At 37.6% G+C, this 72,089-nt stretch overlaps 1 long non-coding RNA gene and 1 other non-coding gene across 2 annotated transcripts; one reads left to right on the forward strand and one right to left on the reverse strand.

The window, feature by feature from the left end:
• Nucleotides 1-26,501: 26,501 nt before the first annotated feature.
• LOC112696013 (uncharacterized) lies at nucleotides 26,502-29,815 on the reverse strand. Its single transcript, XR_003150643.3, has 5 exons — nucleotides 29,116-29,815; nucleotides 28,876-29,024; nucleotides 28,120-28,184; nucleotides 27,853-28,008; nucleotides 26,502-26,783 (listed from the first exon to the last, which is right to left on the reverse strand). It is a non-coding gene; the product is annotated as an uncharacterized lncRNA (long non-coding RNA).
• Nucleotides 29,816-39,231: 9,416 nt separating this feature from the next.
• LOC112716898 (small nucleolar RNA R71) lies at nucleotides 39,232-39,335 on the forward strand. The gene has a single exon (XR_003160514.1). It is a non-coding gene; the product is annotated as a small nucleolar RNA R71 (small nucleolar RNA).
• The last annotated feature ends 32,754 nt before the right edge of the window (nucleotides 39,336-72,089 follow it).

The following is a 72,089-nucleotide window of genomic DNA, read 5'->3' on the forward strand; positions in this document are numbered from 1 at the left end:
ATGAAAGCAGTTACCTACGCGGTATAAATGATCACCCCATTCCAAGCATAGGTTCATTAAGTCTATTCAGAACTGGTCAGTTACTTTATACAGAACTAGAACTTAATATACCAATTATGGCCTCAAGCCTATCCAATCCGACACGGCCCCCGGCCCAAACAACTCAATCATCAACCAATTCAGCACAAACCAACCAATCAAATACAATCACAATTAATGTAGTTCAAACACAATTAATAGCAATTACAACAATTATAGCAGTTAGCAGTTAACATAAGTATTCACATAGGCAAACCAATTAAAATATGCACACCCAAACAATGTCACATAAATGCATATGATGAATGCATGTCCTACTGGCCATGAGCTCACGCGTCGATTACATTGCCAAACCCGACTCGGATAAGTGGGATCCAACCACCGTCCTTACCCGTAGGTCCCACAAACAAGCGGGAATAAACCACTGTCTTTGCCCGGAACACGCAAGTGAGATTAAACCACCATCCTTGTCTCCACCATAAGCGGGATCAAACCACCGTCCTTATGCGGGCACTGCACCCTTGACAAGCGGGATTAAATCATTGTCCTTGCCAGGTGCCAGTGACTTATCAACAATCTCATCTCAGCATAAGCGGGACGAACCCAGCCCTTATGCCTACCATACCATAACTCATCAATCTTGAGGACATCCATAATCAATCAGGCTTAATAACTTATTTCAATTTCATTCTTGGCTTATTTTTTGTTAAATAACAAACGTATTCAATTCACATCTTACCAAGAATCACTTTTCAAAATGGAGCCACTTTCCACATCTTTCCAACACTTCCAAACAATCAAAAAACCATGCTAGATTCAAAATCTCTTTGAAAGACTCAAAATCATTCATTTCTAAATTAAAATTTGATCGTAAAATTCCTCAGTGGAGTCTCAAGACTTCAGGGGAGAATAACCTAACTGATTTCTTAAATTCATTGAAAACCTCTGAAACTTTAACTTCTTGATTTGAATAAATAAAATAGAATTTAAACCAAAACCAAATCGTGTTTCCAATTATTCCGAACCAATTTCAAAACAAACTCAACTTAAGCCAAAATCAAATCATTTTTAAACCGAAAATAAATTTCAGTTTCATTCTTAAATCTGTTTCCAAAGGCTAGGAAAGTGTTTCAATTTGACTAAGTCAAAGTTTCATAAAATAATTCAAACTCTTCTTAAAATATTTTAAAGTGAAATTAGTTAATCGAACTCCATTAAAACTCCTTCAAATTCGCTTATTCAATCAAATTCGAAAACTTGATTCTTTTCATCTTTAAATCGACTTTAAAACATGATTCTTTTCTAAAATAGTTTACATTCAAAATATAACAATTTTCTCAATAAAAAGGGTTCAATCTAATTCTTTTATCAGTAATACAGTTCAAGGCGTAATCCGTTCCTTCTTAAAATACCATTTCAAATAAAGTCTCGGATTTTATAGAAATTTCGGTAGCATCTCCCTTATAACTTGGACTTTGCCACCCTGTCCGAGTCCCAACCAAACCAATCCTCAACTCTTTCCATAGGTTCAAGACCAAATCAGTTTCCAATAAAACAAAAACTCAAACTTTCAGATTATCAAAAAAATCATTTCAAATCAACCAAATCCAAAAATCTGCGATTTATCAAAGCAGACATTATTTCAATCAAACAGGCAACCATATCCACTCAAGACAAAATCAGACAATTCATAAGACTCACATAATCCCCAGAAATACATTCCGCACAGCATATCTATTTATAACAATTTCCAATTTAAAATAAACTAGTTTGTATAAAAAGTCCCTACCTTGACCCATTGAAACCATAACCCAAAATGCATCACAAAACCTTTTCTCTTATCCGAATTCAACAGCAATCCACAAACTCAGTCTTTGATCACTTCCACAGTACTTAGGCAACTTAGAAGCGACATACAACGCTCAGAACACGACCCTACGTTACCAGGATATCAGAGTTAATAACCAAACATAATAGAATACTAATGCAGGATTTTCTAAAACATGAATACTTACCAAACTAAGAAAATGAAACAGTAGCGTTCACTGAACCGGCTTGGCGGCAGCCCCTGTAACCACCCAAAGTGACGGTGACGACCAGAACTCTGGTGATGGCGACTGTAACAAACAGGCAGTGATGATAAAGCTCCCGAAAACTCAAAAGAAATGAAGACCAACTTAAACCCTTATCGCCAGGGGATCTCAGTGGAGGCGGAGGCGTTCCCGGAAGCAGAGGCTCGGCCAGAAGTTTTGGAGCAGCAGATCTGGCGGTGCCGGCGACTGGATAGGTTGCGGCCCCTTCTTCCTCGCAGATCTCTCTCTCCTTTGCTTCACCCATGGATGACGGGGATGTTGGCTCCCTTTGGTGACGGTGGCGACGCGGATAGCTACAGCAATGATGACGGGCTTCACGGTGGCAGCTCCTACGCAGCGCGTCTCTCTCTCTCTTCTCATGAATGGCGGCAACGTCTTCTCTTTGTCTGATTCCCTTTCCATCATTTCTGGTCTTCCTCGTGACGGTGACAGGTCGGAATGGGTGGATCGGTCGTGACGGGTCAGAGAAGCAGCCTTCCTCCAAGGCCTAACAACAGCGCGACAGCGGTGGCAAGTCCCCGCGGCTCCCTCCTCTCTTCTTCTCCCTCTCCGGGTTTTCTTCTTCATGGCCTCCCCCCTTCCCAGCTTCCCTTCTATCTATTTATCTTTCTTTCTTTCTTTCTTTCTCTTTCCAGTAGCAGCTTCTGTGTTGTGTGTTTGTGCTTTACTGAAGGAGAAAGGGGGTGGCTAGGGTTTCTTTTGGGGTAAAGGAAAAAATTGGTTTAAATAGGGTTAGGGTTTGTGTATGAAATTAGGGATTTAGGGACTTAATTTGAAAACTAATTAAAACCTTAAAATTACTCTAAAAATATATTATTTGTTGCATCAAATTGCTATTTGATTTTTACTCATACTCTAATTAAAAATACATAGTAATATAATTAATTTTTTTATCCTTAAAACTTAAAGTATTGAATGATATAAATGTAATTGATATAAAATCAAATCATATAAAATTGTTATTATTTCATAACTACCAACTATACATAACTTAATTATGGAAAATAATCCAACAATCATAAAATTAGATGAAATTCTGATTTAAATAGCCAAACCTCCTTATTTTCGAATTTCTAAAATTTTAAATCATAAATAGAAAAATAATCCGTAAGTATAGAGTTTGATAAAAACCTTGATTTATTTCAAAATCCAATTGACCAAAACTACCTTTAATTATTTTCAATAAAATGACTTCCTGAAAATAAAACTGTAAATAATTATATGGTTTGAGATTAGTTCAAAATAGGACTCTTCAAAAATCTTGGATCTTACATTCCACCTACCTTATAAAAATTTTTGTCCTCGAAAATTAAAGTAATACATAAGATCATATATAAACTTAGCACTATACTTTTCAAATACTTTTTATGAAAATAGGAAATCTTAGCACACATATGTATAAAATTTCAAATACCGGATAACCATAAGGTTTAAATATAACGGTAAGGTATAGTGTAAGGTGAAAGATACAAGATAGGCTCGATGCAAAAATGTTATATGGTTTCAAAACTTTACAATAGCTTGGAGAAACAAAATAGGGTGCAAGTCAAGATAGGCGTTCATAAAGCAAAACGGTGGTTAACATGGCAAGAAGGTTACAAGCAGATTGGTATCTAACAACAGACATAACGTTCACTCATAGATCTCGTACCTCTTTCCAAGTATCAACTTCCTAACTCTAAAAATTACTTCACAACCCCATATCTGGTCACAAGCCTAACATCCGCAAACTCTTCCGCGAGAAATAAAACTCCCACAACTTCTTATAACGTCGGACACTTACCGCTTCACCTTCTGTATCCACAAACAAGTCTTAAAGAACTAACGCATCGCAATTACTATACCTAAAGATCGCACGCGATATTACAACAATTCTCGAGTTTACTCAGAAGGATAAAAGACTTTGAAAAGAAGGACAAACAACAAGGATAGTCTCCACAAGAGTTTTGAAAGAACTGCTGAATTTACAAAGTAAACAAGGATGTACAATCGATGAGGAGTATTGGAAGGAAGTTCAGTTTAATAACCTCAAGGATGACTCCTGAATCAGAGATAACTGATAGGAACACAAAAAGGATAAGCAAGGCAATATTTTGAAATTAAATCAAACTGAGTTAAAAAGGTACAAAATTATAGAAGAAGGTTAACTAAAGCTAGTGATGGCACTCTCAAGGTTTAAAGTGTATGATTATGTACACATAATACATTTGAATATAAAGAATGAAAAACTGAAGGAAGATCACCTCATGTGCTACAAGAAAGGTATGTAACTCGCATTTCACAAAATGGTGACAGAAACATATACCAAGACTGCAATAGGGTTAAAAGAAAACTAAATTGCATTTTATCCAAATAGTTTCCAAGTAAAAGACAGAATAGGTGAGGTTTGAAAAATGAAAATCAATTGAGTTAAGGCCAAACAATTTTGAAAATACTGATAGACATTTAGGTACTCAATCAAATAAAGGTATACACTGAAATTGTGGCAAGGTCATAAGAAAATCAAATGTTTGTTCAAGAACTCTCAAAGTTTATATTCAAACAAGCGTGTATAAAATTTTTATAGTAAATAGGGAACAAGTTAAACTCTATTTAGAAAAGAAAACTCTGAGGTAAAAATTTGCTTATCAGTCGGTGTCAAAACTTTATTTAAAACAATGTGTGCCAACTTCAAAAATGGATACAATTTAAGCGAGAAGAATTGATTTAAATTTTTTAAGAGAATCCAAAATTTGTTTCTAAAGTTCACATCAAAACTCTAAGAATACACTTGAAATTGCCATCACATAAGAACATTCAAAAATATTAACATGTACTTATAAGGAAATTAGAACAAAACAAGAAAGGATCTTAAATCAAGGGAGTTCGAACAAGATCCACGAAAGCATGGGACATCAAATAAGCTTTCCATTGGTCCAAAAATTTACAAAACTTGTAAGGAAGGACAACTCAATCAATAGGGAATTTTCAAGAAAGAACCTTTGACTAAAGAAGGACAATTAAGAGGACAAACAACGCACTAGATAGAAATAAATTCAAGTTAACTCGGATGAGTATGAGATTTACAAGAAAATGGAAAACTAGGATCAATGGTGATGTTCATAAAAGGAAAAAGAATAGTTAAAAATAAAATCAAGTATTACAAACATAGAAACAAAAGCTTAAAGAATTAGCCCATACTTGAGGGGAAAGGTATGAACTCAACATTTTCGAAAGAACAACGAATACATAAATAATGTATCATGCCAAATTAAAGTCAATTTGTCAAAACGAAAGCTAACTAGAATAAAAGCGAAAATCCTTTCCTTTAAGAATTAAAAAAATACTTAAGTACATAATCAAATAAACTTACGTATAGGAACCGTAGTAAAATTATTTGGAAAGTCAAATTGCATTTAAAGTAAGTGTAGTTCTGTAAACTAGTAAAAGAACATGTGAGGTATTAAATAAATAGTTTTTAAGTTGTATAAGGAATTTTCAAAGTTTTATATAGATAGGTGTATATCAAATCAAAAGTGATTTTATAAAAGTTTGAAAATTAGTTATAAATACAGTCAATTAAGAGAAAAACTGAATCACCATTTCTTTTAAAAAGGACTCAGAGTAAGGATATAAAAAGGTGTACTGCATAAAGACAAGTTCAAAGTCATGTCGAAAAATCACATGGATCAAGAAAAAGAGTTCAAACAGAGAAAGACAGATACACCAACAAATTCAAACCGGCATATGCAATTTAGGATCAATTAAGAATGCATATGAATAGAAAAATAGGATTGGAAACACCAACTGCTTTTCAAAAGAAAAGGCAACAAGAACATTAAGATAGGCTAAGAAACAATAAGTCACATGACTCCAACAGAATCCAAAGCACATAACTGGGTAACCTCGAGAAATAGTTTCTAATGTTCCCAAAACCCTCGAATCGCATTACCTATTACTCGTATCTCGTCTATGATAACCCATTAGTACATTCGTATACATAATCCACTCGTTTTAAGCCGGCCAAACTTAATACCAGGAATTATGTAATGCAAGACTAACAACATTAATCAATAGATTGTCATGTGCAAAAAGCTATAATTGTCGTCATTCGAACAAGACGATTACATGACAGACGCTCAGAGTATGCAATTGAAGCATAGTCAGTCCATTACTCAGGCTCTACAGGAAAGACTGCTCTGATACCACAAATGTAACACCCTCACTATCCAAATGTCACGTTTCTGGCTGCGCCACTCTCATAGCTTGGATATTATGACAACTCTAAACATATTTAATACTAAAATAGGAGCCTGCTTAAAACTTAAAACTGCATAACCTTTCAAAAACACTTTTTCGTAGAAAGATAAACATACATGTTCATACGAACCAAATACAATACCTTAAGCTATATATATATATATATATATATATATATATATATATATATATATATATATATAACACTAGCTTACAAACATACATATCATAATTTCCTATCCCTCTTACAAACTTATTAAAGATAAAGGTGAGGGAAAATAATAACTAAGATAATAAAAAATACCGAATAAATAAGAAATAAACATAACTCTCCTGAAGCTTCATCATCCATATCCTGAAAAGGAATAACCTGTAGGTGAGTGAGAACATCGTCCTCGCATGTTCTCACTATAGGATTTATAGAAATTGCTATAACAAGATACGTAAAATAAAATTATTCTTAGAGTACAGTGATCATTACACGTCTTATGAGTCTTTCCAAAAATATTGGGTACACATTCGATATCCAGAAAATCACTTTTTGAAGACTTGATAAATTTCTCAAATATTTTAAAACAAAACCTTTTTTCCTTTCTTGCAAAAATCTGAAAAGTTTTTCCTAGACAGTATGAATGACCAACATGTCCCAGACATAGGTTCAATTAAGTCTATGTTGTAAGAGTTTGATTTTTTATACTTTTCTAGACCGCAACCATGAAAGTAGTTACCCACGCGGTATAAATGATCATCCCGTTTCAAGCATAAGTTCATTAAGTCAATGCTGAACCAACCAGATACTTTATATAGAACTAGAACTCAATATACCATTCACGACCTCAAGCCCATCCAATCCAACACGGCCCCCGACCCAAACAACTCAATCATCAACCAATTCATCGCAAACCGACCAATCAAACACAATCACAAAATTAATGTAGTTCAAACACAATCAATAGCAATTACAACAATTATAGCAGTTAGTAGTTAACATAAGTACTCACATAGGCAAACCAATTACAATATGCATACCCAAACAATGTCACATAAATGCATATGATGCATGCCTATCCTACTGGCCATGAGCTCACACGTTGGTTACGTTGCCAAACCCTACTCAGTTAAGTAGGATCCAACCACCGTCCTTACGCTTAGTTCCCACAGACAAGCGGGATTAAACCACCGTCCTTGCCCGGAACACGCAAGCGAGATTAAACCTCCGTCCTTGTCTTCACCGTAAGAGGGATCAAACAACCGTCCTTACGCGGGCACTGCACTCTCGACAAGCGGGATTAAACCATTGTCTTTGCCAAGTGCCAGTGACTTATAAACAATCTCATCTCAACATAAGCGGGACGAACCCGGCCCTTATGCCTACCAAACCATAACTCATCAATCTTGAGGACATCCATAATCAATCAGGCTCAATAACTTATTTCAACTTCATTTTTGGCTCATTTTCTGTTAAATAACAAACGTATTCAATTTACATCTTCCCAAGAATCACTTTTTAAAAGGGAGCCACTTTCTACATCTTTCCAACACTTCCAAACAATCACAAAACCATGCCAGATTCAAAATCTCTTTGAAAGACTCAAAATCATTCATTTCTAAATCAAAATTTGGTCATAAAATTCCTCAGCGGAGTCTCAAGACTTCAGGGGAGAATAACCTAACACATTTCTTAAATTCATTGAAAACCTCAAAAACTTTAACTTCTTGATTTGAATAAATAGAATAGAATTTAAACCAAAACCAAATCGTGTTTCCAATTATTCTGAACCAATTTCAAAACCAACTCAACTTAAGCTAAAACCAAATCATTTTTAAACCGAAAATCAATTTTAGTTTCATTCTTAAATCTGTTTCCAAAGGCTCGGAAAGTGTTTCAATTTTACTAAGTCAAAGTTTCATAAAATACTTCAAACTCTTCTTAAAATTTTGTAACATGAAATTAGTTAATCGAATTCCATTAAAACTCATTCACATTTCCTTATTCATTCAAATTCCAAAACTTGATTCTTTTCATCTTTAAATCGACTTTAAAATATGATTCTTTTCTAAAATAGTTTACATTCAAAATAAAACAATTTTTTTAATAAAAGGGTTCAATCTAATTCTTTTATCGGTAATACAGTTCAAGGCATAATCTGTTCCTTCTTAAAATAGCGTTATAAATAAAGTCTCGAATTTTATAAAAATTTCAGCAGCATCTCCCCTACAACTTGGACTTTGCCACCCTGTCTGGGTCCTAACCAAACCAATCCTCAACTCTTTCCAACAGGTTCAAGAGCAAATTAGTTTCCAATAAAACAGAAACTCAAACTTTCATATTATCAAAAAAATCATTTCAGATCAACCAATTCCAGAAATATGCAATTGATCAAAGTAGACATTATTTCAATCAAACAAGCAACCATATCCATTCAAGACAAAATCAAACAATTCATAATACTCACATAATCACCAGAAATACATTCCGCACAACATATCTATTTATAACAATTTCCAATTTAAAATAAAGTAGTTTGTATAAAAAGCCCCTACTTCGACCCGTCGAAACCATAACCCAAAATGCGTCACGAAACCTTTTTTCTTAACCGAATTCAACAGGAATCCACAAACTCAGTCTTTGATCACTTCGACAGTACACATGCAACTTAAAAGCGACATACAACGCTCAGAACACAACCCTTCGTTACCAGGACCTCAGAGTTCATAACCAAACATAGCAGAATACTAATGCAGGGTTTTCTGGAACATGAATACTTACCAAACTAAGAAAACGAAACAGCAGCGTTCACTATGTAACACCCTACCATTCAGAGTCTTATGCTTAAGTCATAATTCAGAGATGGCAAGGTATTACGACCTCTAAAATAAAAATTTAGTACATATAGTAGTATGAATGATTGATTATAACTAGGAGCCTTTGTAGAAAAAGGGGTAAATAAAAACCGCAACTCTAAAGCGCAACACTCCGATCGATAACGTAATGAGCAAGGATAAACCAACGCGAGATTATATATATACAAAGGAGTGTCAAAAACAGGAATATCAAGACTCAAAACCCGGCTGCGAAGATAACCGGTCCGAGCATAGCAATATATACATATGATAAAAATAAGGAAAACCCCAAGGAACCCAAAGGGACACAAATACATAAAACCTATTCTCCAAAATCTCCCATAAGAGGAGTCATCACAGTTTGTATTATTTAATGGAGATAAAAGTATCTAAGCAAAACATATAAACCAAAACATAGCCCCGAGAACAAAGGATCTTCGCAACTATAGAAGTCTCCAGCATGCCTCAGCGGGAAACCTCACGTCCTGCATCTGAAAACCACAAAATCCGCATGGGTGAGAACCAGAGGTCCCCAGCATGGTAACAGCTCCCACATATATAATACATAATAATGGAGGAAAGCCAAAGGCAATCCTAGAACTTCCTCCAGATAATATCAAAGCTTATAAACAGGCTAAACCATAAAGGGCATCTGACTAAGATTCTTTGGTCTAACTAATACTTCCCTTTCCGATTCCTTCAAACCTCCCAATCACCAGTAGGAGTATAATGTAGCAAACACAGTTATATCAAACAAAGAATATACAAATAGGAACAGTTAAGGCATTTAGACAATTAGCAAGTAATATGCAGTCAAATAGGCAATCTCAAACAATTCATATAGTATGCATATGATGAATGCCTGTCCCTAGTGGCTGATGATATCATCTTGTCGGTTATAGAGCCAACCCGACAAGTCCTGGTCGCTAACCATTGGACTGTCCCTCTGTCACGCATCCCCAACTCGAGTTATACTCATTATAAACTTGATCATAATCATGATCTATATCCATCACCCTCACTGGTGAATATTTACGGGGGCGAGCTCATCCGGGTCTTTCACAGTGCCCGGCCACACTTACGACATAGGGTCAACAGAGTATCAAGTCTCAACCTGGAGCACATGGTGGCTAGCCACTACTACTACCCAGGGAAACTCGTATCTCAGATAGTGGAAGTGCAAAATCACAATTATCAATAATTCAGCATATACATGCATGAATTCTCATCCATGGATCAACATCCATATCAGCCATCCGGCTCACGGTTCAGTCCAGAACCAGCCAATATTCATATCATACTCAGCCATTCCGGCTCACGGTTAAATCCATAACCAGCCAATATTCATAGCATACACAGCTATTCCGGCTCACGGTTCAATCCAGAACCAGCCAATTCATAAACAATTACGACCCTTCGGCCAATGGCATAACAAGCACTTCCACCACCATCCTCCACATCTCACATAATCATCAATGATCCTCATTGATTATTCATTTTCCCTTGCTTCACTCGCAAGTTACCTCATTCACTAGCCTTTCTCCTCATAGCTAGACATATCATAATGATTTAAGATATAAGTGGTGAGATCGGAGGCTTAGAAGTATGAGATTTGGCTTTTAAAACTCAAAAATCAACTTTGGGATGAAAACAGGGCCACGCGTACGCGCACTCCACGCGCACGCGTGGATGGCCTCGAAAACTCATCGACGCGCAAGCGTCATGCACGCTAACGCGTGGATTAAAAATTTGCCAATCGACGCGTACGTGTCAACCACGCGTACGCGTGGGTGTTCTCGTGCCCCAGGCACAACACTAGCACAGTTCTGGCATAACTCTCTGGAAAATGGCTGGGCATTGGGTGCAGCACAATCGGCGCGCCCGCGCACATCACGCGCACGCGTGGATGGCGCTCTCTGGAAGATCGGCGCATACGTGCCAAGTGCGCCTACGCGCAAGGGGTTATTCTGCTAAGAATTTTCTAAGTTAAAAGCTGCAGAATTCACAGATTTAAACCCCAATCTTCCAACGGACATAACTTCCTCATTTTAAATCGTTTTTCACCCGTTCTTCGAACGGCATGGACTTCCCGGATCCAATTTCATTTCTAAACAGATTTGGCACAAAACGGAGATCCGTAGTCCAAATTATGTCCCACCAAAGTATGCCCAAAAACCATATTTTCATACAAAACCATAATATGCCATTTTCAAAACAAGCCATTTTCAACTCTTTTCAAAATCAATCAAAACATGCCAATTTCATCCCTTTTCTTTGAAATCAATCAAAATATATCAAATTCAACATCAAGCCTCCTCAACTCACACATTGACACTTTACCACAATTTACCAAATCACTATCTCATCATTTTAACCCACTTCACCCAAGTGGTTCAAACTCAAACATATTGACATATCATATACTATTCCTCATGCCAATTCTCAACAACACCAATTCCAATAAATCATTATTGTACACAATCAACATCATACTCACCATCAACATGATTCAACCCACAATTCAACTATAACCAATCATCAAGCATATATCACAACATGCATATTTCTCATACATCATACCCTCAAGGCATCATTAATCATCATCACATATATGACCACATCATATATATCAACAATTCAACAACATCAACAATTCAATGCCTATCTTAGGGCCTTTAGCCTAAGTATTTCCTACCACATTACATATTAGATACGGGAAACCAAAACCATACCTTAGCCGATTTTCCCAAGCTCCACCGGAGCACTTCCAAACCACTTATCCACAAGCTCTCAAGGCCTCAACACCTCCAAGAACAGATTTTTCACCACCAAACCCTTCCCAAGCTTTTCAAAATCACCAATCAAACTCCAATATCCACACATACACAACCTAAGCCACAACCATCATACCCATACACAACATCTCAAAACCCAAACATTATAAAACAACAAAATTACACTAGGGTTGAGAATCTTACCACACCCAAGGTCCAAGGAGACAAGATTAACCTTCTCCTTCAAGAGAGTTGGGTCCTATAACATCAAAGAACCCAAAATCTCAACATTTCACCCATGAAACTCGAAAATAAGGGCTGGAATTTCGAACAGCAACACGTGGCTTACCTCAAGATTGATTGTATGGATTTTGTAAAGCTCTCCGCGGTGAACGTGTGGCCGCAAACGGAGCGGCAATTGGAGCTCTAGATCAAAAGTTATGGTGGTTTGAAGATCAAGAGAGAGAAAGAACTTGAGAGAGTGTTCTTCCCTCCATGGCCTCCATTTTCAGCATGTGAGTGTGTTTAGTGAGGAGAGAGAATGCTAAAAACTAGGGTTTTGGTCTAATTATGTTGGGCCAAGGGCCCACTTTGGGTCCGGTTGGCCCGGTTTGGCCCGTTCGGTCCAATCTTGGTTCGATTTCTATAAAATTGGTACCGAAATTCTGGTCTCAGTCTCCTCTATCACATTTAGCCATAAAAATCACATTTTGGGCTTTCTAGAATAAATTCTCATTTATGGGTTAATTAGCCGTTAATTAACCGGGTTTTACACACTAGACTGGCTTGGCGGCAGCCCCGGTAACCACCCCGAGCGACGGCGGCGACCAAAACTCCAGTGACGGCGACTGTAACAAACAGGCATTGATGATAAAGCTCCCGAAAACTCAAAAGAAATGAAGATCAACTTAAACCCTTACCGGCAGGGGATCTCAGTGGCGGTAGAGGCATTCCCAATGGCAGAGGCTCAGCCAGAAGCTTCGGAGCGGCGGATCTGGCGGTACCGGCGACATGAACGGTGACTGGATTGGTCGCGTCCCCTCCTTCCTCGCTGATCTCTCTCTCTCCTCTGCTTCACCGGTGGACAACGGCGATGCTTGCTCCCTTCGGAGACGGTGGTGACGTGGATAGCTATAGCAACGATGATGGGCTTCACGGCGGCAGCTTCCACGCAACACGTCTCTCTCTCTTCTCGTGAACGGCGGCGACAACATCTTCTCTTCACGCGACTCCCTTTCCATCGTTTCTGGTCTTCCTCGCGACGGTGACAAGTCGGGATGGACAAATCGGCAGTGACGGGTCAGAGATGTGGCCTTCCTCCAAGGCCTGACAACAGCGCGACAGCGGCGGCAAGTCCCTGCGGCTCCCTCCTCTCTTCTTCTCCCTCTCCGGGTCTTCTTCTCCACGGCCTCCCCCCTTCCCAGCTTCCCTTCTTTCTTTCTTTCTTTCTTTCTTTCTTTCTTTCTTTCTTTCTTTTCCCAGCAGCAGCTGTTGTGTTGTGTGTATATGCATTACTGAAGGAGAAAGGGGTGGCTAGGGTTTCTTTTGCGGTAAAGGGAAAAATTGGTTTAAATAGGGTTAGGGTTTGTGTATGAAATTAGGGATTTTGGTACTTAATTTGAAAACTAATTGAAACCTTAAAATTACTCTAAAAATATATTATTTGTTGTATCAAATTGCTATTTGATTTTTACTCATACTCTAATTGGAAATACATAGTAATATAATTAATTTTCTATATCCTTAAAACTTAAAGTATTGAATGATATAAATATAATTAATATAAAATCAAATTATATAAAATTCTTATTATTTCATAACTACCAACGATACGTAACTTAATTATGGAAAATAATCCAATAATCATAAAATTAGATGAAATTCTTATTTAAATAGCCAAACCTCCTTATTTTCGAAGTTCTAAAACTTTAAATCATAAATAGAAAAATAATCGATAAGTATAGAGTTTGGATAAAAACCTTGATTTATTTCAAAATCCAATTTACCAAAACTACCTTTAACTATTTTCAATAGCATGACTTCCTGAAAATAAAACTGTAAATAATTATATGGTTTAAGATTATTTCAAAATAGGACTCTTCAAAAATCTTGGATCTTACAGTGAGGGTGTTACATTTGTGGTATCATAGCAGTCTTTCCCATAGAGCCTGAGGATTGGACTGACTATACTTCAATTGCATACTCTGAGCGTTTGTCATGTAATAGTTTTGTTCGAATAACGAGAATTAGAGCTTTTTACACATGACAGTCTATTGATTAATGTTGTTAGTCTTGCATTGCATAATTCCTGGTATTAAGTTTGGCCGGCTTAAAACGAGTGGATTATGTATATGAATGTACTAATGGGTTATCATAGACGAGATACGAGTAATAGGTAATGCGATTCATGGATTTTGGGAACGTTAGAAACTATTTCTTGAGATTATTCAGTTATGTATCTTGAATTCTACTGGAGTCAAATTGTTCTTTCATAGCCTAACTTGAAGTTCTTGTTTGCAAATCCTTTTGAAAGTAGTTTGATTTTTCTAACCCTATTCCTCTATGCATATGCATTCTTGTTTGATCCTACTTGCATATGCTTCTTTGAAATCCATGTTGCATCTCCCTTTCTTTGTTTAACTTATTCGTGATTCGTGTATTCTTTGATATGACTTTGAACTCGTCTTCATCCACTGTGCTTCTTAAGTCCTTATTTCGATCCACTTATGATTTAGATTTTCTCTTATTTGACCACATTTACAATCAATTTTCAAATTTTTATAAAGATTGCTTTTGATTCAATATACACTTATTTATAGAAAACTTTGAAAATTCCTTATGTAATTTAAAAACCATTTATTTCTAATACCTCGTATGTTTTTTTACTGGTTTACGGAACTACACTTACTTTAAATATAATTTGACTTTTCAAATAATTTTACTATGGTTCCTATACGTAACTTTATTTGATTATGTACTTAGGTATTTTTTTTAATTCTTAAAGGAAAGGATTTTTACTTTTATTCCAGTTAGCTTTCGTTTGACAAATTGACTTTAATTTAGCATGATGCATTATTTATGCATTTGTTGTTCTTTTGAAAATATTAGGTTCATACCTTTCCTCTCAAGTGTGGACTAATTCTTTAAGCTTTTGTTTCCATGGTTGTGATACTTGATTTTGTTTTTAACTATTCTTTTCCTTTTATGAACATCACTATTAGTCTTGGTTTTCCCTTCTCTTGTAGAGCTCATACTCATCCGAGTCAACTTGAATTTGTTTCTATCTAGTGAGTTGTTTGTGCTCTTAATTGTCCTTCTTTAGTCAAAGGTTCTTTCTTGAAAATTCACTGTTGATTGAGTTGTCATTCTTTACGAGTTTTGTATTCTTTTAGATCAATGGAATGCTTGTTTGATGTCCCATGCCTCGTGGATCTTGTTTGAACTCCCTTGATTTAAGATCCTTTCTTGTTTGGTCTGATTTCCTTTTAAGTACATCTTAATATTCTTGAATGTTCTTATGTGATGGTAATTTCAAGTGTATTCTTAGAGTTTTGATGTGAACTTTTGAAACAAGTTTTGGATTCTCTTAAGAAATTTAAATCAATTCTTCTCGCTTAAATTGCATCTATAGCTATTCTTTAAATTGACAAAGTTATTTTGAAGTTGGCATGCACTATTTTAAATAATGTTTCGAAACTGACTGATAAGCAAATTTTTACCTCAGAGTTTTCTTTTCTAAATAGAGTTTAACTTATTCCATATTTGCTATAAATTTTATACACGCTTGTTTGAATATACACTTTGAAAATTCTTGAACAAACATTTGATTTTCTTACAACCTTGCCACAATTTCAATGTATACCTTTATTTGGTTGAGTACCTAAATGCCTTTCAGGATTTGCAAAAAAAAAAATTGTTTTGGCCTTAACCCAATTAACTTTCATTTTTCAAACCTCACCTATTCTGCATTTTACTTGGAAACTATTTGGACAAAATGCAATTTAGTTTTCTTTTAACCATATTGCAGTTTTGTTATATGTTTTTTCACCCTTTTGTGAAATTCGAGTTACATACCTTTCTTTTAGCACATGAAGTGATCTTTCTTTAGTTTTTCATTCTTTATATTCAAATGTATTATGTGTACTTAATAAAAAATTTTAGACCTTGAGAGTGTCATCACTAGCTTTAGTTGACCTTCTTCCATGATTTTATACTTTTTAACTCAGCTTGATTTAGTTTCAAACTATTGCCTTGCTTATCCTTTTTGAGTTTCTATCAGTTATCTCTGGTTCGGGAGTCATCCTTGAGGTTGTTAAACTGAATTTCTTTCCAATACTCTTCATCGATTGTACTTCTTTGTTTACTTGTAGATTCAATAGTTCTTTCAAAACTCTTGTGGAGATTATCCTTGTTGTTTGTCCTTCTTTTTCAAAGTCTTTTATCCTTTTGAGTAAACTCGAGAATTATTTTGATGTCACGTGCAATCTTTAGGCATAGTAATATGATGCTTTAGTTCTTTAGAATGTGGTTTCTGGTTATAGAAGGGGGAGCGGTAAGTGTCCAACGTTATGAGAAGTTGTGGGAGTTTTGTTTCTCGCGGAAGAGTTTGCAGATGTTAGGCTTGTGATCAGTTATGGGGTTGTGAAGTAATTGATGGAGTTGGGAAGTTGATACTTGGAAAGGGGTACGAGATCTGTGAGTGAACGTTATACTTGTTGTTAGATACCAACCTACTTTGTAGCCTTTTACCATGTTAACTACCGCTTTGCTTTATGAACGCCTATCTTGACATGCACCCTATTTTGTTTCTATAAGCTTTTGTAAAGTTTTGAAACCATATAACCTTTTTGCATCGAGCCTACCTTGTACCTTTCACCTTACACTATACCTTACCCTTATATTTAAACCTTATGGTTATCCGGTATTTGAAATTTTATACATATGTGTGCTAAGATTTCTTACTTTCCTAAAAAGTATTTAAAAATTAGAGTGCTAAGTCTATGTATGACCTTATGTATTACTTTAATTTTTGAGGACAAAAATTTTTATAAGGTGGGTGGAATGTAAGATCCAGGACTTTTGAAAAGTCCTATTTTGAACTAATCTCAAATCATATATTTATTTACAGTTTTATTTTCAGGAAATTATTTTATTGAAAATAATTAAAGGCAATTTTGATTAATTGGATTCGAAATAAATTAAGATTTTTATCCAAACTCTATACTTGTGAATTATTTTTCTATTTAGGATTTAAAATTTTAGAAATTCGAAAATAACGAGGTTTGCCTATTTAAATCAAAATTTCATCTAATTTTATGATTTTTGAATTATTTTCTATAATTAAGTTATAAAGTTGGTAGTTATAAAATAATAAGAATTTTATATGATTTGATTTTAGATCAATTATATTTATATCATTCAATACTTTAAGTTTTAAGGATAAAGAAAATTAATTATATTACTATGTATTTTCAATTAGAGAAATTGATTGGGAATCAATTATTATTTTTATACCACAAATAGTATTCTGAAGTAATTTTTAGAATTTTAATTTAGATTTCAAATTAATACTATATGAACCAATATTATTAAAATTATCTTACTCAAAATAAACCCTAAATTCCTAAAAACTCTAACCCTAATTAACACACATTTTTCTTTTACCCCAAGAGAAACCCTAGCCACCCTTTCTCCTTTAGTAATACACATACACACAACACAGTAGCTGCTGCTGGGAAAAGAAAGAAAGAAAGAAAGAAAGGGAAACTGGGAAGGGGTGCCGTGAAGGAGAAGATCCAGAAAGGGAGAGGAAGGGAAGAGGGAGTCGTGCCAAAGCCACGGGGACTTATCGCCGCCGTCGCACCATCGTCAAGCCTTGGAAGAAGGATGCTTCTTTGAGATATCGCCGCGGATCCTCTGTGAGCCACCATCGCTAGTCAGAATCGAAGAGAGAGAAAGCATTCGCGGAGGGAGCCGGGAGAGAGAGAGGTGAGCATGAGCTAGACTAGAAGGATAGAACCGCGCCGGCCAGTCATCGTTCGTGAAGTCTGGGTTACCGTCGTCCATGCTCGCCGCCGCCGTTTCTGCCACCGTCGTTAGTGCCTTATTATTGCTGCCGCTGCTGCTGAGATCTACGCCGCCATGACCGAACTTCTATCATCGAGAAACACCGCTACCGCCATCGAGATCCACTATCGGTAATGGTTGAAGTTGGTCTTTGTTTCTTTTGAGTTTCCGGGAGTTTTATCATCACTGCCTGTTTGTTACAGTCATCGTCACCGGAGTTCTGGTCACCGCTGCTGCTCGAGGTGGTTACCGGGGCTGTCGCCAAGCCAGTTTTGCTACCGCCGCTGTGTCGTTTTCTTAGTTCGGTAAGTATTTATATTTTCTGAAACCCCTGCGTTAGTATTCTATTATGTTTGGTTATAAACTCTGAGGTTTGGTAATGTAGGTTCAAGTTCTGTATGTTGAATGCCGCTTTTAAATTGCTGTGAGTGCTGCGAAAGTGATCAGGGGCTGAGTTTGTGGTTATCATTGGTTCCGGGCTGAGAGGAAAGAGTTTGGTTGATGCATTTGGGTTATGGTTGCGACGGGTCGAGGTAGGGACTTTTTATACAAACTAATTTATTTAAATTAGAAATTGTTATAAATAGATATGCTGTGCGCAATTTATTTCTGGTGATTATGCAATTCTTATGAATTGTCTGATTATGTCTTGGTTGGATATGGTTGCGTCTTTGGGTGAAATAATGTCTGATTTTGATACATTAGAGATTTTTAGATTGGTTGATTTGGAATGACCTTGATAGTATGAAAGTCTGAGTTTTGTTAATTGGAAAATGATTTGGTTTTGAACCCGTTGAGAGGGGATTGATGATTGGTTTGGTTGGGACCCGAAAAGGGTGGCAAAGTCCATGTTTTAGGGGTGATGCTACCAAAATTTCTATAAAATTCGAGATTTTATTTGAAACGGTATTATAAAAAGGAATGGATTATGCCTTGAACTGTATTACCGATAAATGAATTAGATTTGAACCCTTTATTTAAGAAAATTATTATATTTTGAATGTAAACTATTTTAGAAAAAATCATGTTTTAAAGGCGATTTAAAGATTAAAATAATCAAGTTTTGGAATTTGATTAAGCAAGAAAATTTGAAGAGTTTTAATGGCGTTCGAATTAACTAATTTCACTTTACGACATTTTAAGAAAAGTTTGAAGTATTTTCTGAAACTTTGACTTAGTAAAACTGAAACAATTTCCGAGCCTTTGGAAACAGATTTAAGAATGAAATTGAAATTTGTTTCGGTTCAAAAGATTTGGATTTGGTTTAAGTAAGTTGGTTTTGAAATTGGTTCGAAATATTTGGATACATGACTTGGCTTTGGTTTAAATTCAATTTTATTTATTCAAATCAAGAAGTTAAGGTTTCGGAGGTTTTCAATGTATTTAAGAAATGAGTTAGGTTATTCTTCCTTGAAGTCTTGAGACTCCGCTGAGGAATTTCATGACCAAATCCTGATTTAGAAATGAATGATTTTGAGTCTTTCAAAAGAGATTTTGAATTTGGCATGGTTTTGAGATTGTTTGGAAATATTGGAAAGATATGAAAAGTGGCTCCGTTTTGAAAAGTGATTCTTGGCAAGATGTGAATTGAATACGTTTGTTATTTAAAAGTAAATGGGCCAAGAATGAATTTGAAATAAGTTATTGAGCCTAATTGATTGTGGATATAATCAAGATTGATGAGTTATTATTTGGTAGGCGTAAGGGCCGGGTTTGTCCCGCTTATGCTGAGAAGTTTGATATTGATGAGATTGTTAATAAGTCGCTTGTGCCTGGCAAGGACGGTGGTTTAATCTCGTTTATCGAGGTTGTGGCACCCGCGTAAGGACGGTGGTTCAATCCCGCATATGTGCAGATGTGAGGTCGGAGGCAAAGTATCCCGCTCACATCCTTTCGGATCACAAGAGTGTGCAGGCACTGACATCCTAGACCGTGTGGCTGGCAGGTTATCCCAGAGGGTTCCTATTTATACGTGACCAAAAGGAAACATTCCCATGGCAATGTGTCGGGTTGGCAATTGAACTGATAATGTGATATCACAGCCATTAGGACAGACATTCATTATTTGCATTTATGCGACATTATTTGGGTGTGCATATTGTAATTGGTTTGCCTATGTGAATACTTATGTTAACTGCTAACTGCTATATTTGTTTTAATTGCTACTGATTGTGTTTGAACTACATTATTTTTGATTGTGTTTTGATTGGTTGGTTTGTGATGAATTGGTTGATGATTGAGTTGTTTGGGCCAAGGGCCATGTTAGATTGGATGGGATTGAGGCCGTGGTTTGTATATTAAGTTCTATTTCTGTATAAAATATCTGACTGGTTTTGTATAGACTTAATGAACCTATACTTGGAACAGGATAATCATTTATACCGCGTAGGTAACTGCTTTCATGGTTGTGGTCTAGAAAAGTATAAAAAATCAAACTCTTACAGCATAGACTTAATTGAACCTATGTTTGGGACATGCTGGTCATTTATACTGTCTAGGAAAAACTTTTCAGATTTTGGCAAGAAAGGAAAAAAGGTTTTGTTTTAAAATATTTGAGAAATTTATCAAGACTTCAAAAAGGGATTTTCTAGATTTCGAATGTGTACCCAAGGTTTTTGGAAAGACTCATAAGATGAGTAATGATCACTGTACTCTAAAAACAATTTTATTTTACGTATCTTGTTATAGCAATTTCTGTAATCCTATAGTGAGAACAAGCGAGGATGACGTTCTCACTCCCCTACAGGTTATTCCTTTTCAGGATATGGACGACGAAGCTTCAGAAGAGTTATGTTCATTTTCTGTTTATTCGGTGTTTTTATATTATCCTAGCTATTATTTTTCCCTCGCCTTTATCGTAATTAAGTTTGTAAGAGGGATAGGAAATTATGATATGTATGTGTGAAAGCTAGTGTTATATATATATATATATATATATATATATATATATATATATATATATATATATATATATATATATATCTTAAGGTGTTATTGATGAGTGGATAATTTATACGCTTTTTGGTATTGTTTTTAGGTAGTTTTTAGTAGGATCTAGCTACTTTATGGGATGTTTTTATTAGTTTTTATGCAAAATTCATATTTTTGGACTTTACTATGAGTTTGTGTGTTTTTCTGTAATTTCAGGTATTTTCTGGCTGAAATTGAGGGACCTGAGCAAAAATATGATTCAGAGGATGACAAAGGACTGCAGATGCTGTTGGATTCTGACCTCCCTGCACTCGAAGTAGATTTTCTGGAGGTACCGAACTCCAAATGGCGCACTCTCAATTTCGTTGGAAAGTAGACATCAAGGGCTTTCCAGCATAATATAATAGTTTATGCTTTACGCGAGTTTTGACGATGTAAAATGGCGTCAAAACGCCAGCTCTCTGCCATTTTCTAACGTCAAAACGCCAGAATTGGCATAAAAGTTGGAGTTAAACGCCCAAACTGGCATAAAAGCTAACGTTTAACTCCAAGAGAAGCCTCTACACGTGTGAAGCTCAGTGCTCAGCCCTAGCACACACCAAGTGGGCCCGGAAGTGGATTTCTACACCATTTACCTATTTCTGTAAACCCTAGTAGCTAGTTTCATTATAAATAGGACCTTTTACTATTGTATTTTCATCTTGGTTATTCTGGTTCCCCTCTGGGGCCGAAGCCAATGAACACCATTATCACTTATGTATTTTCAACGTTGGAGTTTCTACACACCATAGATTAAGGTGTGGAGCTCTGCTGTTCTTCGAGTATTAATGCAAAGTACTACTGTTTTCTATTTGCTTGCACTTCAACATGATGAATATGATGATCCGTGACACTCATCACTATTCTCACTCATGAACACGTGCCTGACAACCACTTCCGTTCTACCTTAGATCGAGCGTATATCTCTTAGACTCCATTCCGAAAGATCAGAGTCTTCGTGGTATAAGCTAGAATTATTGGCAGCCACTCATGAGATCCAGAAAGTCTAAACCTTGTTTGTGGTATTCCGAGTAGGATCTGAGAAGGGATGACTGTGACGAGCTTCAAACTCGCGAGTGTTGGGCGTAGTGACAGACGCAAAAGGATACTAAATCCTATTCCAACATGATCGAGAACCGACAGATGATTAGCCGTGCGGTTACGGCGTATTTGGACCATTTTCACTGAAAGGATAGGAGGTAGCCATTGACAACGGTGATGCCCAAACATACAGCTTGCCATGGAAAGGAGTATGAAGGATTGGATGAGGGCAGTAGGAAAGTAGAGATTTAAGAGGGATGAAGCATCTCTATGCACTTATCTGAAATTCTCACCAATGAATTACATAAGTATCTCTATCTTTACTTTATGTTTTATTTATCTTTTTAATTATTAAAAGTCCATAACCCATTTGAATCCGCCTGACTTAGATCTACAAGGTGACCATAGCTTGCTTCAAGCCGACAATCTCCGTGGGATCGACCCTTTCTCACGTCAGGTTTATTACTTGGACGACCCAGTGCACTTGCTGGTTAGTTGTGCGAAGTTGTGACAAAGAAGTGAGATTATAATTGTGCGACCAAGTTGTTGGCGCCATTATGTATCACAATTTCGTGCACCAATTTTTTGGCGCTGTTGCCGGGGATTGTTCGAGTTTAGACAACTGACGGTTCATCTTGTTGCTCAGATTAGGTAATTTTCTTCTTGTTTCAACCTTTATTTTATTTTCAAAAAGTTTTCAAAAATCTTTCAAAATTTTTTTCTTTTTCGTTTTTTTAAAAATAATTTTCAAAAAATCCAAAAAATTTATAAAATAAAAAAAACTCAAAAATATTTCATGGTTCTTGTTTGAATCTAGAGCCAAATTTTAAGTTTGGTGTCAATTGCATGATTTTAATTGTTTTTAAATTTTTGAAACACATGCATTGTGTTCTTGATGATCTTCAAGTCGTTCTTGATGAATTGCCTTGTTTGATCTTCATGATTTCTTGATTTGCATTGCATGATGTTCTACATATGTATTCTTGCATTCATATGGCCCAAACATGAGAAAGTTCTAAGTTTGGTGTCCTCCATGTTTTCTTTCATTAAGAAAACTTAGTTCTTGATGTTCATCTTGATCTTCAAGATTGTTCTTGGTGTTCATCTTGACGCTCATAATGTTCTTGCATATATCTTGTGTTTTGATCCAAGAATTATATGTTTTGACTCATTTTGTTGTTTTTCAAAATTGAAAACATATCTTCTTGAATAAAGGATTTAGCAAAATGAAGATCCAAGAACATAAAGTAGAGGAATTACAGAAGAAAAGCCGGGCATTCAAAACACCCAGTGAAGAAGGAAAACTGGCGTTTAAACGTCAGCCAGGGTACCTGGCTGGGCATTTAAACGCCTAAACCATGTAGCAATTGGGCGTTAAACGTCCAAAACATGCAACTCCTGGGCATTTAACGGCAGGATGACACAAGGAGAGGAATTTTGTTTTCGAATCAAATCTTTTTCAAATCTTCATATATTTTCAAAATCAAATCTTTTTCAAATCAAATATTTTCAATCATATCTTTTTCAAAATTATATCTTTTCAAACATACTTTTTCAAAAATCAAATCTTTTCCTCATATTTTAAAAAATCGTGTTTCAAAAATTTCAAGTTTGTTACTTTCTTTTTAAGAGAGATTCCATATTTGAAATTTAGAATCATATCTTTCAGTTTCTTGTTAATCAAGTCATTAATTTTAAAAATCAAATCTTTTTAATTTGTTTTTCAAAAATATCTTTTTTTAAATCATATCTTTTTAAAATTCTAATTTCAAAATCTTTTTCTAACTTTTTATCTTTTTCAATTTTGTTTCTTATCTTTTTCAAAACCACCTTTTCACTCTTAATTTGATCCTGAACCTGAAAGGACTCTGAAGAGGAAGCTAAAAGCGGCTAAAGCACAAAACTCTGAAGAGGACCTCACTGAAATTTTTGAAAAGGAAGCAGCAAAAGAAACAATTATGGCCGAACCAAACAACAATGCAAGGAAGATTCTTGGTGATTTTACTACACCAACTTCCAACTTCTATAGAAGAAGCATCTCAATCCCTGTCATAGGAGCAAACAATTTTAAGCTAAAGCCTCAATTAGTTTCTCTACTGCAACAGAACTGCAAGCTTCATGGACTTCCATTAGAAGACCCTTATCAGTTCTTAACTGAGTTCTTGCAGATTTGTGATACTGTTAAGACCAATGGAGTTGATCCTAAAGTCTACAAGCTTATGCTTTTCCCTTTTGCTGTAAGAGACAGAGCTAGAACATGGTTGGTCTCACAACCCAGAGATAGCCTGGACTCTTGGGATAAGCTGGTCACGACTTTCTTAGCCAAGTTCTTTCCTCCTCAAAAGCTGAGCAAGCTTAGAGTGGATGTTCAAACCTTCAGACAGAAAGAAGGTGAATCCCTCTATGAAGCTTAGGAAAGATACAAGCAGCTGACCAAAAAGTGTCCTTCTGACATGCTTTCAGAATGGACCACATTAGATATATTCTATGATGGTCTGTCTGAATTTTCCAAGATATCACTGGACCACTCTGCAGGTGGATCCATTCACCTAAAGAAAAAGCTTGCAGAAGCTCAGGAACTTATTGAAATGGTTGCAAATAACCAGTTCATGTATACCTCTGAGAGGAATCCTGTGAGTAATGGGACGCCTCAAAAGACAGGAGTTCTTGAAATTGATGCTCTAAATGCCATACTGGCTCAGAATAAAATATTGACCCAATAAGTCAATATGATCTCTCAGAGTCTGAATGGATTGCAAAATGCATCCAACAGTACTAAAGAAGCATCTTCTAAAAAAAGAAGCCTATGATCCTGAGAACCCTGCAATGGCAGAGGTGAATTACATGGGTGAAGCCTTTGGCAACACCTATAATCCTTCATGGAAAAATCATCCAAAAGTTTCATGGAAGGATCAACAGAAGCAAGGCTTCAATAATAACAATGGTGGAAGAAACAGGTTTAGCAATAGCAAACCTTTCCCATCATCATCTCAGCAACAGACAGAGCATTCTGAGCAGAATTCTTCTAGCTTAGCAAGCATAGTCTCTGATCTATCTAAGGCCACTCTTAGTTTCATGACTGAAACAAGATCCTCCATTAGAAATTTGGAGGCACAAATGGGCCAGCTGAGTAAAAGGGTTACTGAAACTCCTCCTAGCACTCTCCCAAGCAATACAGAAGAGAATCCCAAAGGAGAGTGTAAGGCCATTGATATAATCAACATGGCCGAAACCTTAGAGGAGGAGGAGAACATGAATCCCAATGAGGAAGACCTCAGGGAACGTCCAATGGTCAGTAAGGAATACCCTAATGAGGAACCAAAGGAATCTGAGGCTCATACAGAGACCATAGAGATTCCCTTGGACCTTCTTTTACCATTCATGAGCTCTGATGACTATTCATCTTCTAAAGAGGATGAAGACATTGTTGAAGGGCAAGTTGCCCAATATTTAGGAGCAATCATGAAGCTGAATGCCATGCTGTTTGGTAATGGGACTTGGGAGGAAGAGCTTCCCTTGCTCACCAATGAACTGAATACATTGGTTCAGCAAAATTTACCTCAAAAGAAATAGGATCCTGGTAAATTCTTAATACCCTGTACCATAGGCACCATGACCTTTGAAAAAGCTCTGTGTGACCTGGGGTCAGGGATAAACATGATGCCATTCTCTATAATAGAGAAACTGGGTATCTATGAGGTACAGGCTGCCAATTTCTCATTGAAGATGGCAGATAACTCTATGAAAAAAGCTTATGGACTAGTAGAGGACGTGCTAGTGAAGGTTGAAGGCCTTTACTTCCTTGTTGATTTCATAATCCTAGACACTAGGAGGGATGAGGATGAATCCATCATCCTTGGAAGACCCTTCCTAGCCACAGCAAGAGCTGTAATTGATGTTGACAGAGGAGAGTTGATCCTTCATGTGAATGAAGAATGCCTTGTAGTAAAGACTCAAGGTTCTTTATCTGTAACCATGGAGAGTAAGCATGAAGAGCTTCTCCCAATACAGAGTCAAACAGAGCCCCCACATTCAAACTCTAAGTTTGCACTACAAGAAAAAGGCGTATTTGTAACAAAAAATATTGTTACAAAACGTCGAAATTTTGAAACAAAAATTTTTTGTAACAAAAAAAGGGTCCATTGCAGTAAGTCTTGTTACAAAAAGTTTTTGTAATGAAAAATGGAACTGTTACAATTCAATACCATATTTTGTAACAATTTTTCCTGATACAAAAAACCAGAAGCCATTACAAAAGTGGTAACAAATTTTGATCTTGAAGGTAACTTTCGTGACAGTCAATTTTTTTTCTATCAAAAAATTTTGTTACAAAATGTAACATGATTTTGTAACTTTTTTTCTTTAGTTACGAAAGCAAATTAATTATTTTGTAACAACTTTTTTTTATCACAAATTACATGCATAATTTACTAAATTATTTTTTAAATTAACTAATATATTAATGCTTTTAATAATCAAGTTTACATGTATATAATATGTAAAAACATACATAAGTCAAACAAGATCCTTTTAGCTAAAATTGTCTTGAAACAAAATAATATTAGCTAGTGAGTACATTGATTAGTTCAACCAAAACATAAAAGTTCTAGCATAAAAGTTCAACCAAAATATAAAAATTCTAACATAGATTAGTGTCTCTATGCATCAAAACATTCTTGAGCCCTCAAGGTAGCATATGGTCACCATTTTAGCACTCCTGTAAATAAGAAAAACCGAAACAAAAAAGTTAGAAACAATATATAACACTAATTATAAATTTTCCACTAAGTTTTATCCAAAATGTTTAGAAAAAGTTCGGCAAAACCTCCCCTAAAACTTGGATATTTCCACCGTCCATGATTCCAACAAACACAACCAATTCACAACTTGCACCCTTTCAAACAACATAATGCAGTTTAATTGAGAAACCAAATAGGACAACAGCCAAATAGTGAATAACAAAACCCGAAGCTTCCAGCTTCCAACAACCAAAACATTGATGCACTTAGCCGGATAATCAATCAATTGAGCTTAGCAACAGTTGAAAACCAAAAGCAATTAAATACCAACTCAATCAATTAATTGAATCAAAAATGAATATTGAAAACAGCTTAAAATAAATTCCGGCAGCATTTCAGCAGTAAATTTGCCTATTTCACAATTTCAATCAATCAATTCAAATTCCATATGAATTCTTTGACAGTTAAAAACACAAAAAATCATAATGAATTCATAGGAAGGAAGTAAATAAGCTAATTCCAGCAAGAAAACATAAGGAAACAATTAAAACCAATCCAACCAGCAAGAAGCAGAGCAGCACTCAGTAGAACAACAATCAATGGCCCATCATACAACACCCAAAATAGTAAAATGAACAAAGGTAATGGATTTAGGAAGCATTCTATTCATTGAAGTCAAGAACCATTATACTTGCAAGCAGCAGGGGCATAGCAGTTTATCCATTAATTCAACAGAAAATCAATCAAGTCAAACTAAACGATTTCAGCAACAGATTTATCAATAAAACCAATCTCAGTTCAGCAACCGTCATCTATTCCAACACAAACAACAATAATTCAGCAACATTTCCTTTCTTATTGAATTTAACAATCATTCAATAAGCAAGCAATAAGGGGGAAAAATCAGCAGCAACCAACAGCAAGTATAGAGCAACAATAACAACTTAATGTGAGAAATTATTCAACAACAAATGCACACACAAATACAAGGATTACTTAAATGACTCATCATGCTTATCCACATAAGTCTGTAGTGAAACCACTTACCGTTTCACTTAAGAGGCTTGTAACAACAGCTTTTTTATCAACTTCTTTCTCATTCTCCCTTTTAGGCTCACTGTCAATACTGGTAGGAGGTGGAAGTGCTGAAGCACCAAACATGGCTTCGTCATGAGCAGCTTGGATTTGTTCCTCCCTTCTTGCCTTGATAAGAAAATGGATTCGATCTATGTTTAGTCTTCCATACATAGATGATGAATGTATATTAACAAGGAACAAAACTGACTATTCATGAATATAAGAAGAGGAATATACCTCTATTTTAGAATACTGGAAAATCTGGCCAATTTTCTTGACCAAAAAAGCATCATCTTCAGCCACTGCAGATAGGTGGGCAAATACAATCAGTTCAATTAAGTTTCAAGCTTCAAGCCAAACCCCAAACCATTACTCATTATCATTTATAAGAAAAATATCATTGGCATTCAATAATTAAAAGAATCACCATGACTAAGCAATGAACAATTAAAATGAACCTAAGAATTCCTTGTCAACAATGCAAAAACTGAAAGTTTACCCAATAAAACATAAGTACTGCAATATTACCAGTTACCAGTCCATATTACCACCCTTACAAGCTCCCCCACTTTCATAATTTCTCAAATCAACAACCAAACCTAGACATAAACATAACCAGAGATCCCAGCATCAACAAAAGCCTCAATTTATAAAACTCAATTCATATTTCCAATTCAACAAGCAACACCAAATTTATCTTCATTCACAATCATAATACAACCAGCAGCAACGACAACAATATCATCATCACTAACAAAATCACAATTAACAAATACACATATAGCTCATGTGAGAACCCAATTCTTTACAGCACCATCAAATACCAAAAATCAATTTCAGCATATTCAAACGTACTCACATTCCCTAACAATTCCCAAATTCATCAATTCTCATTAATTGGTCATACAAAGCATGTATAAATTATTTGCAATTACTCAATGCTTTTTGGCATTCTTAAATTAAAAACTCTTAATTTTAAAACGAATCTCCTACCTCCGTTAGTCGAAACCACAGAATTTAAACGCGACAATCCCTTTTCTTTTTAATCCATGGCAGCAAGAACTTTAGCAATTCTATAGCGGCACAATCATCAACACTCAAGACAGCTCCAGCAGAAAAACAGGAGGAGCGAAATGGTCGTGCTAAAACAAAGACATGCTATTGAAATTAAAACAAGAATTTGACCAAGAAACAACAATAGAATAGAACGAAGGTAAAATCATAGTAGCAAACCCTAATGGAAGAGAGGCGAAATTTGAGGAGTAACAGTGGCGCTGGTGGCTCTGGCAGTTGTTGTTAGTGACCACCCAAAGGGCGGCGCAGCTCAAAACAGAACCAAATAAAGTGGTGGTAAGAGCGGCGGCCATGGGTGATGGCGACGCGGGCTCCATCACCGTGACCATGAAGCATGACAGCAGCATCTTCCCTCTATCAATGGCGTTCTTCTCTCCATCGGCCTTCCTTCATCCATGAGCTTCTCTCTTGGCGAACCAGGGCAGCAGAAACGGATGAGCTTCATCGGCGACAGGGGCAAGAACTACCATGACACGGGCTTCAGTGACGGCTCCATCATCGGAAGCGGCGGCAACTGGCGCGATGATGGCTCTGACTGGTGCGCAGCGCAACCTCCTCTCTCTCCCTCGCGAGTTCATCCCTCTCTCTCTCCTGATGCTCCTGTCGACGACGGTGACGGCGGTGAGGTGTGACGGCAAGCTGGACATAGCGACGCGGAAGCAAACCCCGCGGCGCCATCCCTCCCCCTCTCTTCTTCTTCTCCCTCACGCTCTGATTTCCTCTCCAACTCTCTCGATCTCCATCTCTCATTTCTTTCCCTTTGCTTTGTTTCTTCGTTGATTTGTGGGTGTGGGTAAGGGAAGGGGGTAGGTTAAGGTTAAGGTAAGGCTGAGTGAGATTTAGTGCTCTGTATTTTTGTGAAGGTGAGGGATGAGAAAATAATCAAAATATAGGGGTTAAACAGTAGGATGTGTATAAAAATAAAAAATTTAGTAATGAAAATATATATTAACAGTATAAGAGTTTCACAAAATTATAAGATTAAAATAATTTAAAAATATAATTATGATATCAAATATTATTTTAAAAACATATAAAAATATATATATTAACATATTAATCTAATTAAATATTTATTTTAAATTTAAAATTATAATAATCAAATTAATTTTTTTAAATAAAATTTGAATTCAAAATATTCATGAACAATCAATTTAATTAAAAATATTCACTTTGTTGTTTTTTACATTTTGACTTTTGATATTTTAGTTTTTTTTATCTTTTATATTTAATTATTGTTATTTATATTTATAATTTGATTAAATGTTTTTAAGTTTTACAAATTAATTTTTAGTTAACATTAAAATAATATTAAATTTTGTGACAAATTAATTTTTTGTTACAAACAATGTTGAATTTTGTGACAAATTAATTTTTTGTTACAAAATAATTGAAGTTTTTGAAACAAAAAGATATTTTGTTACAAAATATTTCGAATTTTTGTAACTATTTTATTTTTTGTTACAAAATATTATAATATTTTGTAACAAAACAACAGTTCGTTACAAAAATTAACATAATTTGTAACAAAAAAAGCACATTGTTATAAAATATTAGAATGTATTGTAACAACTTGTAATTTTGTTACAAAACATTATTCTTTTGTAACAATCACAAATTATTATTACAAAAAATCATCTTTTTGTAATAATTTTAAATTTGACACAAAATTTTTATTACAAATATTCCATTTTCTTATAGTGTTGGTGTTGGGAGGCCACAGCCAAACTCTAAGTTTGGTGTTGAGAGATCTCAACCATACTCTGATCATCTGTGAGGCTCCATGAGAGCTCACTTTCAAGCTATTGACATTAAAGAAGCGCTTATTGGGAGGCAACCCAATTTTATTTTAATTTTATGTATATTATTTTTGTTTTCTTTTAGGTTGATGATCATGTGAAGTCACAAAGACAATTATAAAAATAAAGAAAGAAAATCAAAAACAGCATTGAAAACAGCACACCCTGGAGGAAGGACTTACTGGCGTTTAAACGCTAGTAATGGTAGCAAAATGGGCATTTACACGCCCAATCTGGCACCTTTCTGGGCGTTTAAACGCCAGAATAGGGCACCAGACTTATGAGGTAACTGTGGATCAGGCCATCATGATCCATAGTATCATGATGGGAGAGGAAGTAGAAGTTCATGAAATCATACCTCTAGAACTCTACAAGGTGGCTGACAAGTCCTCACCTTTGGCAAGATTAGCCTTTCTTCATCTCATATGTCACCTTTGCTATTTAGCTGGGATTGTCAAAGAGGGAGACATCCTCATTGAAGAGGACAAGCCCATTGGTGAACGAAATTGTGATCATCAACAATGGCGCCAATAAACTTGGAGCTCTCAAATGTGAATCACACTTTGTCACAACTTTGCACAACTAACCAGCAAGTGCACTGGGTCGTCTAAGTAATACCTTATGTGAGTAAGGGTCGATCCCACGGAGATTGTTGGTATGAAGCAAGCTATAGTCATCTTGTAAATCTCAGTTAGGCGGATTCTAATGGTTATAATGGTTTTCAAATATAAAGATAAATAAAGCATAAAATAGAGATAGAGATACTTATGTAATTCATTGGTGGGAATTTCAGATAAGCGCGTGAAGATACTGTGTTCCTTCTGAATCTCTGCTTTTCTACTACTTTCATCCAATCATTCTTACTCCTTTCCATGGCAAGCTGTATGTAGGGCGTCACCGTTGTCAATGGCTACTTCCCATCCTCTTAGTGAAAATGGTCCAAATGCTCTGTCACAGCACAGCTAATCATCTGTCGGTTCTCGATCATGTCGGAATAGAATCCAGTGATTCTTTTGCATCTGTCACTACGCCCAACACTCGCGAGTTTGAAGCTCGTCACAGTCATTCAATCCCTGAATCCTACTTGGAATACCATAGACAGGGTTTAGACTTTCCGGATTCTCAAGAATGCTGCCAACGGATTCTAGCTTATACCACGAAGATTCTGATTAAGGAATCCAAGAGATACACACTCTAGCTCTCGCTTGTAGAACGGAAGTGGTTGTCAAGCACGCGTTCATAAGGACGGATGATGATGAGTGTCACGGATCATCACATCCATCAGGTTGAAGTGCAGCAAATATCTTAGAATAGGAATAAGCTTGAATTGAATAGAAGAACAATAGTAATTGCATTAATTCTCGAGGTACAGCAGAGCTCCACACCCTTAATCTATGGTGTGTAGAAACTCCACCGTTAAAAATACATAAGTGCAAGGTCTAGGCATGACCAAATGGCCAGCCTCCCCAAATAGCATGTGAATTCAAAAATAGGGAAAAAGACTCCTAGTACAATAGTAAAATATTCTATTTATACTAGACTAGTTACTAAGGTTTACAGAAATAAGTCTAAGTGTAGAAATCCACTTCCGGGGCCCACTTTGGTGTGTGCTTGGGCTGAGCTTGAGCTTTACACATGAAGAGGCTTCTCTTGGGGTTAAACACCAAGTTGTAACGTGTTTTTGGCGTTTAACTCTGGTTTGTGACGTGTTTTTGGCGTTTTACTCCAGAATGCAACATGAAACTGGCGTTGAACGCCAGTTTGTGTCATCTAAACTCGAATAAAGTATGAACTATTATATATTTCTGGAAAGCCCTAGATGTCTACTTTCCAACACAGTTTAGAGCGCACTATTTGGAGTTTTGTAGCTCCAGAAAATCAATTTCGAGTGCAGAGAGGTCAGAATCCAATAGCATCAGCTGAGCCTGAATCAGATTTTTCCTTAGGTCCCTCAATTTCAGCTAAAAAATATCTGAAATCACAGAAAAACACACAAACTCATAGTAAAGTCCAAAAATGTGAATTTTTCATAAAAACTAATAAAAACATCCCTAAAAGTAGCTAGATCCTACTAAAAGCTACCTAAAAACAATGCGAAAAAGCGTATAAATTATCCGCTCATCACAACACCAAACTTAAATTGTTGCTTGTCCCCAAGCAACTAAAAATCAAATAGGATAAAAAGAAGAGAATATATTATAAATCCTAAAATATCAATGAATATTAGTTCTAAGTAGATGAGCGGGACTTGTAGCTTTTTGCTTCTGAACAGTTTTGGCATCTCACTTTATCCTTTGAAGTTTAGAATGATTGGCATCCATAGGAACTCAGAGTTTAGATAGTGTTATTGATTCTCCTAGTTAAGTATGTTGATTCTTGAACACAGCTACTTTATGAGTCTTGGCCGTGGCCCTAAGCATTTTGTTTTCCAGTATTACCACCGGATACATAAATGCCACAGACACATGACTGGGTGAACCTTTTCAGATTGTGACTCAGCTTTGCTAAAGTCCCCAGTTAGAGGTGTCCAGAGCTCTTAAGCAAACTCTTTTTGAATTGGATCACGACTTTAACCACTTAGTCTCAAGCTTTTCACTTGGACCTGCATGTCACAAGCACATGGTTAGGGACTGCTTGATTTAGCCGCTTAGGCTTGGATTTTATTTTCTTTGGCCCTCCTATCCATTGATGCTCAAAGGCTTGGATCCTTTTTACCCTTGCCTTTTGGTTTTAAGGGCTATTGGCTTTTTCTGCTTGCTTTTTCTTTTTCTTTTATATTTTTTTGCCATTTTTTTCGCAAGCTTTTGTTATTCACTGCTTTTTCTTGCTTCAAGAATCAATTTCATGATTTTTTAGATTATCAATAACATTTCTCTTGTTCATCATTCTTTCAAGAGCCAACAATTTTAACATTCATAAACAACAAAATAAAAAATATGCACTGTTCAAGCATTCATTCAGAAAATAAAAAGTATTGTCACCACATCAATATAATTAAACTAATTTCAAGGATGAATTCAAAACTCATGTACTTCTTGTTCTTTTGTATTAAAAACATTTTTCATTTAAGAAAGGTGAAGGATTCATGGAATTATTCATAGCCTTGAGACATAGACACTAGACACTAATGATCATGTAATAAAGACACAAACATAGACAAACATGAAGCTCAAAAACCGAAAAACAGAGAGATAATAATAAGGAAGTTAAGGAATGAGTCCACCTTAGTGATGGTGGTGCCTTCTTCTTGAAGGACCAATGGTGTTCTTGAGCTCCTCTATGTCTCTTCCTTGCGTTTGTTGCTCATCCCTCATAGCTCTTTGATCTTCTCTAATCTCATTGAGAATGATGGAGTATTCTTGGTGTTCCACCCTTAATTGGTTCATGTCATGACTCAATCCTTCTAGAGAAGTGTTGAGTTGTTCCCAATAGTTGTTTGGAGGAAAATGCATCCCTTGAAGCATCTCAGGAATTTCTTGATGATGAGCTTCCTCATGTGTCTCTTGAGATCCATGAATGGGCTCTCTTGTTTGCTCCATCCTCTTCTTAGTGATGGGCTTGTCCTCTTCAATGAGGATGTCTCCTTCTATGACAACTCCAGCTAAGTAGCATAGATGGCAAATGAGATGAGGAAAAGCTAGCCTTGCCAAGGTGGAGGGCTTTTCGGCTACTTTGTAGAATTATAGAGAGATGACTTCATGACCTTCTACTTCCTCTCTAATCATGATGCTATGGATCATGATGGCCCGATCCACAATTACTTCGGATCGGTTGCTAGTGGGGATGATGGAGCGTTGGATGAACTCCAACCATCCTCTAGCCACAGGCTTAAGGTCCAGTCTTCTCAATTGAACCAACTTGCCTTTTGAGTCTCTTTTCCATTGAGCTCCTTCCACACATATGTCCATGAGGACTTGGTCCAACCTTTGATCAAAGTTGACCCTTCTAGTGTAGGGGCGTGCGTCTTCCTGCATCATAGGCAAGTTGAACGCCAACCTTACGTTCTCCGGACTGAAATCTAAGCATTTCTCCCGAACTATTGTAAGCTAATTCTTTGGATTTGGGTTCATGCTTTGATCATGGTTCCTAGTGATCCATGCGTTTGCATAGAACTCTTGAACCATTAAGATTCCGACTTGTTGAATGGGGTTGGTAAGAACTTCCCAGCCTCTTCTTCTTTGGATCTCATGTCGGATCTCTGGATACTCATTTTTCTTGAGCATGAAAGGGACCTCAGGGATCACCTTCTTCTTGGCTACAACTTCATAGAAATGGTCTTGATGGGCTTTTGAGATGAATTACTCCATTTCCCATGATTCAGAGGTGGAAGCAATTGTCTTCCCTTTCCTCTTTCTTGAGGTTTCTCTCGCCTTAGGTGCCATCAATGGTTATGGAAAAATAAAAAAGCTATGCTTTTACCATACCAAATTTAGAATGTTGCTCATCCTTGAGCAAAAAAAGAAAGAATAGATGAAGAAGAAGAAGAGATGGAGGAGAGGGAGAGTGGTGTAGGTTTTGGCCAAGGGGGAGAAGAGATGGTAGAGTTGTGTGAAAATGAAGAAGGAAGAAGGGGTTTATATAGTGGAGGGAGAGGGGTTAGGGTTCGGTCATTTAGGGTGGGTTTGGGTGGGAAAGAGATTTTGAATTTGAAGGTAGGTGGGGTTTATGGGGAAGAGTGGTTGGATGTGAGTGGTGAAGAGGTGATGGGGAAGAGTGATTGAGGTGATTGGTGAATGATGTTTGGCGAAGAGTGTTATGAAAAGGTGTGTGAGAGAGAGAAGGTAGGTGGGGATCCTGTGGGGTCCACAGATCCTGAGGTGATCCTGTGGGGTCCACAGATCTTGAGGTGTCAAGGATTTCTCATCCCTGCACCTTTTAGGCGTGTAAAACGTCCTCTGCATGCAATCCTGGCGTTTAACACCAGACTGATGCTTGTTTCTGGCGTTAAACGCGCAAATGTAGCCTGTTTCTGGCGTCTAACGCTAGCCTGATGCTTGTTTCTAGCATTAAACGCCAGACAGGTGTTTGTTTCTGGCGTTTAAATGCCAGACAGCTCTTCCTCCAGGGTGTGCTTTTTCTTCTGCTATTTTTTATTTTATTTTTAATTTTTGCAGTTGTTTTGTGACTCCATATGATCATAGACCTAATAAAACATAAAAGAACAATAGAAATATAGATAAATAAAAATTGGGTTGCCTCCCAATAAGCGTTTCTTTAATGTCAATAGCTTGACAGTGAGCTCTCATGGAGCTTTACAGATGTTTAGAGCATTGTTGCGACCTCCCAACACCAAACTTAGAGTTTGAATGTTGGGGTTAAACACCAAACTTAGAGTTTGGTTGTAGCCTCCCAGCACCAAACTTAGAGTTTGATTGTGGGGGCTTTGTTTGACTCTGTATTGAGAGAAGCTTATCGTGCCTCTTTTCCATGTTTACAGAAGGATAACCTTGAGCTTTAAACACAAGGTAGTCCCCATTCAATTGAAGGACTAGTTTACATCTATCAACATCAATCACAGCTTTTGTTTTGGCTAGGAAGGGTCTTCCAAGAATGATGGATTTATTCGCATCCTTCCCAGTGTCTAAGATTATGAAATCAGCAGGGATGTAAAGGCCTTTAACCTTTACCAACACGTCCTCTACCAATCCATAAGCTTGTTTTATTGACTTATCTGTCATCTCTAATGCAATTCTTGCAGCTTGTACCTCAAAGATCCCCAACTTCTCCATTACAGAGAGTGGCATAAGATTTATACCTGACCCCAGGTCACACAGAGCCTTCTCAAAAGGTCCTGGTGCCTATGGTACAGGATATTAAGAATTTACCAGAATCTTGTTTCTTTTGAGGTAGAGTTTGCTGAACCCATGTATTTAGTTCACTAATGAGCAAGGGAGATTCACCTTTTCAAGTCTCATTACCAAACAACTTGGCATTCAACTTGATAATGGCTCCTAGATATTGAGCAACTTGCTCTTCAATTACATCTTCATCCTCTTCAGAGGAAGAATAGTTCTCAGAGCTCATGAATGGTAAAAAGAGGTTCAATGGAATCTCTATGGTCTCTAGGTGAGCCTCAAATTCCTTAGGTTCCTCAGTTTGGAGCTCCTTTTTGTTCAAAGGACGTCCCAGGAGGTCTTCCTCACTGGGATTCACGTCCTTCTCCTCCTTTGTGCATTCAGCCATATAGATTATATAAATGGCCTTGCACTCTCCTTTTGGATTCTCTTATGTATTGCTTGGGAGAGTACTAGAAGGGGTTTCAGTGATTTTCTTACTCAGCTGACTGATGAGCGGATAAATTATACGCTTTTTTGCATTGTTTTTAGTATGTTTTTAGTATATTTTAGTTAGTTTTTATTATATTTTTATTAGTTTTTAGTTAAAATTCACTTTTCTGGACTTTACTATGAGTTTGTGTGTTTTTCTGAGATTTCAGGTATTTTCTGGCTGAAATTGAGGGTCCTGAGCAAAAATCTGATTCAGAGGCTGAAAAGGACTGCAGATGCTGTTGGATTCTGACCTCCCTGCACTCGAAGTGGATTTTCTGGAGCTATAGAAGCCCAATTGGCGCGCTCTTTACGGCGTTGGAAAGTAGACATCCTGGGCTTTTCAGCAACGTATAATAGTCTATACTTTGCCCGAGATTTGATGGCCCAAACCGGCGTTGCAAATCAGCTTCAGAATTCCCAGCGTTTAACGCCGGAACTGGCATAAAAATATGAGTTAAACGCCCAAACTGGCATAAAAGCTGGCGTTTAACTCCAGAAAAAGTCTCTACACATGAAAGCTTCAATGCTCAGCCCAAGCACACACTAAGTGAACCCCGGAAGTGGATTTTTACGTCATTTACTCATTTATGTATACCCTAGGTTACTAGTTCACTATTAATAGGATCTTTTGACATTGTATCTACACCTCATGACACTTTACACGTTTCTCATTGTATCTTCTACAGCATGAGTCTCTAAACCTCATGGTTGGGGGTGAGGAGCTCTGCTGTGTCTTGATGGATTAATGCAATTACAACTGTTTTTCATTCAATCATGCTTGCTTCTATTCTAAGATATCACTTGTTCCTAAACTTGATGAATGTGATGATCCATGACACTCATCATCATTCTCACCTATGAATGTGTGCCTGACAACCACCTCCGTTCTACCTTAGATTGAGTAGATATCTCTTGGATTTCTTAATCAGAATCTTCGTGGTATAAGCTAGAATTGATGGCGGCATTCAAGAGAATCTGGAAGGTCTAAACCTTGTCTGTGGTATTCTGAGTAGGATTCAAGGATTGAATGACTGTGACGAGCTTCAAACTCCTGAAGGCTGGGCGTTAGTGACAGACGCAAAAGAATCACTGGATTCTATTCCGACCTGATTGAGAACCGACAGATGATTAGCCGTGCTGTGACAGAGCGCGTTGAACATTTTCACTGAGAGGATGGGAGGTAGCCATTGACAACGGCAAAACCCTACATACAGCTTGCCATGGAAGGAGCCTTGTGTGCTTGAAGAAGAAGGCAGTAGGAAAGAGAGATCCAGAAGATAGAGCATCTCCAAAACCTCAACCTGTTCTCCATTACTGCAAAACAAGTAATTATTTCATGTTCTTTTACTTTTTACAATCAACCCTGATAATTATTGATATCCTGACTAAGAGTTACAAGATAACCATAGCTTGCTTCAAGCCGACAATCTCCATGGGATCGACCCTTACTCACGTAAGGTATTACTTGGACGACCCAGTGCACTTGCTGGTTAGTTGTGCGGAATTGCAGAAGTGTGATTGCAATTTCGTGCACCACTGACCCATTTGTGCCTCCAAATTTCTAATTGAGGACCTTGTTTCACTCATGAAACTTAAAGTGGTCTTAGATAGATCAGCGACTATGTTTGCTAAGCTAGAGGGACTCTGCTTAGAGTTTTTTGTCTATTGCTGAGAAGATGATGGAAAAAGCTTGCTATTGCTAAGCCTGTTTCTTCCACCATTATTAAAGCCTTGTTGAGGCTTTTGTTGATCCTTCCATGAGAAATTTGGATGATTTCTCCATGAAAAAATTATAGGTGTTCCCATAGGGTTCACCCATGTAATTCACCTCTGCTGTTGCAGGGTTCTCAGGATCATAATCTTCTTCTTCAGAAGATGCCTCTTTAGTACTGTTGGATGCATTTTGCCATCCATTCAGACTCTGAGACATCATGTTGACTTGCTGAGTCAACATTTTGTTCTGAGCCCATATGGCATTCAGAGCATCAATTTCAAGAACCCCCTTCCTCTGAGGTCTCTCATTACTCACAGGATTCCTCTCAGAAGTGTACATGAATTGGTTATTTGCAACCATGTCAATGAGTTCTTGAGCTTCTGCAGGCGTTTTCTTTAGGTGAATGGATCCACCTGCAGAATGGTCCAGTGACATCTTAGAAAGCTCAAGTAGACCATCATAGAATATATCTAAAATGGTCCACTCTGAAAGCATGCCAGAAGGACACTTTTTGGTCAACTGCTTGTATCTTTTCCAAGCTTCATAGAGGGATTCACCATCTTTTTGCTTGAAGGTCTGAACATCCACTCTAAGCTTGCTCAACTTTTGAGGAGGAAAGAACTTGGCCAAGAAGGCTCTGACCAGCTTATCCTAAGAGTCTAGGCTATCTTTAGGTTGTGAGTCCAACCATGTTCTTACTCTGTCTCTTACAGCAAAGGGAAAAGCATGAGCCTCTAGACTTCAGGATCTACTCCATTAGTCTTAACAGTATCATAGATCTGCAAGAACTCAGTTAAAAACTGATAGGAATCTTCTGATGGAAGTCCATGAAACTTGCAATTCTATTGTATTAAAGAAACTAGTTGAGGTTTTAGCTCAAAATTGTTTTCTCCAATGGCAGGGATTGAGATGCTTCTTCCATTAAAATTGGAAGTAGGTGTAGTATAATCACCAAGCATCCTCCTTGCGCCTCCACCATTGTTATTGGGTTCGGCCATGTCTCTTTCTTTTTTGTGATTCTCTGTAAGGTTTTCTCTGGATTGTTGTGCTTTAGCTTCTCTTAGCTTCTTCTTCAGAGTCCTTTCAGGTTCAGGATCTGCTTCAACAAGAATGTCCTTGTCCTTGCTCCTGCTCATATGAAAAAGAAGAGAACAGAAAAAAAGAAGAATCCTCTATGTCACAGTATAGAGATTCCTTTATGTGAGTAGAAGAAGAAAAGAATAGAAGAAGAAGGAGAAAAATTCGAACACAAAGAAGAAGAGAGGGTTCGATTTTTGAGATGAGGAGAAGTGTTAGTAAATGAATAAATAAATAGAAAGAGATGAGAGAGAAGAGTGTTCGAAAATTGTTTTTGAAAAATAAGTTAGTGATTTTCTAAAATTAATAGAAGAAATAAAATTAAAATTAAAATTTAAAACAATTAGTTAATTAAAAGAATTTTGAAAAAGAGTGAGAAATTTTCGAAAATTAGAAAGAAAAAAGTAGTTAGGTAGTTTTGAAAAAGATAAAAAACAAACAAAAATTCAATTAGTTAGTTGAAAAAGATTTGAAAATCAATTTTGAAAAGATAAGAAGTTAGAAAAGATTTTGAAATTGATTTTGAAAAAGATATGATTGAAAAAGATATTAAAAAAAGATTTGATTTTTAAAATTAAAATTGATTACTTGACTAACAAGAAACTAAAAGATATGACTCTAGAATTTAAAGATTGAACCTTTCTTAACAAGAAAGTAACAAACTTCAAATTTTTGAATCAATCACATTAATTGTTAGTAAAGTTTTTGAAATTTTGAAATAAAGATAAGAAAAAGATTTTGAAATCACTTTTTGAAAAAATTTCAAAAAATAATAAGAAAAAAGAAAAAGATTTGATTTTTGAAAAAGATTTTGAAAAGATAGGATTTTTAAAATTGAAATCTTGACTTGACTAACAAGAAACACTTATTTTATAAATTTTTGACTAAGTCAACCTAAAGATTTCGAATTTTTGAGTAAAATAGGGAAAAGATATTTTTTATTTTTTATTTTTTTATTTTTGAAAATTTTTTTATGAGGAGAGAGAAAAACACTATTTTGACTCACAACATGAAAATTATGAATCAAAACAACTAATGCATGCAAGAACACTATGAATGTCAAGATGAACACCAAGAACACTTTGAAGATCAAGATGAACATCAAGACTTATTTTTGAAAATTTTTCAAGAAAAGAAAAACATGCAAGACACCAAACTTAGAAATTTTCAATGCTTAGACACTATGAATGCAAAAATGCATATGAAAAACAACAAAAGACACAAAACAAGAAAATATGAAGATCAAACAAGAAGACTTACCAAGAACAACTTGAAGATCATAAAGAACACCATGCATGAGTTTTTCGAAAAATGCATAAATTTTAAAAACATGTAATTGACACCAAACTTAAAAATTGACACTAGACTCAAACAAGAAACACAAAATATTTTTGGTTTTTATGATTTTATTAATTTGTTTTTGGGTTTTTCGAAAAAATTCTTTTTGGAAATACAAAAATAAATGAAAAAATTTTGAAAGATTTTTGAAAACTTTTTGAAAAGAAAATTACCTAATCTGAGCAACAAGATGAACCGTCAGTTGTCCAAATTCGAACAATCCCCGGCAACACCACCAAAAACTTGGTGCACGAAATTGTGATCATCAACAATGGCGCCAATAAACTTGGAGCTCTCAAACGTGAATCACACTTTGTCACAACTTCGCACAACTAACCAGCAAGTGCACTGGGTCGTCCAAGTAATACCTTACGTGAGTAAGGGTCGATCCCACGGAGATTGTTGGTATGAAGCAAGCTATGGTCATCTTGTAAATCTCAGTTAGGCGGATTCTAATGGTTATAATGGTTTTCGAATATAATGATAAATAAAGCATAAAATACAGATAGAGATACTTATGTAATTCATTGGTGGGAATTTCAGATAAGCGCGTGAATATATTGTGTTCCTTCTGAATCTCTGCTTTCCTACTGCTTTCATCCAATCATTCTTACTCCTTTCCATGGCAAGTTGTATGTAGGGCGTCACCGTTGTCAATGGCTACTTCCCATCCTCTCAGTGAAAATGGTCCAAATGCTCTGTCACAATATGGCTAATCATTTGTCGGTTCTCGATCATGTCGGAATAGAATCCAGTGATTCTTTTGCATCTGTCACTACGCCCAACACTCGCGAGTTTGAAGCTCGTCTCAGTCATTCAATCCCTGAATCCTACTTGGAATACCACAGACAAGGTTTAGACTTTTCGGATTCTCAAGAATGCTGCCAATGGATTCTAGCTTATACCACGAAGATTCTGATTAAGGAATCCAAGCGATACACACTCTAGCTTTCGCTTGTAGAATGGAAGTGGTTGTCAGGCACGCGTTCATAAGGACGGATGATGATGAGTATCACGGATCATCACATCCATCAGGTTGAAGTGCAGCGAATATCTTAGAATAGGAATAAGCTTGAATTGAATAGAAAAACAATAGTAATTGCATTAATTCTCGAGGTACAGCAGAGCTCCACACCCTTAATCTACGGTGTGTAAAAACTCCACCGTTGAAAATACATAAGTGCAAGGTCTAGGCATGACTGAATGGCCAGCCTCCCCAAATAGCATGTGAATTCGAAAATAGGGAAAAAGACTCCTAGTACAATAGTAATGTGTTTTTGCTTAGGTGTGTGCTTGGGCTGAGCTTGAGCTTTACACGTGAAGAGGCTTCTCTTGGGGTTAAACGCCAAGTTGTATTGTGTTTTTGGCATTTAACTCTGGTTTGTGACGTGTTTCTGGCGTTTTACTCCAGAATGCAGCATGGAACTGGCGTTGAACGCCAGTTTGTGCATCTAAACTCGAATAAGGTATGAACTATTATATATTGCTGAAAAGCCCAGGATGTCTACTTTCCAACACAGTTGAAAGCGCGCCATTTGTAGTTTTGTAGCTCTAGAAAATCTATTTCGAGTGAAGGGAGGTCAGAATCCAATAGCATTAGCAGTCCTTTGTCAGCCTGAATCAGATTTTTGCTTAGGTCACTCAATTTCAGCCAGAAAATACCTGAAATCATAGAAAAACACACAAATTCATAGTAAAGACCAGAAATGTGAATTTTTCATAAAAACTAATAAAAACATCCCTAAAAGTAGCTAGATCCTACTAAAAACTACCTAAAAACAATGCCAAAAAGCGTATAAATTATCCGCTCATCACAACACCAAACTTAAATTGTTGCTTGTCCCCAAGCAACTGAAAATCAAATAGGATAAAAAGAAGAGAATATACTATAAATCCCAAAATATCAATGAATATTAGTTCTAACTAGATGAGCGGGACTTGTAGCTTTTTGCTTCTGAACAGTTTTGACATCTCACTTTATCCTTTGAAGTTTAGAATGATTGGCATCCATAGGAACTCAGAGTTCAGATAGTGTTATTGATTCTCCTAGTTAAGTATGTTGATTCTTGAACACAGCTACTTTTATGAGTCTTGGCCGTGGCCCTAAGCATTTTGTTTTCCAGTATTACCACCAGATACATAAATGCCACAGACACATGACTGGGTGAAACTTTTCAGATTGTGACTCAGCTTTGCTAAAGTCCCCAGTTAGAGGTGTCCAAAGCTCTTAAGCACACTCTTTTTGCTTTGGATCACGACATTAACCACTCAGTCTCAAGCTTTTCACTTGGACCTGCATGCCACAAGCACATGGTTAGGGACAACTTGATTTAGCCGCTTAGGCCTGGATTTTATTTCCTTGGGCCCTCCTATCCATTGATGCTCAAAGCCTTGGATCCTTTTTACCCTTGCCTTTTGGTTTTAAGGGTTATTGGCTTTTTCTGCTTGCTTTTCTTTTTCTTTTATATTTTTTTGCCTTTTTTTCGCAAGCTTTTGTTATTCACTGCTTTTTCTTGCTTCAAGAATCAATTTCATGATTTTTCATATTATCAATAACATTTCTCTTATTCATCATTCTTTCAAGAGCCAACAATTTTAACATTCATAAACAACAAAATAAAAAATATGCACTTGTTCATACCCTGGATCGAGCTGTCCGACCCGGGATGTTCTACCGACAAAGCAACCGACCTCTTTAAGTCAGGACAATCCGACATCTTCTCAAAGAGCTCGGCCAAGACACAGGAAAGCCCAATAAAGGGCCCAAACAGAGGAACACGTCCCAAATCCAAAGGCAGCCCAAGCCTATAGAGATAAGGGCGGTTCCCTTGAAGATACGAGGACCTCAGTCAAAGATAAGATGAGATAAGATAAGATAACTAACTTATCTTATCTAAAAAGGTCACTCCACACCATTATAAATACGCTGGAGCACCCAGGTATAACTTATACTCTGATTCTACTCAATACCTACTTAATACCCTTGCTAACTTAAGCATCGAAGTCCCTTGCAGGTACCCCTACCCTCTGGGGACGAAGGAATCAGGACCACCATCCAGTCCAACAAATCGGATACAACCATTCCGACCAGCATCGAAGATCTCGTTCGTGGTCGACCTACAGTTTCAGGTAACCCTCGGAACATTGGTGCCGTTGCCAGGGACCTAGAAGTCAACCCATCACCATGGAGGACAACCATGACAATGACCACACTTCAGATCTAGAGGAAAGAACGCCGTATAAAAACGCGGATGCCACACTAAAAGATACTTCCCAAATCAACAACAAGAAGAACTCCCCAAACGAGGGGGCCATGGATGTATTTCAAGACCAGTTAAAACAACTTGAAGAAGAAGCCCTACATCAACGAGAGGCCGAGAAAGACCTACAAAGGGAAATAAGGCGACGCCGGGAATGGGAGAACAAACTCCTAAAACTTGAAGCCGATGTCAAGACTAAAGCGAGCCGATCTACTCCCGAAGATAGCTCCCGCAAGGAGCAAGACCCATTTACCAAGGAGATCATAAAGACAAAAATCCTAAAGGACTTTAAACTCCCAGACATGACCTTATACGACGGTACTACAGATCCCGACCATCATCTCAGCAATTTCAGAAGCAGAATGTACCTCACCGCGCCTCAGATGCAGTTCGTTGCAAAGCTTCTCCAAACTACTTTGACAAAATAGCAATTAGATGGTTCGACAACCTCCCTCCTAGGTCCATCTCAAGTTTCGACGACATGGCTAAAAAATTCCTGGTCAGACAAGGAGAACGGGAAATCCTTCGCAACTACATAGAAAGATTCAACAAGACATGCATGGACATACAGAACCTACCAACGGAAGCCGCTATTATGGGCCTCATTAATGGCTTGCGAAAAAGGCCCTTTAGTCAATCTAAATCAAAGAAATACCCCACATCTCTGAACGAGGTGTAGGAACAAGCGGAAAAGTACATCAACATGGAGGAAAACTCCCGATTTGGAGAGACCTCGAAGGCCAGATCCACCCCCCGGCATAAAGACAAAGATTCCAGAAAGAAGGAAGATCGACATAGAGAGAAAATAAAAAATACCACAATTATACCCCTCTTCGGGTATCTCTTGTGGATGTATACAGAGAGGTTTGTAACACGGAAAAAATACCACCAGCTCGGCCACTTAAAGGCAAAAAAGGAGAGGACAAACTGCATGATCATCACGTACACCCGAAAGACATGTCCACATGATACACGGAAGATTTACCGGGGGAGGAATCTCCAAATCATCTCACAAAAGATATCTCAAAGACATATATCACGTCGCAGGAAAAGAGGAAGCACCCGACATCCCAGCGATTACTTTCACCAAGGAAGATGCATCCAGCGTCACATCAGGAGATGATGATCCCATGGTCATCACTATTATACTGGCAAACGTAAAACTCCACCGCACGTTGATAGACCAGAGGAGCTCCACCGATATCTTATTCAAAACCGCCTTCAACAAACTCAGCTTGGAAGAAAAAGAACTCAGAGCATATCCGGACAGCCTGTTTGGACTAGGAGATACCCCGGTTCATCCAATGGGATACATCTTGCTACACACAACTTTCAAAAAAGGAAGTCAGCCAAGAACACTCAAAATAGATTACATCGTAGTCGACGTAAGCTCAGCCTACAATGCCCTAATAGGTCGGACAACGTTAAATCAGCTCGGCGCAATAGTCTCGACTCTGCATCTATGCATGAAGTTCCCAACTGCAGGAAGGATAGCTACAATAAAAGCAGATCAGAAGATGGTGTGCCGCATTTACAACGAAAGTCTGAACCTCAGAGGCAGAGGAGAAGAATTCCACACAATTGAGCTCGGTGGAGTTTAGAGACGGGAAGAGCTCCGCCCACAACCTGAAGGTGAAATAGAGACAATCCAGATCGGGGATACCCCAGACCAAACGACCAATATCGGCACACTCCTGAAAGGAGACATAAAAGAATCACTCATACAGGTTCTACGAGACAACGTCGACCTCTTTGCGTGGAAGGCCGCAGATATGCCAGGCATAGATCCCAAGCTAATGTGCCACAAACTAGCAGCCTACCCAGGATCTCGGCCGGTACAACAGAGGCATAGAAAGCTAGGACCAGAACACTCTCAAGCTGTGGAAGAACAGGTACGAGCTCTACTGGAGGCAGGTTTCATAAGAGAAGTCAAATACCCGCTATGGCTTGCTAACGTCGTATTGGTAAAAAAGTCAAACGGGAAATGACGAATGTGCATTGACTATACCGATCTCAACAAAGCCTGCCCAAAAGATCCTTATCCACTCCCAAATATCGACGCACTAGTAGATGCCTCTCTGGATATAAATACCTCTCCTTTATGGACGCATACTCGGGATATAACCAAATCCCAACGTACCCACCCGACCAAGAAAAAACCTCATTCTTAAACCCAAAAGCAAATTACTGCTATATTGTCATGCCCTTCGGTCTTAAAAATGCAGGAGCCACTTATCAAAGATTAATAAACATGGTTTTTTTGGATCACATCGGAAAAATCATGGAAGTTTACATGGACGACATGCTAGTAAAGACACAAAACGAAGAGATGTTATTATCCGACCTGACCCAAGTATTCGACACTATAAGACAACATGGCATGCGACTCAATCCCGCAAAATGCACCTTCGCAGTATAAGTTGGTAAATTCTTGGGTTTTATGATCACACAGAAAGGAATCGAGGCAAACCCAGATAAATGCCGGGCCATACTTGACATGAAAAGTCTGACTTTTGTCAAAGAGGTACAACAACTCAACGGGAGGTTGGCAGCCTTGTTCAGATTCCTGGCCGGATCAGCAATAAGATCTCTCCCCTTCTACGCTACTCTAAGGAAGGGAAAGGAGTTTGAATGGACAGCGGAATGCGAGCAAACCTTTCAAGACTTCAAAAGATTCATGGGACAGCCACATATACTAACTCGGCCATGGGAAGGAAAACCACTCATATTGTACCTCACAGTTGGAAATGGGGCAGTAGCCTCAGCGCTAGTCCGAGAAGACAACAGCGGGCAACAACCCATATACTTCATCAGCAAAGCATTACAAGGATCTGAGCTGAACTACCAAAAAATAGAAAAGTTCGCTTACGCTCTCATACTAACATTACGACGACTTCGCCCATACGTCTAGGCTCACACCATTAGAGTTCGGACCAACCAGCCCATAAAAAGGGATTTCACAAAAACAGACTTGGCGGGCATAACCTTGCAATGGGCAGTCGAGTTGTCCGAATTTGATCTCCAATATGAAGCTCAAACAGCAATCAAATCACAACACCTAGCCCACTTCATTGCAGAATTTACAAACACACTGGAAATCCCCACAGAATGGAATCTCTACGTGGATGGTTCCTCAAACAAAACTGGAAGCGGCGCATGAGTGATAATTGAAAGCAACCAAGGAACCCAAATCGAACTCTCCCTTAAATTTGGGCTCCCTGCCTCAAACAATCAAGCAAAATATAAGGCACTACTAGCTGGTTTAAAGCTGGCTAGGGAGGTTAGAGCTCAAAAACTTATCATCTTCAGTGACTCACAGGTAGTCACTTCACAAATAACGGGAAGCTACCAAGCCAAAGATCCCCCTATAAAAAAGTACTTGGATAAAACCAGAGAACAGCTCGAACAACTCGGTGAATATATGATTCATCACATACCCCGAAAACAGAATACCCGAGCCAACGCAGTTTCAAAACTAGCCAGCACTAAGCCAGGGGGCAATAATAGAAGCCTTATCCAAGAAATCTTACAAAATCCATCAATCTCAGAAAAAGAAAAAGTCATGACTATAACAGGTTAGGATCAAGGATGGATGACCCCCATAATAAACTACCTCAAAACAGAAGCACTCCCCGCAGAGGAAAAAGAGGCAAAGAGGTTGAAGCAGGAAGCACAATATTATACTATCATAAATAATACTCTACACAATAGAGGGATTTCAATACCACTGTTAAAATACGTGCCGACTTCCAACACAAAAGACGTCTTAGAAGAAGTACACAGTGGCATTTGTGGCAATCACCTCGGAGCGCAGGCACTCACCAAAAAGGTACTTCGGGCAGAATTTTATTGGCCAACTCTACAAAAAGAAGCTGTAGAATTTGTAAGGACATGTTCATCATGTCAGAAACATGCCAACTTCTACATCACCCCACCAGAGGAACTCATCAGCATGACCTCACCTTGGCCGTTCGCAAAATGGGGACTCGATCTTCTCGGACCCTTTCCTCAAGGATCGGGAAAAGTCAAATTCCTCATTGTGTGAATAGACTATTTCACAAAATGGATTGAGGCAGAACCCCTAGCTAACGCCACTACTCAAAGAAGTCGAAAATTTCTATATAGAAACATTGTCACAAGGTTTGGGGTTCCATACTCCATCACCACAGACAATGGTACTCAGTTCACAAACGCAGGCTTTAGAAAGCTAGCAGCCGACTTGAATATAAGACAACAATTCACCTCTGTTGAACATCCCCAAGCCAATGGACAAGCTGAAGCTGCCAACAAAGTCATACTGGCTGGGCTGAAGCGGAGGTTACAAGATGCAAAGGGAGCCTGAGCCGAGGAGCTCCCACAGGTTTTATGGGCATATCGAACAACGCCACATTCCACCACAAAGGAATCACCCTTTCGATTAGCATATGGAATGGAGGCAATGATCCCAGTAGAGATTGAAGAAAGGTCGCCTAGAGTGATCCACTATAGCGAAGAAGCCAACTCCCAACTTCAAAGGGAAGAGCTCGACCTACTTCTGGAAGTCCGAGAAAGAGCTCGGATAAGGGAAGAGGCATTAAAATGACGAATGGCTTCCAGATACAATCAAAAGGTAATACAGCGAGCCTTTGCTGAGGACGACCTCATTCTAATCCAAAATGACATTGGAACAACTCGACCTGGAGAAGGAAAGCTGATAGCAAACTAGAAAGGACCCTACCGAGTCATAGAAGTGCTGGAAAAAGGGCTACTACAGGCTTTCCGAACTCGACGGGAGAGAGCTTCCTAGGTCATGGCACGCCTGCAACCTAAGAAGGTACTATAGTTAGGGATGATAAAGGACCTTGGGACAAGGCGAACTCTTTTTCCTGAAAAGGTTTTTTAACGAGGTGCCAAGACCAAGACCTACAAATCACCCGACTTAGGAAATTAACCCCCGCATATAAATATATATATATATATATTTGCATTTTCTTTTAATAAAATCTGTTCAGATTTTCTACAAACGCTCAAGCCGCATTATTCCAAAATATTCATCGCCCGATTATAAAGCTACAGATCGACAGAAAGTGAAAACCAATTCATTGTGCGATCACGATAAAGACCAAAAATGAAAGCCAAATTCATTAAAAGGTCGACCAAATGAGGGTTAAAAACTGAACTCTACGAAATCAGAAAAGATGAAAACAGAATAATGCAAGAAGTTATAGAAGGTGATCCATAGAAAGGACCTGACGAGGTCCTAATAAAATGGATTGCTATAAAATAAATTGAAGACTAGCCGGCACAAAGAAGTCGGACCAGCCACAACAACCCAAGTTATAAGTAAAGCCTTGGAAAGAAGTATGGCCAACCCTATAAAAGAGGATTACTATAACTTAGAAGAGCCCGACATGACGAAGTCGGACTCCTACAAAAAGTTACAAAAGGTAATCCCTGAAAGAGACCTGAACAAAGTCCAAGAAAGAGGATTACCAAGTAACTCGACAGGGCCCGACATGATGAAGTCGGCCCAAGATATAAAGTTACAGAAGGTAATCCCTGAAAGAGACCTGAAAAAGGTCCAAGAAAGAAGATTACAAAGTAACTCGACAAGGTCCGACATGATGAAGTGGCCCAAGATATAAAGTTACAAAAGGTAATCCCTGAAAGAGACCTGAACAAAGTCCGAGAAAGAGGATTACCAAGTAACTCGACAGGGCCCGACATGATGAAGTCGGCCCTAGATATAAAGTTACAGAAGGTAATCCCTGAAAGAGACCTGAACAAGGTCCAAGAAAGAGGATTACCAAGTAACTCGACAGGATCCGAAATGATAAAGCTACCCCTGGAAGAGACCTAAGTAAAAGTCCAAAAAGGAGGGTTACAAACAAACAACTCGGGCAAAAACCAAGTTGAAGAAATCAGCAATCTCAGTATTATAATTCCTAACAAAGACCTGAACAAAAGTTTAAAATTGTTGAAAGCAACGTCAGGCAAAGGAATCAAGTCGATCATCCTAATACTCTCAAAGACTACGAAGATTCCAAGACAAGTGCAAACAGATATGATATAAAAACAGAAAGTCATAATAATAGCCAGCTTCAGAGGCCAACAAATTCAGCCTACAAAGCGGGAAAACTATTTTGTTTATCAAAATAAAGTTGTTAAAACCAGCAACTAAAAAAGTGTCAAAAGTCAACAAAATAAGGAGTTCAAAAGCCCACAAGTTGGGCTATTTACACAAAAAGTTACAGAAATTGATTAAACACCCAAAGGCTTCTCAACAGCATCAGCACGGGGTGAAGGAGGGTGAGTTTGGAGAGGCACTACATCCACTGTCCCGTCATCCCAATTCAATATCTGGCAATCAGGATCTGCTATGGAACAAGCTGGAGTTGAAGAAGCCGACACGACAGAAGCTTTGGCAACAGGCTCAGAGGGAGGCTAAACATCATCATCATCAGGATCATCGGGAATAATCTTACCATCCTTCACGACATTATCCAAGCTAAATAAAGCAAGGTCGACCTCCGGGGCAATAACCCAAACCTGCTCCTTTAGGTTCTCATAAGCAGCAGTTACGCTGCCCACAAGGTGATCCTGGAGCTTCGAATAATCAACCCGGACCAACTCTAACTCCCCTCTGAGATGCATCACTTCTCGGTAAGTCATGACATAGCTGTCTTTGTGCTTCAATGCCACATCCTCAGCCAACCACACAGAGGCCGCCAGGGCAAGAGAGCTGGCCTTCTCCCCTTCCAGCTCCTTCTCCAACTTAGTCACCTCTGCTTCAAGCTCCTCCTTCAGACCCTTCATCCAATCAAACTCTCGCTTAGCTTCCTCCATAAACGCTTTGGTAGCATGCAGAGAAAGATTTTGAGCAGTCCGATACAGAGCAGCTCCCATATGAACCATCTAAACACTGCTTCGAGTTATAAAATCCAAGTGATGAAGTAGAGAAACATCATCCAAAGAGAAGGCACCATAAGGGGCGATCTGCTGGTCGACAAAGCCAATAGGGTCAAAATTCGGGGCATCCAGATTGAAAGGTTTGACGATTCGAGGTCTTTTAGGAGGAGGAATGGCCAAAGAAGAAACCACGACAGTAGTAGAAGATTGTGGGGGATCCACTAAACGAAACCGAGGAGTAGGGATCATTCTCCTCAGGCTAGGAGAACTCAGCACAGACAGCTTCAATGGGACCTGAGAGGACCCTTCCCTATCTACACGGGCCGAGGTGTTTTGAGCTGCAGTAGCTTTCCTCGCCTTCTTGAAGGCCTTCATTGCATCATTATTCTTGGCCATCTCTGAAAAATGGAAAACAACAATTCATCATACTGGGAAAATAAGGGAAAAGCAAAAAATAAGAAATAGTATACATCAAGTAATACCCAATATATTTCGGACAAGGGAGGGGTCTCCCAAATATTTTTTGGTATCTAAATGAGGAGGTTCCCCCCAAAGATCCTCCAAAACTATCACAAAGGCCTGTTCGACCTCATCAAGCATCTCCCACGTATAATGGGACACTACTACATTCTGCTGCCAATGTAAAGGAACGGATGGCTCCCCATTCACTTCCAAAAAAAAGGGATGAGCTCCCTCAACAGCTCGAACCTTGAAAAAATAATTCTTGAAGTCCCTAAAAGACTCATCGTACATGGTAAAAACCTTATGTCCTTGTGCAGATCTAAAAGAAACCCACGAGGCTTTCTTTTTTGAAGAGATTCTGGGCTTAGTTAAAACAAACAAGTAAAGAAAAAGAGTTTGAGAAGGGGTAACATTCAGTTCTTGACAAAGAAGTTGAAAAATCTTAATAAAGCCCCAAGAGTTTGGATGAAGCTGCGACGGAGCTACATTACATGACCACAACAAATCGGTCTCAAACAAGGTAAAAGGAAAAGTGATATCCAACTGGCTGAAGAAATAGTCATATGCATAAAAGAAAAGGCGCTCCCCCTGGGTCAGGACAGGGAAGCAAACCCTCTCCTCAGAGTCAGGTGCCACCAACTCATAATTCTTCTCTTGATCCCTACTCTTACAGAGATGGTGATGCTTCCTAAGCTCCACACAGAATTCAGCATTAACCACAGAAACACACATCAAAACAACGGAGTCTAACCAATCAGACATACCCTCAGGAACCTTAGAAGATGTCTCTACAATATTTTTGCGAGAAGACATAGCCAACTAGTCCTACAAACAAGAAAAGGAGAGTGGATTACTGAAAACATCTCGGAAGAAATCAAAGCAACTCAGCCAGCACAGTCCAAACATGGCACAAACAACAAAAGGAAACCCCATGAACCACACCAAGAAGGTCCAGGGGCATCGTTTGGAGGCAATAAGAGAATAAATATTCATGAAAATCTACAAGACTAATGTCCCAACAAGAAACCCGCAGCAAGAACAAAGAGAAACCCTTTCCAAGAAAAATAAACGCGAAGAAGATCAAACGAGCCGCCAAAAGAAAAAGTTACAACAGTTCAGAAATCAGCAGTAGCATATGAAGCCCTAAAGAGTCAAACCAGGAAAATACACTCAGAAGTATACGTAAGGTCAAAAGGACAAAAGCATGCATCACAGCGCGATAAAAATTCAAGCTTTCCAACATGCACTCAGTCAAAATCAAACACAATGCAGCAGAAATAAATGGTGAAGGGAAAGCAAAACCAACCTGAAAAAGGAGAAGAATGTGGAAGAAGGTTGAAGACGAGGAGGCCAGAAATTGCCATCGAAAGCACTTACGATCGCCTAACAAACGTCGCAAGAAGAAACACCAAGAAACGTAAGTTTTTAGAAGAAAACAGAAGGAGAGGAGAAAAAAGTTATTTGAGAGTAAATTTCAAAATAAAAGCCAAGAGAAACAGAGCATCAAAAACCAATTAATGGGGCATTAAAAACCCTCGCACGTTCCCAAGGTCAGGACGCTAATCCAAAAGCGCGCGTTTTCAAAGGAAGTGAAACGTTCTGCATTCAAAATAGGGAACCCTACAAAGATAAAATCGATCAAATGCTCGAGTTCGGCTTCACCTGAGAAGGATCAAAGTCTTAAAACTAAAGACTCAACCTCAAAAGGAAGACCGAGCTCAAGCAGGGGCACTGTTCATACCCTGGGTTGAGCTGTCCGACCCGGGATGTTCTACCGACAAAACGACCGACCTCCCCAGGTCAAGACAATTCGACCTCTTCTCAAAGAGCTCGTCCAAGACACAGGAAAGCCCAATAAATGGCCCAAACAGAGGAACACGTCCCGAATCCAAAGGCAGCCCAAGCCTATAGAGATAAAGGCGGTTCCCTTGAAGATACGAGGACCTCAGTCAAAGATAAGATAAGATAAGATAAGATAACTAACTTATCTTATCTAAAAAGGTCACTCCACACCATTATAAATACACTGGAGTACCCAGGTATGACTCATACTCTGATTCTACTCAATACCTGCTTAATACCCTTGCTAACTTAAGCATCGGAGTCCCTTGCAGGTACCCTCACCCTCCGGGGATGAAGGAATCAGAACCACCATCCAGTCCAACAAATCGGATACAACCATTCCAACCAGCAGCAAAGATCTCATTCGTGGTCGACCTACAGTTTCAGGTAACCCTCGGAAAAGCACTGTTCAACCATTCATTCAGAAAACAAAAAGTATTGTCACCACATCAATATAATTAAACTAATTTCAAGGATGAATTCGAAACTCATGTACTTCTTATTCTTTTGTATTAAAAACATTTCTTATTTAAGAATGGTGAAGGATTCATGGAATTATTCATAGCCTTGAGACATAGACACTAGACACTAATGATCATGTAATAAAGACACAAACATAGACAAACATGAAGCTCAAAAACCGAAAAACAGAGAGATATGAACAAGGAAGTTAATGAATGAGTCCACCTTAGTGATGGTGGCGCCTTCTTCTTGAAGGACCAATGGTGTTCTTGAGCTCCTCTATGTCTCTTCCTTGCCTTTGTTGCTCCTCCCTCATAGCTCTTTGATCTTCTCTAATCTCATTGAGAATGATGGAGTGTTCTTGGTGTTCCACCCTTAATTGGTTCATGTCATGACTCAATCCTTCTAGAGAAGTGTTGAATTGTTCCCAATAGTTGTTTGGAGGAAAATGCATCCCTTGAGGCATCTCAGAGATTTCTTGATGATGAGCTTCCTCATGCATCTCTTGAGATCCATGAATGGGCTCTCTTGTTTGCTCCATCCTCTTCTTAGTGATGGGCTTGTCCTCTTCAATGAGGATGTCTCCTTCTATGACAACTCCAGCTAAGTAGCATAGATGGCAAATGGGATGAAGAAAAGCTAGCCTTGCCAAGGTGGAGGGCTTTTTGGCTACTTTGTAGAGTTCTAGAGAGATGACTTCATGAACTTCTACTTCCTCTCCAATCATGATGCTATGGATCATGATGGCCCGATCCACAGTTACTTCGGATCGGTTGCTAGTGGGGATGATGGAGCGTTGGATGAACTCCAATCATCCTTTAGCCACAGGCTTAAGGTCCAGTCTTTTCAATTGAACTGGCTTGCCTTTTGAGTCTCTTTTCCATTGAGCTCCTTCCACACATATGTCCATGAGGACTTGGTCCAACCTTTGATCAAAGTTGACCCTTCTAGTGTAGGGGCGTGCATCTTCTTGCATCATAGGTAAGTTGAACACCAACCTTACGTTCTCCGGACTACAATCTAAGCATTTCCCCCGAACCATTGTAAGCCAATTCTCTGGATTTGGTTTCATGCTTTGATCATGGTTCCTAGTGATCCATGTGTTTGCATAGAACTCTTGAACCATTAAGATTCTGACTTGTTGAATGGGGTTGGTAAGAACTTCCCAACCTCTTCTTTGGATCTCATGCTGGATCTCCGGATACTCATTTTTCTTGAGCATGAAAGGGACCTCAGGGATCACCTTCTTCTTGGCCAAAACTTCATAGAAGTGGTCTTGATGGGCTTTTGAGATGAATCTCTCCATCTCTCATGACTCAGAGGTGAAAGCAATTGTCTTCCCTTTCCTCTTTCTTGAGGTTTCTCTGGCCTTAGGTGTCATCAATGGTTATGAAAAAACAAAAAAGCTATGCTTTTACCACACCAAACTTAGAATGTTGCTCGTCCTTGAGCAAAAGAAGTAATAATAGATGAAGAAGAAGAAGATATGGAGGAGAGGAAGAGTGATGTAGGTTTCGGCCAAGGGGGAGAAGATAGGGTAGAGTTGTGTGAAAATGAAGAAGGAAGAAGGGGTTTATATAGTGGAGGGAAAGGGGTTAGGGTTTGGCCATTTAGGGTGGGTTTCGGTGGGATAGGGATTTTGAATTTGAAGGTAGGTGGGGTTTATGGGGAAGAGTGGTTGGATGTGAGTGGTGAAGAGGTGATGGGGAAGAGTGATTGAGGTGATTGGTGAATGATATTTCGGGAAGAGTGTTATAAAAAGGTGTGAGAGAGAGAGAAGGTAGGTGGGGATCCTGTGGGGTCCACAGATCTTGAGGTGTCAAGGATTTCTCATCCCTGCACCTTTTAGGCGTGTAAAACGTCCTCTGCATGCAATCCTGGCGTTAAACGCCCAAATATAGCATGTTTCTGGTGTTTAACACCAGCCTGATGCTTGTTTCTAGCATTAAACGCCAGACAGATGATTGTTTCTGGCATTTAAACGCCAGACAGCTCTTCCTCCAGGGTGTGCTTTTTCTTCTGCTATTTTTTATTTTGTTTTTAATTTTTGCAATTGTTTTGTGACTCCACATGATCATAGACCTAATAAAACATAAAAAACAATAGAAATATAGATAAACAAAAATTGGATTACCTCCCAATAAGTGCTTCTTTAATGTCAATAGGTTGACAGTGAGCTCTCATGGAGCTTCACAGATGTTCAGAGCATTGTTGGGACCTCCTAACACTAAACTTAGAGTTTGAATGTGAGGGTTCAACACCAAACTTAGAGTTTGGTTGTGGCCTCCCAACACCAAACTTAGAGTTTGATTGTGGGGGCTTTGTTTGACTCTGTATTGAGAGAAGCTTATCGTGCCTCTTTTCCATGTTTACAGAAGGATAACCTTGAGCTTTAAACACAAGGTAGTCCCCATTCAATTGAAGGACTAGTTCACCTCTGTTAACATCAATTACAACTTTTGCTGTGGCTAGGAAGGGTCTTCCAAGAATGATGGATTCATTCTCATCCTTCCCAGTGTCTAAGATTATGAAATCAACAGGGATGTAAAGGCCTTTAACCTTTACCAACACGTCCTCTACCAATCTATAAGCTTGTTTTATTGACTTGTCTGCCATCTCTAATGAGATTCTTGCAGCTTATACCTCAAAGATCCCCAGCTTCTCCATTACAGAGAGTGGCATAAGATTTATACCTGACCCTAGGTCACACAGAGCCTTCTCAAAGGTCATGGTGCCTATGGTACAGGATATTAAGAATTTACCAGGATCTTGTTTCTTTTGAGGTAGAGTTTGCTGAACCCATGTATTTAGTTCACTAATGAGCAAGGAAGATTCACCTTTCCAAGTCTCATTACCAAACAACTTGGCATTCAGCTTCATGATGGCTCCTAGATATTGAGCAACTTGCTCTTTAGTTACATCTTCATCCTCTTCAGAGGAAGAATAGTTCACAGAGCTCATGAATGGTAAAAGGAGGTTCAATGGAATCTCTATGGTCTCTAGGTGAGCCTCAAATTTCTTAGGTTCCTCAGTTTGGAACTCCTTTTTGTTCAGAGGACGTCCCAGGAGGTCTTCCTCACTGGGATTCACGTCCTTCTCCTTCTTTGTGCATTCGGCCATATTGATTATATCAATGGCCTTGCACTCTCCTTTTGGATTCTCTTCTGTATTGCTTGGGAGAGTACTAGGAGGGGTTTTAGTGATTTTCTTACTCAGCTGACTGATAAACCACTATTTTATGGTTTATCTTGTGCTCAATTGAGTAGATTTTATTAATCTTTCATACACTTCTTCAAACTAATTGCATGAGTTTACATTTTCCTTCCGGATTTTGTGCTACGATTGAAAACATGCTTCTTTGGCCTTATATTTGATAATATTAATCCTCTCTTATTACCATTAGATGCCGTGATATGTGTGTTAAGTGATTTCAGGGATTACAGGGCATGAATGGCTCAGAGGATGGAAAGGAAGCATGCAAAAGTGGAAGGAATACAAGAAGTTGAAGAAACTGCTAAGCTGTCCAGCCTGACCTCTTCACACTCAAACGGTCAAAACTTGAGCTACAGAGGTCCAAATGAGATGCTTCTAGTTGCGTTGGAAAGCTAACATCTGGGACTTCATAACGATATATAATTTGCCATATCTGTCCCGAAGTTAGGTGATGTGAACGCGTGGAGGACGCGCCCGCGTCGCATCTGCAAAATACGCAAACGCGTGGATGACGCCTCCGCGTCACTTTGTCGTGACCTGTACGAACCAGATTTTACAATCAGCAATTTCTGGGCTGTTTTTGACCCAGTTCTCGGCCCAGAAAACACAAATTAGAGGCTATAAAGTGGGAGAATCCATTAATTCATCATCATTCAATCATTACTCACAATTTTAGGTTTTAGATGTAGTTTTTAGAGAGAGTGGTTCTCTCCTCTCTCTTAGGATTTAGGATTAGGATTTCTCTTAAAAGATTTTGGATTTTGACTCTTCATCAGGTTCAATATTCCTTTTACTTTATATTTCTCTTTTACTTTCAGATGCTTTAATGCTTGTATTACTTATGTTGCCTATTTGGCTTATGAACTTTTCCATGTTGGGATTGATTTTCTTAATTAATATAATTTGAGGTATTTCAGACTCATGATTGCTTTTCCTTATTTTTAATTTAGATTATTTACTATTGGCTTTGGTTGATTAATTGGTAACTCTTGAGTTGTCAAACTCATCGTGATTGATAATTATTATTCTTGCTGATTAATTTAGCTTCCTATAACTCTAGTCTTTCCTTAAGGAGTCGACTAGGACTTTAGGTATGAAATTAATTTGTCCACTTAACTGACCTTCATAGTTAGAGGTTGACTTAGTGGGAGTAACAGTATAATTCTCATCACCATTGATAAGGATAACTAGGATAGGACTTCTAGTTTTCATACTTTGCCAAGAGTTTTTAGATATTAATTTATTAATTCCTGCAATCTATTTCTCCTATTCAAAACCCTTTTAAAACCCAAAAACACTGTTTTCCATAACCAATAATAAATTATACTTCCCTGCAATTTCTTGAGAAGACGACCCGAGGTTTGAATACTTCGGTTTATAAATTTTATTGGGTTTGTTACTTGTGACAACCAAACGTTTGTAAGAAAGGTTGATTGCTTGGTTTAGAAACTATACTTGCAACGAGAATTTATTATAACTTCTAAACCATTAATTTTCAGTTCTTCAAAATGGCGCCGTTGCCGGGGAATTGCAAACGTGTGCCTTATTATTGGTTATTGTAAATATTTTTCTTTTACTTGTTTATTTGTTTTTTTTCCCTTCTTATTTCTAATAACTACTATGAATTCTCACCCCTTTCGCTTTGAGTTTGGTTCTACTTTTGTTGAAAGGAATGAAAGATATAACAGGAATATGCATCACGGTCTAAGTAATCAAAGATGGATGGAGCCAAGAGGATATGATCAACCCTTGAGGCAACAACACCTTCCAAGATATCATGAACAGAGACCATTTTACAATGCATACCAAACTGATAGATATGGTGGACCCCCTTGTAGCTACCAACAAGCCCCACCCTATGCTCAGAGACCATCCTCTCAACATAGCTTCAAACCACCACACTCACAAGTTTCTTTTCACCATTTGCCACCGTACGATCCTTATCCACCCCAAAGCCAATCCAATTACTCCCAAGAAATACCACTCCCTTATGCACCATGTCCATACCCATCAAGCCAAGAATCACAGGTTCGCTTCGAAGAATCAGTAGACCAATTTCATACAACCCTTCATCAACTGGAGCAGGCAATAAATCAATTATCTTCCAGACGTTTGGACACTCAACAAACCCCCATGGCTTCATGTGGAGAATCCAATGAAGAACGTAGCATGAAAGAGACACTAGAAACTCCATTGGATAGTATAGAGCATAACTTCATGCTAGAACAAGTAGACGAAGCTGTCATTGTAGAAAAAGAAGAGTTGGTTGAAGATTTAGGAGATGCCAAACCTCCGTCAGAATCCAGAGTTGTGGAGAATTCCGTCGAAGACGTTACAATTGATGCTAAGGAGGATAGTGCACAATCCCAAAGTAGGTATCCTATGAGGAATTAGACGGAGTAACCCAAGACGCATGTTTCCTTGATGATGATGATCACAAGTCAAGCCCTCTTAGTGATAAAATTGCATCCGCAAGTGAAGTCTTTGAGATAGAAGAATCTTTCCCAAGTGAATACGAAGATGATGCAGAGGTAGACTTTTCTCAACCTCCCAGTTATGACTCAAGCGATGAGGAAGATATCGAGGACTTTGATCAAGACATCGTTGAAATGGAAGAAATTTGCAAAGAAGTGGAGGAATTCACAGAAAACCACAAGGGAGTAGAGCTTGCAGAACCACTGGAAACACCTATCCCAAGGCCATTACCACCCAACACAAACTTCAAGTGGGTAAAATCCTTGACTTTTATCTTTACTTTTCCACTTGAATATGGTTTACTTGAACAGATGGCCAGCTTAGAGCTCTCTGCGGCTTTAAGAGCAAAAGGGAAATAACTCGCACTCAGCACTGTTATGCAAGATTCAATGCGGTTTCACACTTCAAATTGAGGTGCAAGGATTGGTGTCAAGCTCAATTAAAAGGATCTCGGAAGCTGTTTGGTCACTGCAGCGGGAATAGATAGAATTTAAAACATTATACTTTTCTTAATAAATCGAATTCAAAATAAAATAAATCTTTTCCCAACTAAATTATTCTCAAATAATTTTACTTTCCAGAACCAAATCTTTTAAAATAGCATTTCAAATAAAGTCCCAAATTTTATAAAACTTTTGGCAGTATTTTCTCTAAAATTCGGACTATGCCACCCTTCTAGGGTCCCGACTAAATTATTTTTTATTCTCAAAGATCATCCTTGATACATTAGACATTCAAAATCCAATGCCAAATCATTTTACACATCTAAAAGCTAACCAGATTCAATTTCAAAACCATTTTTTAAAATAAGCTTGTAAATCATGTTTTTAATTCAAAGTTCACTTCTTAATGTAAATACAAATTAATTTTCAAAACAAAATCATTTTTTCGTATACTTTTACAAAAATTCGGACAAAACATTCTCTTAGAATTAGACTTCAACGCCCCTCTGAGCTCCCTCATTTTCTCAACAATTCATTAGTCTGATTCCACAACATCGATACAACATATTTCTCAATAATCAACTTACTTTATTTCAGTTTAGTAACCAACGGTTCACGTTAGCATTCAATACAACAATATCCAATCAAGCTAGCATATTCAATTAACAACAATTTCCAAACTCAAATTTTTTCATCATTCAACAGACTTCCATTTCATAAATTACACATTAGAATTTGATTCAGTAACCAATTACAACGCTATTAAGTAGAAACCAAAACTTCTGACAAGCAATCAATCTCAAATAACCTTATAAGCATTGAACAAATTTTCAATTCACAGGCACATAATCATCATCATACTAACACCAAAATCAATTATCGTTCACTTTCACAACCAAAAACTCAATCAGAACCACAACCAAGAATCGAAATTCAATAACATTAAAATTGTTAACATATTTGCAATTATCTACTATACTTTTAGGCATTCTTAAATTAAAACTTTTAATTTAAAAAAAACGAACCCCCTACCTCGATTGTCAAAACCCGAAAGCTATGAAACATGCAAAACACCTTTTTTATACCGGCCCACGGCATCTCCAACAACTTCCACCGTATGCAAGCTCAGAAAATTAACCCTATGACATCCATAACTTAAAATCCTCAACAACAGATTACCAAAACAATAACAGTGAGAGCTTCTAAGTCAGAGAAACTTATAGTCATGAAAAAGAACGAAGAAATGGGCATGCATCTCCGACAGCAACCTCTAGCAACCTTCAGCATCGACAACGCTGTTATTTGGCAGCCAGAAACACGACAACTGCATCCCCAACAGTAGCGGCAGAGCGCGCGAACGGTGACGACGCATGTAGCTGCAGTGACGAGCTCTTCCCTCTCTCTCTCTCTTCGCGTTTGTCTCTCTCTTTGTAAGTCTGTCTCCCGGTGGTGGCTCAATGGCGGATCGATGCCTACAGGCTTCCTCGCAGCTCCCAGATGCGGTAGCTCCCTGGACGACAACGGCGAAGAAGTTGCGACAGCAACGTGCGACTTCCTCCTCCTTCGCAGTTCGGTCCCCTCTTGACAGAACAGCGGTGGTGGCGGCGGCAACAGACTCCGCGGCAGTTTGCTCTCACTTTTTCCTCCTTCCTCTCTCCTTCCTTCCCTGCTTCTGATTTTCCCCTCTTTTCTTTCTTTCTTCGATGGGTAAGGGTTCTTGAGGGGGTGAATGGCAGCTATTAGGGTTAAATTAGGGTTAGGGTTTCAATTTTGAGATTTTTGGGAAGTTTAGGTAATTTTTAATAAAATTAAGAACAATAGAGTAATTAAAAATCAATTTTAATTCAATAATAATATCTATAAAAATACTATTTAATTATCAACTTAAAATTTATTTTCAAACAAATTCTCTAATTCAATTATTATAGATAATAAAAATCAATTTTCTTTATAATCATAAAATAAAGTTATAAATCTAATTATTCAACTTAGAGTATATGAAATCTTTATTATTATTCAATTACTAAAGTTTTAAATCATAAAAAAAATACTTAATTTATATATAAAATCTCTTAAAAATATAATCTTAATTAAATATAATAAATTATAAATAATTTTATTATTTATTTTTTTTTAAATACGGAATCTTAGAAAGAGATTACATGTACTGCCTTTTTCACTACATCAGAGTACAAGAAATTTGGATCAGAAATATTTTTAGGGATTGTTAGTTTCCCCTTTTTTTAGAATGCTATGTAGCACAGTGATGTGCATTCGGTTAACCCCCACCATTCTATCTTTTGTCCCAGTGGGACACTGTAATCATTTCTTAAGTTAATGAAATGAATAAATCTATCTTTAGAAAAAAAATCTAATCATATATGAATTTGAACTTTGATTTAAATTTTTTAGTTTGATTATTACTTTAGGTTTGTTTGATTATAGTTGAATTTTGTAATATAATTTCAATCCTATTTAATTATAATCTAATTATAGTAAGAGTTTGAACTTTCACTTAAAACCTGGATAATCAAACTACAAAGTATAATAATTCTTTGTATACTATTGCACAGTCAAATTTATCACCAGATAATATTTAAACATGACTATAAACAAATCAAATAAAATATTCAATCATGTAAACTATGGTTTAACGTAGTTCCAGCCTCATTTGTGCTAAATGTTAGGTCCTGCATAATCAAGATCCAAAAAAAGGTTCATAATTCGATGCAAATTGCAAAGTATATAATCGATAGTTGAATGAAAATCAAGAAAGAAAAAAAAGAGCTATGCTTGAAATTCATGTATTAGGAAATAACATGGTAATAAAACTCAATTAAGATCAAGAAAAATACAAATAAAAACGGTAATAAAATATTTTAGCAATAACAATTAAACATTGGACTTGTGTCTTTTTTTTATCTTTCACATTCTCAGTCTATGTTTTATATAGCGGCTCTTATCTTTTATGTTTTTTTGTCAATTTTTTGGTACACTTTTTGCATGTGGTGAAGATCTGAGTCCTTATCTGAGCCCCTATCAATGAGAGCACAGGAAGGAATTTCACCATGTGAGGTGAAGATCTAAGTCCTTATCTACTTTCGTAAAAAAGCTATCTGTCAAGCTAACGACAGTAAAAAAGTGCTTGTTGGGAGGCAACCTAACCATAAGTAGAGTAATATTATTTTTTTTCTTTTGGTTATTCTCATTTGATTTCATTTTTTCAATTAGATTTCTATAGTTTTTCCTTGCTTTTAACGTTTGCGATCATCTACAACACTTAGAACAGTGACAGAGACACTTGAGATGGAAAATAGAACATCCTGGGGAGAGCCCTTTGCTGGCGTTGAATACCAGACAAGGAGGAAGCTAGGCGTCCAACGCCCATTGATAAGCGGGTAATTTATACGCTTTTTGGCATCATTTTCATATAGTTTTTAGTATGTTTTGTTTAAGTTTTATTAAGTTTTCATAGGTTTTAGTGTTAAATTCACATTTTTAGATTCTTCTATGAGTTTGTGTGTTTTTATGCAATTTTAGGCATTTTTTGCCTGAAATTGAGGAGTTGGAGCAAAAGTCTGTTTTAGAGACAAAGAAAGTGCTGTAGCTGTTGTCTAGATCTAACCTCCTTGCACGCGAAAAAGAATTTTGGGAGCTATAGACATCCAAATGGAGCGCTATCAACAGCTCTGGAAAGATAACATCCAGAGCTTTCCAGAAATATATAATAGTTTATGCTTTGTTTCAGAATAGAAGGCCCAAAACTGGCGTTCAATGCCAGCCTTCTACCCCAATCCAGGCGTCCAGCGCCCACCAAAGAGTGACCAGCGTCCAAACGCCCAAAGAGGTGCCCCTAGCCAGCGTTCAATACTCTAGAGCCCTCCTAACACATGGATCTCAATCAAGCTTAGTAGAAACACTCACCAAGTGAGGCCAAGAAGTGGATCTTAGCACTTAAAGACTGTTTTACCCTTCTTATGTAATCCTTAGTCATTAGTTTAGTATTTAAGAGATAATTTACATAACCTTTTGACACTTTGATAAATCACTGTTATGGTTTATCTTGAGCTCAATTAAGTGGTTTTTATCAACTCTTTACCCACTTATTCATATGATTTGCATGTTTTACATTTTTCTTCCTGATTCTGTGCTATGATTGAAAACATACTTCTTTGGTCTTAATTTTGCAATGTTTAATCCTATCTTATTACCATTCTATGCCTTGATATGTGTGTTAAGTGATTTCAGAGATTACAGGGCAGGAATGGCTTAGAGGATGGAAAGGAAGCATGCAAAACTGGAAGGAATACAAGGAACTGAAGGAACTGCTAAAGCTGTCCAGCCGGACCTCTTGGTATTAAATCGACCACAACTTGAGCTACAGAGGTCCAAATGACGCGGTTCCAGTTGCGTTGGAAAGCTAATATTCGGGGCTTTGCAACGATATATAATTTGATATAGCTGCCTTGAAGTTAGGAGACGCGAACGCGTGAATGACGCGCCCGCATCGCATCTGCGAATTTCAATCCACGCAAACACGTGGACGACGCCTTCGCATCACTTTCCCGCGACCTGTACGTACTAGAAAACACTGGGGACAATTTTTGGACTATTTTTGACTTAGTTTTCGATCCAGAAAGCACAGATTATAGGCTATAAAGTGGGAGAATCCATTCATTCATCGTATACATCATACAACATACAGTCATACATAGTTTTAGCATTTAGATGTAGTTTTTAGAGAGAGGTTCTCTCCTCTCTCTTAGGATTTAGGATTAGGATTTATTTCTTCTTCATCACAGGTTCAAGGTTTCTTTACTTCAATTTCTATTCTACTTTTATTCATTCTATTATTTTATTTTAGTTTGCCAAATTGGCTTATGGACCATTCATGTTATGATTTTCTTAACTAATGCAATTTGAGGTATTTCCAGATATTTATGATTTTGATTTAGCTTTCTATATTCTTGGTTCTAGTTGATTAATTGGTGACTCTTGAGTTATCAAACTCATCGTGATTGATAATTATTATTCTTGCTGATTAATTTAGATTCCTATAACTCTAGTCTTTCCTCAGGAGTTGACTAGGACTTTAGGTGTGAAATTAATTTGTCCACTTAACTGACCTTCATAGTTAGAGGTTGACATAGGACTTTAGGACTTCCAATTTTCATACTTTGCCAAGAGATTTTTATAATTATTAATTTATTAATCCCTGCAATTTATTTCTCTTATTCAAACCTTTTTAAAACTCAATACTATTTTCCATAACCAATAATAAATCATACTTCCCTGCAATTCCTTGAGAAGACGACCCGAGGTTTGAATACTTCGGTTTATAAATTTTATTGGGTTTGTTACTTGTGACAACCAAACGTTTGTACGAAAGGGTTTTCTGTTGGTTTAGAAGCTATACTTACAACGCAATCATATTTTTATATTTCTTTACCGATAGGAAAACCGATCGTCAAAATGGCGCCGTTGCCAGGGAATTGCAAACGTGTGCCTTATTATTGGTTATTGTAAATATTTTTCAAAAAAAATTGAGATTTTAAATTTTTATCTTATCTTATTTTATTTTTCAAAAATCAAATCTGTGTTTTCAAAATCTTATCTTATCTTTTTTCAAAAATCATATCTTTTTCAAAAGCTTATCTTATCTTTTTCAAAATCTTATCTTATCGTTTTTTTCTAAAAATCATATCTTTTTCAAAATATTTTCTTTTTATTAGTTTTTGTTTTTATTTTCTCCTACTACTATGAACTCTCACCCATCTGGCTTCAAGTTTGATTCCAATGTTGTTATTAGGAATGGGAACTATAATGAGAACGGGCATCAAGGTTGGAAGAATCAAAGATGGAAGGAGCCACAAGGATTTGATAAACCCCCATAACAACAACCACCTCCAATGGAGTATCAACAACCATTTTGTGATGCATATTAAGGCAATGGCTATGGTGAACGCTCTTTTGATTATCAACAACCATCACCATGTGCCTATGAACCCCCTCCTCAACATGACTTTGGACCACCATACTCACAAGCTCCTTTCCGCCATTCACCTCCATATGACCCTAATCCTTATCCACCACACCAACCACCATATGAACCATACCTAGAACCACCACCTCAATATTCACCATCTCCATATCCTTATCAAAAAGAACCACCTCCGTATTATGAATCTGTTTCCCAAAATAATGAACCCTCCTATCCACCCCAAACCTCCATGGAGAACACGCTTACTTCTCTCATTAGTCTCACCTCTACACTCCAAAATCTTATATCCCGCATGAACCAACCCTCCACCTCCAATGTTCAACCCTCAAGCTCCAATGCACTTCCATCTCAACCACAGAATGATCACCCCATCCCATCACCACCATCCATGGAAGAGCACCAACATCAATCAATCCAAGAGTAACATGATCCCACTGATGCTATTGACATGGAACAAGAGAGAAGGGATCATCTTCGCGAATCCATACTTCATAAGGAGCTAGAGGAGGCACTAAAGGTGAAGTTAGAAGAGACCTTTGCAGATGACGGAGTAGTTAAAGGGAGTTATCATAGAAAAGAAGCCATCAAGGAGGAATACGATTTCATATTTAAACACCTAGATCAAGCGATAAATCAATTACCTTTCCGACATTCGAACATTCAAGGAACCCCCATGGCTTCATGTGGAGAATCTAATGAAGAACGTAGCATGAAGGAGATACTAGAAACCCCAGTGGACAGTAAAGATCATGACTTTGTACTGGAACAAGTGGAGGAAGCCGGAATTATTGAAGAAGAAGAAGTGGTCGAAGATTTAGGAGATGCTGAACCTCCATGGGAAAGTCAAGTTATAGAGCCTCCTTCAAAGACGTTTGAAACTGATGATGAGGAGGGTGTACAACCTCCAAGGCATCTCATGATTGAAGACTTTGAAAGGGATGGTCAAGAGATAGATTCTATCATTGATAAATTCTTATCTACATTTGTATCCTCTCCCATTGGACTTGACGTGGAGATGAAAGAAGAGGAAGCACAACCTCCCATGCCCTTGGTGAACAATGAAGAAGAGATTGAATTGGAAGATATCCACCAAGAGGAGGAGGTTGATATTGAAGAAGATTACAAATAGGTGGAAGTTGTCAAAGAAGAGCACAAGGGAGTAGAGCTTGCAAGATCATTAGAAATACCTCTCCCGAAGCCATTGCCGTCCAACACAATGTTCAAGTGGGTAAAATTCTTATCCTTGACCTTTACTTTCCCACTTGAATATGGGCTTTTAGAGACAGATAGTCAACTTAGAACTCTTTGTGGCATTAAGAGCAAGAGGAAGATGGTTAGTGATTGGAGTTGTCAAGCAAGGTTCAACATGGTTGTATACTCCAAGTTGAAACGCAAAGTTTGGTGTAGAGCTCAATTGAATGGGTCTAGGAAGTTGTTTGGCCGCTTTAGTGAGAATTCAGACTGCTTGCTACCCGGATGGAACAATATTGATCAACAAGAAGACGGGTGCAAAAGCAAAGTTTGGGATCCCGAAGGCTATTGGAAGTACAAACATTGGTGGGGATTCCTGGATAAATACAAGCATAAGCCACCATGACAAGGAGCTCGCCAAATGTCCAACTTAAGGACTTTAACTAAAAGTGCTAGGTGGGAGACAACCCACCATGGTATGATCGTTTCTTCTTCAGTTTGAATTTTTGTCTATTTTTGAATTTTGATTGAACCTGGAATTGTGCATAGCATTCATTGCATTCTGCATACTGTATAAAAAAAACGCACGCGACACATAAGCATCGCTGACGCGTCCGCGTCACAGGTGCGTTGGGAAGAAAAGGAAAGTAAACAGAAAGTCATGCGAAAGCGTGGCTAGAGGCGTGCCTTAGGCACAAATTTACCCACGCGATCGCGTCCGTGTCATATTGCAAAATAGCTTCCCACGCATCCGCGTCACCCACGCGAATGCGTGGCTCTGTGGAATCGACGTAAATGGGTGTTTCGCAGTAAGTTGGGCTGGAATGAGGCTGGATCCATGCTGGAAGCACAAGTCCACTCACGCGAACGCGTGCCCCACGCGTCCGCGTCATTTTCAAAATTTGGCCATTCACGCGATCGCGTCAACCACGCGACCGCGTCACCCAAATATTTGGCAATATGGGTTTTAAACAGAGAGTTGCGCGACCGCGAGGCTGCCCTCGTGCTAATGGCACAAATCCATCCACACGACCACGTGGATGACACGTCCGCATCATTTCATAGAAGCGCTATCCGCGCGAATGCGTCACTCACGCGTCCGCGTCACAAGTGGCGCACAGCTTATCCAAATCTACCAAATATCTTATCTTTTTCTTCCCCATATCTAAATCTTTTCTTTCCTTCTTATTTCTTTCTTCCTCCTTTCTTACTTTCTTTTTCTTTTCCATTGGTGTTAAAATTCTCCTCTTCAACTATTGCATCTTTTCTTGAATTATTCTGGTGCTTCATGACTTGTTTTATTCTAATTGAGTATTATTATTCATAAGTCAATGCTAATTTTTATAATACTAATATTCCTTTTGCATTGATATGCACTTACACTATCTTGTATTACCCACACTCTCTTTCCCATTGTTGCAACTTTTGCACTATTGATATGCCATTTGCTTCCACTATTTTCTCACTTGCATGTTGTAGCTACCATGTAATTGAGACCTTTATTATTTGGCATTAACACCCATATTTTATTTATGTTCTTATCTTTATTTTTGGGTTACTTTCCTTCCTTTTTCTCTTCTTTCAGGATAGCCACCATGAAGAGAGAGAAAAAGCTTCTAAATGGAGAGACAAGCAAGTCAATCTGCACAATCTATAGAGACAGACATCAGTTGGAGCAGTCCGTCCACTTGTACATCTTAGCATGCACCGAGGACGGTGCAATCTTTAAGTGTGGGGAGGTCGATACCGATTTCCACGGGTTAGTTATTCTATTCTCAACACAAATATTCCATCTTCTTTGTTTGTTCATTGTTGCATTGCATAATAGATTGCATGTGTAGTTGGTTGTTTGCATTTAAGTACTACTTAGTTGAAAAATAATAAGTTTCTTTTAAGACCCTATTTTTGAAAATTTTCACTAATTTAAATCAAATATTTGTATGTTAAATTTGTTTGAAGTTGTAATTAGAACATGGTTTTTGAGCCTAAGAACACACAACCTGTGAGATTTGAGCTTATTTATATGGTTACATTATTTAACCATAATATTTTATTCTTGTGTGTTTTCTTCTCTATGATTGTAATCTTTGCTTTGTTCCAGTCTATATGTCCATTGTTTAGTACATTTACATGCTTGCATATGATTAAGGCCATCATTTGTTTAGCTCACTTATCCCAAATAAGCCTACCCTTTAAATTACCTTTGTTAGCCATTTCGAGCTTTTTAATCCCTATTTATTTAATATTTTACCACATCACTAGCCTTAAGCAGAAAAACAAATTAAATATCCCAATTGAATCTTTGGTTACCTTAAGATAGAGGTTGTGCATCAACTAAGTGTGGGAAAACTGTGGGAACATGGGTTAATAAGGGAATGTATCATGTTTCTAAATTTGAATATTGGGAAATTTGGGTACCTACTCATGTAAAACAGAAAATAAAAAAATTCCATATACATTGATATGTTATTTTAGTTTTTATGTCTCTAAAAAAAGAGAAAAAATATGTATATAATATAAATAAAATAAATAAGGGGACGAAATTACCCCAATGTTAAGTTAATAAAAGATCAATGCATATGTGACACAAATTAAAAGAAAAGTTGATACATGAGTATGTGATATAAAAGTGGGAGTTATGGGTAGTTAGGCATGATTTTAGAAGTTATATAGAATGTATGTATGTTAGGTGATAGCTCAGGTTACTCAAAGATTCAATTTATAGCTCACTTAGCCATACATATATCCTCACCCCTGCCTTGGCCCCATTACAACCTTGAAAAGACCTCATGATGTGTGCATGGGTATACTAAATTTTTGATGATTGGTTAGATGAAGAATGATGTTTAGAAAATATGATTAGAGAAAAGTAGAGTGAATTACCCTATACACTTGAGAGACTAGAGTGATATACACTACCATTGAGGGTTCAATGCCTGATTCTATGTTTCCTGCTTTCATGAGCTATCTTCTTACAAGTTACTTGTCTTTTATTGTGTAATTTGAATTAGAGGAATTTGATTCATATTTGTCTTGGAGAACTTATTTACTTTTAACCAAGTAAGCAGAAATATTTTGCATGTAGTTGCATTCACATAGATAGTTTGCATTGCATACTCTCTTCACCCCTTATTAGCTTCTCTTGAGCTTAGCATGAGGACATGCTAATGTTTAAGTTTGGGAAGGTTGATAAATCACTATTTTATAGTTTATATTGTGCTCAATAGAGTGGTTTTTATTAACTCTTTACCCACTTATTCATATGATTTGCATGTTTTACATTTTCCTTTCGGATTCTGTGCTATGATTGAAAACAGGCTTCTTTGGTCTTAATTAATCCTCTCTTATTACCATTCGATGCCTTGATATGTGTATTAAGTGATTTCAGAGATTACAGGGTAGGAATGGCTTAGAGGATGGAAAGGAAACATGCAAAACTGGAAGGAATACAAGGAACTGAAGGAACTGCTAAAGCTGCCCAGCATGACCTCTTGGTACTAAATCGACCATAACATGAACTACAAAGATCTAAATGATGCAGTTTCAGTTGCGTTGAAAAGCTAACATCTCGGGCTTCGCAATGATATATAATTTAATATAGCTTCCTTGAAGTTAGGCGATGCGAACGCGTGAATGACGTGCCCGCGTCGCATCTGCAAATTTCAATCCACGCAAACACGTGGACGACGCCTCCGCGTCACTTTTTCGCGACCTGTACGTACTAGAAAATGCTGGGGACGATTTTTGAGCTGTTTTTGACCCAGTTTTTAGCCTAGAAAGCACAAATTAGAGGCTATAAAGTGGGGGAATCCATTCATTCATCATATACATCATACAACATACAGTCATACATAGTTTTAGGATTTAGATGTAGTTTTTAGAGAGAGAGAGGCTCTCTCCTCTCTCTTAGAATTTAGGATTAGGATTTATTTCTTCTTCATCATAGGTTCAAGGTTTCTTTACTTCAATTTCTCTTCTACTTTTATTCATTCTATTATTTTATTTTAGTTTGCCAAATTGGCTTATGGACCATTCATGTTATGATTTTCTTAACTAATACAATTTGAGGTATTTCCATATATTTATGATTTTGATTTAGCTTTCTATATTCTTGGTTCTAGTTGATTAATTGGTAACTCTTGAGTTATCAAACTCATCGTGATTGATAATTATTATTCTTGCTGATTGATTTAGATCCCTATGACTCTAGTCTTTCCTCAGGAGTTGACTAGGACTTTAGGTGTGAAATTAATTTGTCCAGTTAACTGACCTTCATAGTTAGAGGTTGACTTAGTGGTAGCAAAAATATAATTCTCATCACCATTGATAAGGATAACTAGGATAGGACTTCCAGTTTTCATACTTTGCCAAGAGATTTTTATAATTATTAATTTATTAATCCCTGCAATTTATTTCTCTTGTTCAAACATTTTTAAAACCCAAAATACTATTTTTCATAACCAATAATAAATCATACTTCCCTGCAATTCCTTGAGAAGACGACCCGAGGTTTGAATACTTCGGTTTATAAATTTTATTGGGTTTGTTACTTGTGACAACCAAACGTTTGTACGAAAGGGTTTTCTGTTGGTTTAGAAGCTATACTTACAACGCAATCATATTTTTATATTTCTTTACCGATAGGAAAACCGATCATCACACTTTACACCATATTTTCGTTTATCATTGGATTTTCTAT

The sequence above is a fragment of the Arachis hypogaea genome, chromosome 1, assembly GCF_003086295.3.
Source record: "Arachis hypogaea cultivar Tifrunner chromosome 1, arahy.Tifrunner.gnm2.J5K5, whole genome shotgun sequence".
NCBI classification, from domain to species: domain Eukaryota; kingdom Viridiplantae; phylum Streptophyta; class Magnoliopsida; order Fabales; family Fabaceae; genus Arachis; species Arachis hypogaea.